The 72089-nt window shown below is 39.2% G+C and overlaps 1 protein-coding gene across 10 annotated transcripts; it reads left to right on the top strand.

Annotated features, from left to right (window-relative positions):
* The first annotated feature begins 40105 nt into the window (after window positions 1-40105).
* Window positions 40106-71337, top strand: LOC129445878 (uncharacterized). 10 transcript variants are annotated; one of them, XM_073868387.1, is made up of 13 exons: window positions 40106-40173; window positions 40280-40339; window positions 40628-40693; window positions 41010-41075; window positions 43686-43751; window positions 44069-44134; window positions 52023-52088; window positions 52411-52476; window positions 55179-55287; window positions 56866-56915; window positions 56994-57867; window positions 57979-58079; window positions 70655-71337. In XM_073868387.1, exons 1-12 carry the CDS (start codon window positions 40129-40131, stop codon window positions 58032-58034), a joined length of 1590 nt encoding a protein of 529 aa, XP_073724488.1. In that variant the 5' UTR covers window positions 40106-40128; the 3' UTR covers window positions 58035-58079; window positions 70655-71337. The 10 variants fall into 10 exon arrangements, with proteins under 10 accessions (XP_073724488.1, XP_073724490.1, XP_073724492.1 ...); XM_073868389.1 differs by lacking the exon at window positions 52023-52088; XM_073868388.1 differs by lacking the exon at window positions 43686-43751 and having other exon boundaries at window positions 40107-40173.
* Window positions 71338-72089: the final 752 nt, after the last annotated feature.

Here is a 72089-nt window from a genome sequence, read left to right as displayed (position 1 = left end):
GTCCAGCATAATTAACACTGAAGCCATACCGGAGTCTGCTGCTACTAACAGGTCGTTTAAGACCTTTACCAGTGCAGACTCTGTGCTATGGCCAGTTCTGAACCCTGACTGGAAGTCATCTAGCAGATTATTCTCCTTTAAAAAGGGTGTGATTTGAGTTAAAACAGCCTTTTCTATCACCTTAGAAAGAAAGGGGAGCTTGGAGATCGGACGGAAATTCTTTAATTCTAAGGGGTCTAAACCAGGTTTTTTAATTAAGGGGGACACCACTGCCTGTTTAAGACATGGGGGAACCCAACCAGTTGTTAGAGAGCTGTTTACGATAGCTAAGATAGAGGGCCCCAGGATGCTGAACATCTCCTTTAAAAACTGTGGAGGGATAGGATCAAGTGGAGTAGAGGAGGGTTTTAGCTGTTTTACATGATCTGCCAGAGCTGGAAGAGAGATCAAGTCAAAGCTCTCCAGTTTACATGAAGCTAGCATCGGGACTTCCAGATAGACATTTGTGGTAGAAATACCTTCTCTGATCAGTTCAATTTTTTTAACAAAGAAACTCAGAAAATCATTACTGGTAAATGGGTTCAGACATGACGAAGAATCTATATCCGGGTTTAGCACTGTGTTTATAGTGCTAAACAAGGTTTTTGGATTTTGATGCGATCTGTTTATCAAGTCTGAGAAGTATTTACCTCTTGATGATTTCACAGCACACTGATAGTTGTTTAATGAGGTTTTAAACATTTCATGAGATATTTGCAGTTTATCTCTCCTCCATCTACGTTCGGCTTTCCTACAGTTTTGCCTAAGAGCACGGGTGTCATTATTAAACCATGGCTGGGGTTGCAATTTCACCTTTTTGATCCTGTAGGGGGCAATTTTGTCCATAATGTTCACACATGTTTCATTAAAAACAGTAGTTAGCTTCTCTGTATCAAGGGTGGACTCATAATCCTCCATAATAGCCAATCCAAGGCTTACAGCATAAGCATCCGCAAAAAGCTGAGCAATGCTGTCATTTACAGAACGAACATAGCGAACAGCAGGTGCACAGTTTGAGATCCCTGATGGCAAATCAAGATTAAACATTACAGTTGCATGGTCAGATATACAGTTGTCCGCAATAGATAAATTTGTAATACACAAACCCATGGATATAACTAGGTCTAGGATGTGACCATGTTTATGGGTGGGCTCTTCCACTAGCTGTGTTAAATTGAAAGAATCCGCGAGGTCCAGAAACTGTTTTGCCAGTATAGTAGATGGACAACACACATGAATGTTAAAATCACCAATAATAAGAAGATTGTCAGTGGCTGGCACAATGATTGATAAAAAGTCAGCAAAGTCCTGTATAAAATTCTTATCATATCTGGGCGGACGATAGACAAGAACACAGTATGTAGACAAATCCATTTTGAATGTCTGAAATTCAAAGCTTGTATATTTTCCTATTTGTAACTGGACACATTTAAAACTGTTTTTATACACTGTGGCAATACCTCCACCCCGACCTGTAGATCTCGGGGTATTTAAAACACAGTAGTTCATTGGCACCAGTTCAGAAAGTAAACTATGATCCCCCTGCTCCAGCCAAGTCTCAGTTAAAAACAGAAAGTCCAGATTTTGGGAAACAATAAGATCTTGAAGTATAAAAGATTTATTTCCCACTGACCTCGCGTTTAAAAGAGCTGCTTTTACCGAGGGACGTTCAATGGGCTGTGGAAGTCCTGCCGGGGAGTAGCGTAGTTCTTTCAGAAGTCCGTGATTTTGTTTTCTATTTCGAGGGTGTTTCATAAATAGCTGGCGGGATAATAGCGGCGATTGGTCTGGATATACCGATCGGAGCCACGCGCGTTGTGGCCACCTATCGACACGGCCCTCGCGTGCCTTCCTCACCAATCTTCCACCACGCAAACCCCGTCTTTTTTGCCGCTTCCTCTTAGGAATCCAACCTCCGTAGAACCGCGATATCTCCGGCGGAATAGACCATGGGTATTTGGGGAAATTGAAGTTGTCACTATCTGCATTTACCAGGCAATCTCCGCTGACAATGACTGATTTAATGTCCAAAAGTGTTGCGTAGTCGTACCTCAGCACAGATAAAGCAGGGCTCATCCACAAAGACATTAACATTAAAATCCATACAATCACACACAAACTTTCGGGAAGTCGACGAATCGCCGTGCAACACGCTGGCGCCATCTTGCTTCTAGAAAATAAGACTTTTAAATACACTGTAAAAAGTCATTCTGCAGGCTTGTAGATTTGATGTAATTAAATATGAAAACTTTATTTAATAAAATTAATTTCATGTAGTTTGGTAATTTTTGTTGTTAAAATTCTTTAAAAATGACTGGAATAAAAACAACTTATTGTTTTTGTGAAGGATTTAACTATTCTTATTGTGTATCTGCGAATGTAGCGAATTCTGAATAAATCCAACGTAATACGAATCAGCTGTTTTAAATTAAAAACAATTTCGGTTGATATGCAGGTCATGAGCGCTGAGCAGACGCATTTAGGAAATATTTCTGTTATTGTGCCAAAATTCTAAGTTTTGACAGCATTTCAGTCGAGAATGTATGTTTTTAAAAAAAAGAATCTGCAGTAGGTTCATAAAGCGCCTATTTAAACATTTCCTTCGAGTTTTTGGCGATGGGAGGTCCAGATAACAGCGGCCGCTCAGCGCTCATATACCGGACAACGGCGCCTCACCTTGGCCAGTCTTGCTAAAATCACCGCTGGCTGTGACGTCAATGTAGTGTTTAAACTGTGGATAAAATTCATTTCGGGTAAACTTAACAGGCAATCCTTGGTCTTATAAGTCTATAAGCAGTGTTTCTTTGTATAATTTGTTTGTAATTTGTAAATATTAATTACAATAAGGATTAATATGAACTGGGTTTGGACGTAACTTCAGCTTTAGGACATTAGGAGGTCGCATATCTAGGATGCATTCGTCATGATTTCAGCATATTAACAAGTTGACTTTTATTCTTAGTTAATCGTAAATTGTTGTAATATATGGAAGGTTTTTTGGTCTTTTTAAAATTAATTAATTAAATTATAAAATAACTAATTAAATTATAAAATAAAAAATAAAATCACAAAATATGTCCCAAATTTGAAAATTAAATGCTAAAATAAAAATTAAAACATTATATTAAATTATTTCATTTTCATTTTTAACGTGATGAAGCATCATTCTGGCCAAATTAAAAAAGAAAATTAAATTGATGATTTGACATTTCATTTTCAATATAATCTTGAGTCAAGACTGACAATATTAAAATAAAAAGTCAAGCTTGAAAAAGAATCTGTAAATATATTTTTAAAAGGGTTTTTATTCATACCCAAGCAATAATAGGGACAAAATTAAAATGTAAAGTTCAGTTTTAATTTTATGTTCTCTTAAAATTTTTTGTTTTCATTTTCTTTTTCGTTTTCATGTTCTGTTTCGTTTTCATTTTCATTTTCATTTTCATTTTCATTTTCATTTTCAACTTGTATGCAAATTCAATGTTAATCAATGGGTGGCGTTTACTTGCTTAAAAAAAGGGGATTGGCTGAAGCAGTGTTGCCAACTCAGCGACTGTGTTGCTAAAATAGCGACTTTATTGCTACATCTAGCGACTTTTAGGCCCATTTAGACAAACTTAGCGAATGTTTGGATGAATCTTAGCTTCACATCTGTACAGATAGTACTGTGTCGCTTGTACTGGCCCACGAGTGCCGGGTGGCGCTGTTCCGGTGAAATGTGCATCTGGTGTCTCTGTGCATGGAGCTGGGCAGTGTAGGAGCTGACGCGTGGATGAGATTCGCGTACATTGTTTACATTTCAAAGGAGGAACAAACAATAAAAAGTGGCTGGTCCGCTGTTATATATGTGCGTATTTTCACACATCTGATCCGGTGAGGCGTCAGCCATTCGTATCAAATGCATACACATAGCACAGTGTGATTATCGTGCAATACATAATTATGCCAAAATCCCTGAAGGACTGGAGTATCATATGCTCGCAAAATTGGCGTATATATCACTATAATCACACTGCGTGTTATTTGTATGCATTTCATGAAAATGGACATACACAGTGACCAGTCACTTACTTTTGCAGCGGGCACACTGGCAGAGCAGACCTTCAGCCTTTGTGGCATATTTGTAAGTGGTCCTCATTTGTAACGCTGATTTGTGAGTAGGGCTGTGACCGTACGGGATTTTATTTTACCGTGGTGAAGAAGCAACAAAATCACGCGGTTAGACTGTTAGCACAACAACAACCCACCCCATATTATTAAAACAACAAATTATATTAGCAATAACAATGTGAAATAATATGTATTTCTATATGTTAACTTTTGTTTTTTATATCTTTTGAATATACTATGATTTATAGACCTTTTATGTCATCGTTTATAACCCATTTTATACAATACATTTCATAGAATATCAACCTGAAAACCTGCAGAAAGAACATGCAGAGTTTAAGATTGTTTCTGATGAGTTGTGCAAAACCTGATTCCTATTTCTTTAGACATTCATTTTCGGTAAACTCTCCGTGAATAGAAACACACTTCTCCAAACATGTTGAAACTCTTAATAATTTATTGTACAAAAATTGGGTTACAAACAATGACAAAAACTGTTCCATAATTGATATTAAACTCAAAAGATATCGAAAATAAATATTATTTAATGTTATTATTGTTAGTATGTTTATGTTACCCACACAGAAAAGAGAGATTTCTGGTGTCACATAAAGCAGTTTTTATTTTTGTTGTCACAGCTGTAGAAACAATAAACACAAAGGCAAAACTGTGAGTTGTTGGATGTTTCTATACTTCTGGCAGTGTGACTTCTTCATATGTTTTATGAAGCATATATTACACAACAGACGTTGCATATATTTCACTAATTACAAACTGATTTTACAAATTATAGATAAAGTAAAAACAAAAACACTTGTATTCTAACTAAATGTATGAAATGCATATGCCACATACTAATATAATGTTGCTACATAGCCTCCAACTTAAATCCATTAAACAATTAATGGTTGCATAATATTTATCCTTAACTGTAACATCCATTATTTAACAATTCAACTGTATATATATATATATACTCTCAAATACCAACACATTACATTGTTTCATCTCACTCGTGCGATCTTGGCTCGTGGCCAACTCACACGCGATATTGCTTTGAATCGCTGATGCGAAGATTTACGCTCTAATTTACATATTAATACACAGTAAAACATTATATAAACACATGAACGTTATCTCAACCATGACTTGTGCAGATATATATCACAGATCTCACCTGTAGAAACAATAAACACAAAGGCAAAACTGTGAGTTGTTGTATGTTTCTATACTGCTGGCAGTGTGACTTCTTCATATGTTTTATGAAGCATGAGGCTGTTCTCTATCGCCCCCTAGCGTCACTCGCCAAACCACACAGATCTCAATGATATTTAAAAAAAATGCACAAATAGCAAGTGTGAAAAAGCTAAACATTCTTTATATTTATATCTGCTGAACATAAATAAAATAAAGTACTAGGCAACTAAATTACATTCCTCTACACCCTCCCCCACTTAAAAAAAAAAGGTATTTCTACATTTTACCACAAAAGGATTATTTTTCCTGGACGACCTGGTTTCTGCTACAAGACAAAAGGTAGGTTATCAGTAAACATCAATAAAGTGCATTCATTTAGTCAGCCCCCAATTTACCATGGTTTACTTCTAGAAAAAAAATAAAGGGGTTACTTACTATTGTAAAGTTTTTCGACTAAGCACTTTAGCATTTATTCTGTCTCTTACTACCCATAATGAAAGCATATAAACAGTAATATCTATAATAGATAAATCTTACCATAAATCTAGACTCCAACAGTATCGGCCACATATTCACTAAATCTTGTCAACTTTTATTCTATTCTGCTTACTTTACAGGTCACCAATATATATCCTCTTCTTCTTATTCCTTTATTTGTCTCTAATTTACTGTCATATCTTCCATTTATCCCCAGGGCCTCCACAGGTTCAGTCCATCTGTGGGATGTAAACTTAATTCTTTCAGTTCTGAGGTTCTTGGTACCACCGTCGGTTCTCCCAGGGCATCATAAGTCAAAATCTTTGGCTGGCGTCTCTGTCGTTGAGGGTAAGTGTATGATTGAGTCCTCTCCTGTTCACACTCTATTTCTCGATCCTCGTGTTCACACTCTGTTTCTCGATCCTCTTCTTCAGAGATGTTGTCCGTCTGTGAGATATTGTCTTCCTCTGCCGTCAGGATTTCCTCGTGTTCCATTTCTTCATGGACAGAAAAGTGCTCAGGGGATTCTGTTCTCTGTGCTAGAGGTTCGAATGGTTCAGCCTCAGGATTTAGAGTGGTATGAGTTTCACTTTGGTCTGAGACAGGTGGAAATCGATAGCGTAGTGCATATCTGTCATCATCATCACTGTCTGAGTCATTGTACTGTTCTGGCGATTCACTTTTCTTGGCTCTGCCCACGCTCCTACGCTTTTGCTGTTTCTGACTAACAGGATTTTCTACTGGTAAACTATCGCAAGGTAGCAGAAGATTTCTGTGTACTATCTTGCTTGGTCCACCGTTTTCAGGCTTGATCTCGTACACGGGACTGTCAGGGCTCTTCCTACTGATCACAGTGTATACACAATCTTCCCAATGTGAACGTAGTTTTCCTGGCCCTCCTCTTTGACTGAGGTTCCTAAGCAGCACTCGGTTGCCAAGCCATAGTTCAACACCTTGGGCTTTCTTGTCGTAGTATTGTTTTCCTCTCTGTGCCTCTTTGTTTGCGGTTCTTGATGCAATTCCGTAGGCTTCCTGCATCCGGGTCTGCCAGTTTCTCACATAATCTGCATAATTCTGGTGTTTTTCATCCATTGGCAAGTTAAACATGAGATCGATGGGAAGTCTGGGTGAGCGGCCAAATAAGAGGTAATATGGGGAAAACCCTGTTGCTTCACAGCGGGTGCAATTGTATGCATGGATCACCTTAGACAGTGAATTTTTCCAGTCAGCCTTCTCAACATCACTCAGTGTCCTGAGCATGGATAAGAGCGTCCTGTTGAATCTTTCAACTTGTCCATTGCCCATAGGATGATAGGGCGTTGTGTGAGATCCACGTACACCACAAGTCTTCTGGAGCTGATCCATCAGGTGGTTCTCGAATTCCCTCCCCATGTCATGATGGATTTTCTCAGGAAAGCCAAACTTGAGAGCAAAATCTCCAAAAACATGTTGCACCACAGTTTTTGCTGATTTATTTCTTGTGGCATAGGCCTGAGCAAAGCGTGTGAAATGGTCCATCACTACAAGTATGTATTCATATCCATTCTTGCATGTTTCGAGATGGAGAAAGTCGATGGACACTAGCTGGAATGGGTATGTAGTTTGAATTGGGACCAATGGAGCTTTTGGAGTCCTGTGAGGTTTCTTCTTTTTTAAGCACTCACATATGCGCATCACAAAGTTCTCCGTTTCTTTTTGCATCTGAGGCCAGTAGAATCTCTCACGTATTAAGTCTAGTGTCCTCTCCACTCCAAGGTGTCCCATCTCTTTATGTAACTCTTTATAGACAGTTTGGTGATGTTCTCTTGGTAAAACAAGTTGGTTTCTCTTTCCTGCTCTTCTGTAGAGGACCCCTCCCTCATCCAAATAAAGCCTTGTCCACTGTTTCAGCAATGTCTTAACATCCGTTGGCTCTTTCCTGAGAGTATGGCCAGATGGACGACTGTTGTTCCTTTTGAACATCAAAACACGGCTAATGACTGAATCCTGCTGTTGAGATTGCTTTATTTGTTCCAGAGAGAGACACTGTTCAGTAGGCAGTAAAACTTCATCATCCACCAACTGCATGGCCTGCACATCGATTCCATTTGTCCATAGAGGAGCATCATTCACAGGTAATGTTATGCCTTGCATCGTAGCACTGATAACATCTTGGTTTACCTCTTCTGTGCACAGTTTCATGTACTGATCAATGTCCAGTGGCATTCTTGAAAGACCATCTGCGTCCGCATTGCATCTGCCTGGACGATATTTGATGGTAAAGTTAAAGTCAGCCAACTCTGCGACCCAGCGATGTCCTGTTGCATTAAGTTTGGCTGTTGTGAGGATGTACGTTAGGGGGTTATTATCTGTGTACACTTCAAAATGTGGAACATGGAACAGGTAATCTCTGAAGCGTTCACAAATCGCCCACTTTAACGCCAGGAACTCCAATTTTCCAGAATGCATGTGGTAGTTTTTCTCTGGTGGTGTAAGTGTTCTTGATCCATATGCAATCACTGACATCTTCTCTTTACGTTTCTGATACAGGACTGCTCCTAGACCATCCTGTGACGCATCGCAATGGAGGACAAATGGCAGCGTCAGGTCAGGGTATGCAAGGATTGGTGGCTGTGTTAAGTGATCTATCAAGTTATTCAATGCATCTTGGTGAGTCTGTGTCCAGGTTATGGGAGTGTTGGGTGGTACCTGTCCTTTTGACTTTGTACTCGCTTTCTTTCTCTTTCCCTTTGTTTCAACAGGAAGCATACTTTTTGGTGGTGCGGCTATCAGCTGGTAGAGAGGTCTTGCCAGACGGGAGAAATTAGGAATGTATGTCCTGTAGTAGGAAAGGAATCCCATCATCTTTCTCAACTCTCCTACTGTAGCTGGTGATCTGAGCTTTAATGCCTGCACAGGTGCTATTTCAGCAGGATCCATCGAGTATCCCTCTTCTGACACAATGCGGCCCAAGAAACGTACTTTCTTTTTAAACAGCTCACATTTGTGGGGACTCAGCTTGACTCCATGCTTTTGATATCTCTGGAGTACTGTGCGAACATGATTCACATGGTCATTAAAGGAAGAGCTATGTACAAGGTTGTCGTCCAAGTAGGGTTGGCAGATGGTATCACGTAGACCTTCAAGACAAGCTTCCATGTTCCTCTGGAATTCAGCTGGGGCCGAACTAAGGCCAAACGGGATCCTGTTCCACTGGAATAGCCCCCATGGTGTAATAAAGGCTGTCAATGGTTGGCTCTCTGCGTCAAGGAAACCTTGGTGGTAGGCTTTACCTTGGTCCAAGACCGAAAACCAAGAGCTGCCACTCAGGGAGTCTAACATGTCCTGGATTCTTGGGATGGGGTGTCTATCAGGTACAGATTTGCGATTCAGCTCTCGATAGTCGCAGCATAGTCTCAGGCTACCGTCCTTTTTCCTCACGCATACCACTGGTGAGGAGTAAGGGGATCTCGATTTGCTTATCCACCCTTTGTTCAGCAGGTCCTGGAGGTACTCCTTCACTTCCTGTAAGAGGGGTTTAGGCACAGAGATGTACGTCTTTTGCACAGGTGTCTTGTCGTGCAGAGTAATGTGCATATGCAGTGAGGGAATGCAACCAACATCATTATCATCGGCGGCAAAAGCATTACACTCTTCTCTTAATAACTGTCGTACTACCTGTTGTTGTTCTTCAGTTAGGTGTTCAAGCTTTATTGGGGGATCCCACTGATTGGGTCTCTCTGTTTGGCCTGATGTTACACTCACTTCACAGGTTTGCATGAGATGAGGGTTTTGTTCACTCCCAGGTGCTTTGTGTGTCTCACATGCTTGTAAGGGCTCTGCTGTGGCTGGATAGGCAGTCTTTATCATTTGGAGATGTCCCAGGATAAGACGTGGGGTCAGTTCGAGACACTGTTTGGTAGTATTGGTGACAGCAACTGGTACCTGGGTTGTCCTTCCTGCCGTCAATTTGACTAACCCTTCTTGGATCACTATACCCTCCGGTAGCGGTGACGGCTCACAGGGGACAAACAGTAAGGTTTGTTCTGAAGCCTGTGCCCCAATGCGTACCCGTGCATGGATGGTTGTTATGTGTTCTGCTTTCAGCAGTACCTTTTGTTTCCCGGCTCGGACAGTTCCGACATTTACATAGGAGTTTGTTGTTTTTAACAGCTTAAGCATTGACTTTGCGGTTGTAATGGATACAGAGAAGGCTTGGCTTATCATGTGTGTTGTGTTTGGCTTACATCTTCGTTTTTCCCACCTGTTGACCATCTCCTCAATGACATTAAAGCCAATAATAGGGTTTTCAGCCACATTAGGGTCATTTGTCACGAGAATGGGTACTTGAAGAGCTTCTTCTGTGTCAATATCACTGGGAAGCCGAAATCTCACCTCTACCCAGCCTTCAAATGGGATCTCTGTGTTGTTTGCAGCCAGTCCTGTGAGTGTTCCTGGGCCCAGGAGTTCATCAATGGGTCGGATGATGGCATGTGGTAAGTATTGTTTTCTCCAATCAGCATTGATAATACTCGCTTGGGCTCCTGTGTCCCACAAAGCCTCCACTGTGATGTCATCCAGTTGGCAGTGAACCAAGCATCTCCTTCCAATCAGTTTAAGAAGTTTTGTTTGGTCAGAGGGGGACAGATAACATACTGGTACATTACCATCAGGGGTCATTTTAACTGTTTGCATGCTGGACTCACTGTTGTTTACCTTTTCACAGTGTTGGACTTGAAAGGGTCTGAAAGCCTGCTTCAACACTGGACTTGGTTGGGACCCGGGAAGAGATTGGACTACTGCGGGCCCCTGTTCAGCAGTCCCACCCCATTTCCCGACATTGGTCGTCTTTGTCTGCAGCCTCGAGACAGATGTCCCTCTTGCCCGCACCGGAAACAGTGTCTGCATTCTTCACCTCTCTGTGCTTCCTGACATGACCGACAACCTCTTGGCAGCCCCTTGGCCCTCTCAGCTCTTTGTGGTAATGCAGCTGATTGTGAATGTGACCTGGTTGCTTCCATTGTCTCACGAAAGATCTTTGTCATTTCCATGACGTTTGCCTTGAGGTCTTCAATGGCTTTGGTAGTATCAGTGTCAGCATCTTTACCTCGTCCTTGTTTCTTTTTGTCCCTGACTACTGAGTTATCTTTTTCCCTGACTTCAACCTCATTTCCAAACTGCCTACTTTCACAAGGGTGCTCGACTGCCTGAATTTCACTTAGCTTAAGGGGCTTTGGTGTCACAGCCTTTCTCAATTTGGTTTGTCTTTCTAATTCTAAGTTAGCAGCTTCACCTAACTTCTCAATTAACACCTCATCTGTCACTTTTGGATCTTCAAGGTATGGTTTGATCTGGAACTTGACAGCATCACTAAAAAGTCCAGTCTCAAGTGAACGGAGGAACTTTCGCTGTATGAGTTCAGGGCTAAACTGTTCTCCATCCTTTTCATCTCCAGACTTCCAAAGCAATTTCTCCCTCAGCTCTACAGCTCGAAACAAATAACTCTGGGCAGACTCTTTGGGTTCCTGTGATATGTTCATTAGCCTGTGCAGTAAGTCTGATGAGGAATCAATTTTGTAGTGCCCTCTCAGAATCGTCTTCAGTGTGGGGAGCGTAAGGTCTCTTTTGATCTCCAGCAGCTCTCTTAGGTGGAGGCCCGGACTCACAGCCCTCACGACTGCTTCGATGATTTCAGCCTCCGAGTAACCCTTCTTTAATCCAGACTCTATTTGATTGGTCAGACTGGTGTATGACAGCTTCTCTTTTTGGCCTGCTTCTCCAATCTGTCCAAATATTCTGAATTCTTTTCTCAGGGTCATCTCAGGCATCGAATCAGACTGTCGGAGTATGGTCTCCCTCCTGCTTGTTCCTTGTCTGCTGCTCTGAAGTTTCGCCTCCAAGGCCACAATCTTTTCCTCCAGCGTACGTCGAACATCATCTTGTCTCTTTTGTAGCTCTGCATACTCTTTTTTCAGTTCCCCGATTTCATCAGGTTCTGCAGGTGGGTTCTCTGGCTCTTCAGGCTTTTCATATTGCTCCAGGAAACACAGAAGTTCATTTAGAAATCCTTCATAATTTTCTTCTGTTTCACCTTCCTCAATTTCCTCCAGTGTTCTCTCTGCTAGTCGTATCAGTGCTCGCCTCGAGATGCCAGAAAATCCCTTTTCTGCTGGCTCACTGCATTTTAGATAGAGGCATACCTTAATGAGCTGTGATTTGTCTAATATTAGGAGCTTGGAGCTTACACAGTCTTGAAGTTGTTCCATTTTTCTCTCTTTATGTTAAATTCAATCTTGATTTTAAATCGTCTTATCTGTTTAAATCTGCTCTCTGTATTGATGAATCTTCTTTTATTTACAGGTTCGTCTCAAGGAGGAGCTGTTTCCCTCTCACTGTTGACTCAACAGCGCCTCCTGGCTGGCTCGCCATGTTTATGTTACCCACACAGAAAAGAGAGATTTCTGGTGTCACATAAAGCAGTTTTTATTTTTGTTGTCACAGCTGTAGAAACAATAAACACAAAGGCAAAACTGTGAGTTGTTGGATGTTTCTATACTTCTGGCAGTGTGACTTCTTCATATGTTTTATGAAGCATATATTACACAACAGACGTTGCATATATTTCACTAATTACAAACTGATTTTACAAATTATAGATAAAGTAAAAACAAAAACACTTGTATTCTAACTAAATGTATGAAATGCATATGCCACATACTAATATAATGTTGCTACATAGCCTCCAACTTAAATCCATTAAACAATTAATGGTTGCATAATATTTATCCTTAACTGTAACATCCATTATTTAACAATTCAACTGTATATATATATATATACTCTCAAATACCAACACATTACATTGTTTCATCTCACTCGTGCGATCTTGGCTCGTGGCCAACTCACACGCGATATTGCTTTGAATCGCTGATGCGAAGATTTACGCTCTAATTTACATATTAATACACAGTAAAACATTATATAAACACATGAACGTTATCTCAACCATGACTTGTGCAGATATATATCACAGATCTCACCTGTAGAAACAATAAACACAAAGGCAAAACTGTGAGTTGTTGTATGTTTCTATACTGCTGGCAGTGTGACTTCTTCATATGTTTTATGAAGCATGAGGCTGTTCTCTATCGCCCCCTAGCGTCACTCGCCAAACCACACAGATCTCAATGATATTTAAAAAAAATGCACAAATAGCAAGTGTGAAAAAGCTAAACATTCTTTATATTTATATCTGCTGAACATAAATAAAATAAAGTACTAGGCAACTAAATTACATTCCTCTACATTTAATTAGATTTTCTCAAAGTGGATACAAAACGAAATCGACAATTGCATCATTACGTAAATAACTGCGCAAAACTTATGGATAGTCCAATCATTGCTTTCAGAAATTCGCTTACAGTAGCTCCAGATATAAGCACAGCATTCAACCAAATAACGAGTTGTGCTGTCAGTATACGCGCTCCTGCCTTCATAACGATAGTTGTCATGTTTGCCCATTATAGTTTTAAATTATTATTATGCTATCATTATCATCACCAGCACAGTTCCTGCTTCTCCTTGAACGAGAAAGCTTAATATGCGTGTGGCTCGGACTCCTTGCACATGAACTTTCATGGGCATGGCTCTGACATTTCCTTGCAGAGATGTTGTTATTCGCGCAGGGGTTTAAAACCAGGGAGTGAGTTGGTACAGTTCAAGAAATCAGAGCACTTGGGCATGACGCGCTTTATAAGGTTGCGGCCGTGACATCACCGCAGCTGGCATACAGCAGTGATGCAGTATTACTGTGATATCGTCACAGCCCTTATGTGCGTAGCTCGTCTTCCACGCTTCAGCTATGGTCAGAAGAACTGTATGTTGTGTCCAGTGCAGTGTACACAGAAGACTCCGAGAGACTCGCATTTCACAGAGGACGCAAGTTCTGATACTTGTACAGACAACACATAGGCTAAATAAACAGATAATGTTCATTTAAAAGTAAGTGACTGGTCGGTGTATCAGCTCGTTAAACTTACGCCTCACCGGACCAGATGTGTGAAAATACGCACATATATAACAGCGGACCAGCCACTTTTTATTGTTTGTTCCTCCTTTGAAATGTAAACAATGTACGCGAATCTCATCCACGCGTCAGCTCCTACACTGCCCAGCTCCATGCACAGAGACACCAGACGCACATTTCACCAGGACGTCAGCGCCACCCGGCACTCGTGGGCAAGTACAAGCGACACAGTAGCCTATCTGTACAGATATGAAGCTAAGATTCATCCAAACATTCGCTAAGTTTGTCTAAATGGGCCTAAAAGTCGCTAGATGTAGCAATAAAGTCGCTATTTTAGCAACACAGTCGCTGAGTTGGCAACGCTGCTTCAGCCAATCCCCTTTTTTTAAGCAAGTAAACGCCACCCATTGATTAACATTGAATTTGCATACAAGTTGAAAATGAAAATGAAAACGAAAAAGAAAATGAAAATGAAAAAGAAAATGAAAACGAAAAAGAAAATTAAATCAAATAATTTAAACAGAACATAAAATTAAAACTGAACTTTACATTTTAATTTTGTCCCTATTATTGCTTGGGCATGAATAAAAAGCCTTTTAAAAAAATGTATTTACAGATTCCTTTTCAAGCTTGCCTTTTTATTTTAATATTGTCAGTCTTGACTCAAGATTATATTGAAAATGAAATGTCAAATCATCAATTAAATTTTATTTTTTAATTTGGCCGGAATGATGCTTCATCACGTTAAAAATAAAAATGAAATAATGTTTTAATTTTTATTTTAGCATTTAATTTTCAAATTTGGGACATATTTTGCAATTTTATTTTTATTTTATAATTTAATTAATTATTTTATAATTTAATTAATTAATTTAAAAAAGACCAAAAAAACATTCCATAGTAATATGCGCATGACTTGCGAATGTAATACTTTGTTAACTTAAACAAACCAGGCTTAATGGCGTATGCAGTCTGTACAGCCACAGTCTGAACCTTCGAACTCAGAAACGGCCTACAATTGGTAGTTCAGCTGTAACTCATTTTAAGTGACAGAAAAACTGACCAATCATATTGTTCATCTGAATGGGTGGGTTCTCTTAATCCACTCGCTCGCTCTGAGGACGTTCGTGTTTTAAAGATAAGTGTGACTTTACTGCGGTCTTTTTCGGTTTATTTAGTTTTGTGTTAATTATATACACAAAGTATTCGATTAAAATGTTAATGCAAAACTATTATCCGCTGTAAATTAATTGTGTGTTCAATTGCGAAGTTCGCGTGGCTGACTGAATGGTTTGACAAAGGCGTCTTACCGGAGTTGTCTGCTGCCCTCCGAAACTTGAAGCAAAACTGAAGGGAAATGTAACGTTATTCGTTTAATTCCACAAAAGGTGAGGAAGATATTCGTTATCTTTTTAAAATGTTTAAGCTTTCTACATAATGTAAAATTAACATCATTAATTTTGCGACCGGGTGTGCCTCATAAGCCACTTCCAATAGAAGTTTTCGAAAGATGGTTTTGGTCCTTTCAAGTAGTTGTTATCACTCTGATATATGTTCAAGTGTTCATTTTTGTGATAAGTTTCATTTTAGCTTGTAATTTGATGCTATAGAAACGGGGCGTGTCGTTATGATTGGAGTGGTTGAATTGGCCGCGCGAGCGTTTGGGTGGAAGTTTAATACCGCGGCTCCGCCTCTGGCTTCACGGACGATTCCTTCTGTGCATGCCTTGGCTCCAAACTGACGTTTTTACATAACATGGCGGCGACCGTGGTCGGACATTTTTGGCTTCAATTCATTACAATGGAGGGAGTTGACATCGCGTCGTCCATCTTTTTTTACAGTCTATGTTTGCGACCTATTAACTAAATTGTACTGCAATTTCCTGCAGGCAACTTGAAACATTGCTGAGGGAGAACTATATTCACAACAAAAGGTGAGGAATATTATTAAAAATATATATTGTATATATTATATTGTGTGTATATATAGTGTATGTCTTTGTATATACACATGAGTAACTTGGTTAACAAATAAATATGTGACTGTATCCTATGGTGTGACAGAAAAAAATGTAGGGAAAAGATTTGCGCTAATTATTCAATTCAATTTTATTTTCAATTCAATTTTATTTATATAGCACTTTTCACAAGTGTTAATTGTTGCAAAGCAGCTTTACATGAGAAGATGTAGAGGAGAACACAGAAAATCAATAGATAATATAAGAAGTAGAGATAGCGGCTAAGGTTAAACCATACAAGTGAGCATATTAATAATGTAACGTATACAGTAAAGTGCTAAGTTAAGCCAAAGTTGATTGACTCTCCCTGGGACGGAAAAAACCCTAGGAAAAAAAAAATATATATGTATATACTAATAATTATATAGATTATATATCTTTCAAACATTTTTTTTATTATTTGTAATTCCAATGAGAATTTATTATCAGTTTTCTTCAAAACATTTTAATATAAAAGTTTAATGTGTTGATTATTTCAGTATTCAAGCTGTATACATTTATAAAGGTTTTAAGACATAACTGCTGTTTAATGTTGCAGGATAATGATGAAGAGGCGGGACTTGGGCAGCTTGTGATGGCTGTAATTGTAAAGAATGGATCTTCTAGGAGTGGCAGCCCAAGGGATGATGGAATTGTTATCGAGGCCTTAAAGGTGTTCCCAGGGCATGCTTTATCCTCATTGGATTGGATTGGATCTATGCATTGAATCTCCAGTATCCCAGGCATTTTGTCAGGTGTTTCAGAAACTTTTCTTGTAGCAGGATTCTTCAAAGTTTATAAACTGATTACAGTACAGAAAGTCTAAACTGCTGTCTGATTTTCTGGGTGTGAATCAATGTAACAGAACACAAACATGGAACCTTTCGTCGGGAAATGTGGACGGTTTTCTTTAAAGACTGTAAAATACTTTTTGAAGTTTACACTGTTACAAATACACCATTAAAAATGAGATGCTTTCCTGTTCTTTTGACTGCAATAAAATAAGAATTGATTAATCTTTGTCTGTCATTCTGAAATCAGATATAATACTCATTACTAATAAAAATATTAATGGATGATGTCAAATTAAAATAGTATAATTGAATGGTATTTATTGTGATAGTGCTAGGTCTTTGTCCTGTATACCCAATATTTTGTTTACATTTAAATTAATTTCTAATTGTAAATTGCAGTTAACCTTTTTGAATGGATTACTATTAAGGAGTTTATGGAGTGATTCTAACTCAATTTTTATTTGTTGAATTTAATTAATGATATTGCTTGTAATCTGTTGCCACACTTTTATTAAGTAGATATGGCATAATATTTTTTATTGTATAGTGCTAGATCTTTGTCTAGTATACCCAATATGTTTGTTTAAATTTTAATAAATATTTTAGTTGCAAATTGCAGTCTGTCTTTTTGAATATGTTAATATTAAAGAGTTTATAGAGTAAATCTAAATAAATTTTGATTTGTTGAATGTAATTAATGATATTGCTTGTAATCTGTTGCCACAATTTTATTGAGTAGATGGAGCATATAATTTTTTACAGTGTAGGTTGATGAACTCTTGAAAGACACTAAGCATATGGAGATTGGTCATTTATTTCAATGTGTCACCTCAGAATGTCACATGACTGTTAAAACGGATACCGTCAGAATGATTGATAAAATGTTATTTTAATAAAATAATAGTGGCTTCATGAAGTTAAATCATGTATCATGTATTTTTTTTTTTTTTTTCTCTCCTCTGATTTTCTGCCTGATGATGGTGGATGGATGTGGCATTGAGTTTGAGGAAATTGCCACCTGGTTGTCCCCATAATCTTTCCTCTTTTATTCCCAGCCTCAGTCTGACCCAACTTTTCGTGCCTCCTCCGTTAATTTATTATTATTATTATTGCTATTATTAAAACACTTTAAAAATATAATATCGACACCAGAACCAAAATATAGGGCAAGTGTGGCGTGTGTGCTGGCAAGGGCTTTACTATGACCTGGTTCGGCACTGCACATCACACTGTTTTTAATGCACTAAACACCAGTAGATTTCTTGATCGACATATTAATTCAATATCAACCGAATATTACAAATATAACATAGGGTAAGTGTGACGTGTGTGTTGACCTGACCACTACCCGGGTCTGGATCTCCACTGCATGTCCATTTTTTTAAATGCACCACACATTAGAGGTTTTCATTTTTCATTTATCATTATTCAAACAAAACAGGGTAGGCCTGAGGTTGGAACTACCCTGTGGGACCATGAGGGGCTGCTCCTTGGGCCCGATGCCACATCTGTCCACAATACCTCAAAACACACAAGGCTAGGTGCTTGTGGTGTATGTATTTTCCTCATCTTTCAACCCCTCTGTTTGTGCTACCTCCCCCTTTTTATTTATTGGTATATATATATATATTTTATTATTATTATTATTATTATTTTCCTCTTTCTTTCTACCTCTATTCTAACCATATGAATTTATCTAAATGTATCTATTAATTGGATTACCTACTGTTCAACGTGTATGCATTACTCTAAATATCCCCTCATTCTTTACACACACATATACTTGCTACAAATTATGTATGGGCAATGGCTGTATTTATTATTTGTTTGTCTTATCTGTTTTTTTTTTTGTTTTTTTTTTCTTTTTTCCGAAAAAAAAAAAAAAAAAAAAATCATGTATCCATTGATGAATCCTGTGAACACTATTTAATTGAGTATACATTACTGAATAATCAACAATAGTTTTAGCCAGCAGATGTCAGAAGATGACCTTCTGCCATCTGCTTGCTAAATTATTATTTCATTTTACAATTAATTTAAATTGTAATATGGCGATATGGCGGATAGCAGGGGCAGGAAAGCACTCGGTGCTGTAAGTAAAACTTGGAAAAAGCCATTAATTTACCATACTAATGATGGCCAAGTAATAGTGGAGGACGAGTTTTTAAACTTTCTCGTTATCAAGATGAAGACCTTGAACCAGGACGATTTAGTCGTACTGGCTGTGAATCACTTTGGGTCGGAATGGATTGAGAATTCTAAAAAAGTTATTTTTGAGCTCTGCCCTAGCACTTCTCAACGCTGTGTTGCACATAAGGGACCGCAAAAGGATGCGAATAATGTAAAGAGCTGTTTAAAATTGCTTAACGAGGTTGGTCAAAACATCCCTCGTATTGTGTCACATTATTTGGACGAACTACCGACGGTGACCTTCAATAGCCTTGATATTTCTTGCCTTCTGGGGAAAATTAAGCATTTAAGTACGGATATTTCTGCTATGAAACAGGCCATGGTTACGCAGACTAATATCTGTGAGGATCTCCGGTTGGCGACGGCGGGTATAAACCATCGTTTATGTGTGATTGAACAATCTGAGCCTTGTGAAGGGAATGCGTTCATTCTCCAGGCTAATGAGGGTCCGGTCCAGAGCCGGGAGGTGGTTCATGCGCCCTCGGATTGTGTGCAGCCTGTATTGGATCATGGAGCAAGTGTGGGAGAGAGCGCCGGATGTGAGGCCAAAACATCATCTAGCTGTGTCACCTGCATGGAGTCGGGTGGTGAAGGAGGGTCGTCGGCTAAAATATGTGAGTGAGAATGTAAATTCACCACCCAAACCCCGACTAAATCAATCTAGAGGCAAGAAGCTTAATGACATTGTTGGAACTTGTCCTGAGGGAAATATACAGGCTGTGAAGACTAAACTGGTGAGTGTGTTTGCCACAAAATTTTCACCTGACTTAGACTCTGAGACATTGGCTATCTATCTGAAGGATAAATTCCATCGTGATGTTATTTGCCAAAAGAATCGAGCTCAGAATCGATACAGTTCCTTTAAAGTAACTGTTGAGTGTGATAAGGTTGAGGATGTATATGAGCCCCATATCTGGCCACATGGAGTATTTGTACGCCGATTCTATGAGGCACGCAAACCAAGGGCAAATGCGGGTTCAGTGAATGTAGTAACACCTAGCCGTGGTGTCTCGGCATCTGAGGTGCATGTGTCTGCTGAAATGAAGCTATGAAACTGATTTATGAATTTTAGAGTGGTGTCATATAATTCGCGAGGGTTGCGCTTGGGTCGGAATTCCGGCGATAAAGTGCAGCGGATTGTAATTGACAAACTATTGGAGAATGCGGACATTTTATGTGTACAAGAGACTTTTTTATCCAAACAAGATTTAGACAAACTTAACTCTGTTCATGAGGATTTCCATGGAGTGGGAGAATCCACAACAGACTTAAATACGAGCATATTGCGTGGCAGAATACCTGGAGGTGTAGCCATATTATGGCATAAGAAGTATGATCCCTTGATCAGTGTGATTAGATTAGACATAGACTGGTGTATAGCGATTAAAGTGGAGCTTAATAATAAGGTCTTTGTAATGTTAAATGTGTATACTCCATACGAATGTAGCCAAAATGAAGATGAATATATGAATAGGCTTGCTTTTATAAGTGCTTTTTTTTAAGGAAAATGTGTGTACAAGTATATTTATAGTAGGGGATACGAATGCTGATATTTCTGATAATAATTCCTTGTTTGGTCAACAGCTAATCAGGTTTTGTCAGGATAGTAAGTTGACTTTTTCTAGTCAATTACTACTACCAGTAGACAGCTTTACATATATCAGTGGTATATCTCAATGGCCAAAAATCTTCAGCAAAATAATGTTTATGAATTCTGGAAAGAAGTCAAGGTTATCAATAATAGTAAAATACCTCTGCCAACTAGGGCCCTATCTTGCACCCAGCGCAATTGACTTTGTCAGTGATGCATGTATCATTCGTATTTTGCACCGGCGCACAGCAGGTTTTTCCCTCCATTGACGCACGTCGGCAAACTAGGGAATGAACTTGCGCTCCCTGGGCGGTTCAGCGCAAAAAAGGAAGCGTGTTCCGGCGCAAACCATCCCTGATGCTATTTTGCAGTTTCAAAACACAATTGCGCCACTAACCAAAAAAAACTATTTTAAAGTCAGTGGCGCGTTGCGCGTGGTTCATTATGCTATTTTAAGGGCGCATGCTTGACCATAATGTATAGCGTGCACAATGCGCAGACACTTTGCTTTTCTAATCTACACAGATGCAACAGTTATTTTTGCAAATCATAAATTGTTACAATAAAAATTTTAACAGTTTTTTTATTTTAATTTATAAAATTTTTATTTATTTTGTGGCTGCGTTAAAAAATTATTATGCAAATAACGATTCAAATATTTTCATACGTTTGTTGTGTGGCTGTATTACGTTTATTTTATGTAAATAATGATTAAAATGTTTTCATAAGAAACCTTAATGTATATGAACTTGATTTGCAAGTGTACTTTGTGGTTGGACCTTGCTTGCGTTTCTGATTTTAAAGCCCCCAAACCCTTTCAGCAGTGAGGGTGGACGCAGCGATGTCCTCTGCTGGCGTCAGGTCATGTGTAGAGGCAGATCCACCTCCCGTTACACGGCGTGCCCGATTTATGCTGGCAAGCTTGGGATTCCCCCGTCTCCTGACATCATTAGCCGCGTTTGCACTATCGGGCTTCAAGCGGGCGTGCCAGTGCCTGCCGAGGCCTGTGGCGTTTGCATTGTCACTTCCGGGGCATGATCGTGCTTCACTGGTGCTTCGTTGGGGCTTAAGGCCCGGCTTTTCTGGCCCGCCGAATTCCTTGGGCCAGAGCGGGCTTCTCGGGGCTAGGGGAGTGGTAAAGGTCAAAGGCGGAGTTTATCTGAGTCTCTGGCAAGATGAGCATCCATCTGTCTGCAGATTTAAAACTTTAAAAATAATCGGGATCACCAGTAATTTACTGTTTAACGGAAGATGCCTACTATGTTTGTACTTTGGACTGAAGAAAATGATCTGCATATGTAAAAAACAAAGACGCGTTACAACGCCGAACTCGCCATGCTAAGGATCCGGCGCACACCGCTACCGGTTCGGGAGAAGTTTATAGAAGTTTCGGGCACAGAACAAAGTGTTTAAAGTGCAACAGTGCTGAGAAATTAAAGATGTGTGTTGGATCATCATTTCATTTTCCATGTATTAAAGAAGCGATCACTCGAGTCACGATGGTATCCACAGTCGGTGAGTTAACATGCTATGACGTTTGCATACAAAACACTTAAAATACAATACAAATAACGATTGCATAAGTGTCTTACATGGGTGTTTATTGTGTTTTTCTGTTATATTGTCATCTCTGTTTAATTTTTTAGTCAGCCCTTAGAAAAAGTAACCATGCTTTATTATATTAGTCATAGCCATGCTTTCTGGTATTTTGGAGATTAATTTAACTCTTATATGAATGTAGCAAACTTTATATGTGGGTATACTGTATGTGTATTTACAAACCCTTTATACAAAACATCACATGTGCTTCTTTATTCTTTTGTGTCCATTTTACAGAAAAAATGCCAACGTAAAGCTTTCAGTTTGTCATCCAGGAGTTTTTATTTTGTATATGAGAGATGACACAGCAACAGATGCAAGAGCAGGAGATGAAACGAAGAAGATGATGATGAGACGACAGGAGCCATGGATGTTGAAATCCGTCCAGACTGTTTGTGCACTGATATAAACTTCATATGTAAATAAAGTAGCGCGCTATTATTACTACGGCTGCTTGTCAGTTTATTGAAAATGATTGCTTAATAAGGATCACATCTTAATGAAACACAGAAATGGTAAGATGCAACAAAATGGTAAATATAACCACCATTAACTTAACCACTGTAACATAGCTTTTTAAATACTTGTGTATATTCAGAGTTGATTCTTAACGAGTAAATTTTCTAATGATTTCTCAAACGTTTTTATTTTTGAGATGCAAGTAAAGTGATTTTCAGTCTTATTCGAGGCAGTTCTTTATAGACAAAAGTATTTATTGATTGACACATTATTGAAATAGCTATTAGACAGTTACCTTGTGTTTCATGTGATGCTCAACTATTAACGTTTTCATGATTAAAGATATCACACCTCTTATAATGTGTAAGCAGGGGCGGATTTAGTGATTTGGGGGCCCAAGGCAAAATTATGTGTGTCGGGGCCCTAACTATGCACCCTTTACTGTATTTTTCTATCTCTTTCTCATCGCTATCTCTCTCTTTTTTTCTCGAGGTTACCTAAGTTTCAGCCCCCAATGAGGTTGAGATTAATATATACAGTGTGTATATATATATATACTGTAAAACTGTAAAAACTGTACCTTTTCTTTCACTGGGGCTGTACCCTTTCAAAAAGTACAGCTTTGCACCTGAGGATTTCATTTTACTACCTCAGATCAGAGATGCTCACAAGTCTCTGAGCTTGAGTTCGAGTCAAGTCTGAAGTCTTTGAGCTCGAGTCCAAGTCAAGTCTGAAGTCTTTGAGCTTGAGTCCAAGTCAAGTCTGAAGTCTCTGGGCTCGAGTCCAAGTCAAGTCTCAAGTCTCGTTGTAACAAATAAAACTCTAATAACAAATAAAGAAATTGTAAACATTTATAAAAAAGAACAAAGTTGCACATTAAGTAAGGTCTAAAATTAGCATTAGGTACAGAAATTAAATTAAATGGATAATAACACTGTCTTTATTGTACAAATTAAATATTATTATTATTATTTTTGAGCAATAGACGTGATTTTCTGTTTATCTTGGGTTGTTTGATTAACATAAATGACACAGACTTAAGTAGGTTAATTGAGGTTACTGTCTCTTTATTAAGAACAAATAAGCCCAGATTGGTTTCTGACTGGTTTCTTAAGACAAAAACAAAAATGTTTTTATTAGAAAAAGAATACTGTGAGATCATTTTGTGTGTATGTGCCCTGTCAAGAAAAGAAAGATTTTATGTTGGCTTTACTTTTGAAACATTTCTCTCTGTATGTGCACTACTGAGGGCACTGAAACGCGTGTTCAAACACAGGCGGAGCGCTTCAAGAAGAAGATGCAGCAGTCGCTTCACATAAAAACGTTACATTGTTTTTCATTGCTCTATTCAGCAAATGTATGTTAATGGACTACACTACAGTATGACACAAAGTAGCGCAACTCTGGACCTGACTGGAGCTGGACCGGACACACTTAACCGCATGTGTGAACAGAAATCTGCTCACTTGAGCGCCTTTTTGCGGTTAAATTGTTTAACCATTTAAACAATTGCAAGCCTTAGAAACAAGTTAATGATAAACTTACTCTATTTAAATTGCATATTAATCCGCGAATCGCATGCGAGCCGAACCGCGGATCCGTCACAGCACTACCCAAAGCTTCAGATGAGTGGGACAGCAGCAGCCGGTGCATTCGACATGTATATGTTCGCGGCCGCTCGCGCGGAGCAGATACGTCACGTGTCACGTCGTGGGCAGGTTGTAGGTAACGGAGGGAGGGGTATGACATCGAGCTCATCAGACGTTTCCTAAAAATAAACATTGTTCACGAGTCGCGCGGCTCGAGTCCGAGTCGAGTCTGAAGTCGAGTCTCAAGTCACTGTGTGTGCGACTTTAGTCGCACTTGAGTCCGATTCTCAAACTCGAGTCCCCATCTCTGCCTCAGATATACCAAAGAGAGCTTATAAGTACCTCAAAAATACATATTAGTATCTCAAAAGGTACATATTGGTACTAAATGTTTACATCTGTACCTAATGGTCCATACAATTACCTTTTTAAAGAGTGCTGCCCCACTAACAGCTAGCATACATATTTTTGCTTTTTTCTAACAATGTAGGTCCTTAAGGTACAGTTATCTACCCAAAATTGTATTCTGTTTTGTATTCCTGTACATACATATACATACATACAGTATTGTTTGAATACTATGATTGGATTTTATATTAACCACAGTATACTACATGTAAAAAAAGATGTGTACATTTATGTACTTTTTTATTTTACTTTGTGTACTGAATTTCTTTAATATATTTTCATTTAATGCCACATTACATCCACAATATATTTTAAATTAAAATACTTTGTATTCAAATGAACATAATACGATGAAAAGAAACATAATATGGTTTTAAAATAATGCAATCATAGGTGTTAAGAACTCGAGACAAGATAAACAAGGAGTGAAATTTGACTTTATACAGTGGATGGTAAAGCGTCATGTATTGCTTCTGCATTACATTATGTAAATAGTTTTTATATTAATGAACTATACAGATGTCATCTAACAGTTAATGTATACATCTTGTACTTTGACGTTCACTAGTGAAATACAGGGCAAAGGCGATGGTACAGTTTTCATATGAGATTTAAATGAGACTAAAGCGATCACGAATTTGTGTGCATATTGGGGAATGAATTACAATCTTTAGTGGCGCTGGGCAGACATTTCAGCAGACTAAAACTTACCTAAAGGCTACTGTACCTGAGATTACACGCTAATATTATATAAACTGTAGATCCTGTATTATTTGCGGAGCATACTCACCGGCACACTATCAGTGTCCGTGGCCAAGAGAGAGCTGTGTCTGACGGAAAAGAGGTTGCTGAGAGCAGCACAAACCGTGTGGTGTTTGTGTGGAGAAAAGTGGAGACTTTGGCTACATTTTTGTGTGAATCATCTTTTCTGCTCCATTGGTGTAGCAACGTTAGTTTATTTCCTTGCAGCTTCGCTCTTTTAATGTATCATACTCACTCGCTGCTGCCTGCAGCTGCTGGCTTTGTTGATTTGAGCTACGCGCCGCACGCATATGCGCTGGTGCATGGAATGATCCACTCTAAACTATAATGGGGGGCGGATTCGTGCAGATGTAATAATAACGTTCAAATCTTTTATGGGAATATACTGAAAAACACAAAAGATGTTTAAATAGAATTCCTAATTAAACAAAATTATTATAGTCTTCTGGAAATCTTGATGATAACCAGGGGCAAAAAGTGGCAGTTCACCAAGTACACCCCTGCGTTTTGGGGCCCCTTGGTAACGCGGGGCCCCAGGCAATTGCCGACCTTTGCCTAATGGGTAAGTCCGCCCCTGTGTGTAAGTATGCTTACATCGCCATAGAACTATAACACACGTCCATACCCGTATTTTAAAATAAGATTATTTTACATAAATGTAAAACTAGGACTCGTTATATTCTTTAAAATATTGTGTATAGTATAATGGCACATTAGGTAGATGAACGCTTTATTTGTAATTATCCTACTTCATAAAGTTTACTATTGCTTATTGATCTGATATTGTCTCGTCGTGAGATCGCTCGTGTGCAGCCAACATTAACTTTAAGAGTAACACCGCGGAAGGAGCAAACATCTCTATCTTCTCATCTTGGCTTTCACCGTGCAAACAGCCGCCTCAGTTATTTTCAGGGCCGGAGTGGGACTCATTTTCAGCCCTGGAGTTTCATGCCTTAGACCGGCCCACTTTAGTTCACGACTGACTATTAAAATAATATCTTTAAAGCCTCAGTAGTATAAGTCTGCAGTAGTGCACTGTTCCCTATCAAAAGCTTTACTCGATGCTGCGCTGCTAAGCGCTATGGGGAAACGTCTTTATCGTTGACCAGCTGAATATAGTGTGCAAACACGTCAATGAAATTGACCCGGAGGTATATAGCCTCGGTTGATGACGACATCACAGCGTACCCCATGCGAGGCTATAAAATAGATGAGCAACAGCTGTGTCATCAGGTCTTTTTATTTTCAGACCAACTACTGAATGAGTGTGTGCTACACTGAAATGCAAATCTCTCTCTTACCTTTTGAACTTCACTTGAGATCTTTGTTAGGAGTTAGATTCCAACAAGATAGAGTGCAGACTTTCTCTCTTTCCGATTTTAAAGGAGTTTAAGTTAAAGGAAAATATGAGTAAGAAGAGTCACGAGCAGTCTAAGTCGTGTTTGTTTTCGCTTTATGGCGAAGGACGACACACACACTTAACTGTTTTGTGTGTTTGGGGGAGGAGCATGCGGTCATGGCTTTGTACAGTCTGATGAGTGCGAGCATTGTGAATCATTCACAATATAAATGATTCGTGCTCGCCGTGATTATTTCTGACCGCAACCTTAAATTAAGTTATATTTCTTCACGTGATTCCGAAGCGCACTCCGGTGTTTCTTCGGGTTATGTGGGGGTAATTATAATAATGACGTTGATGATATCTCTCTCGGTTCTGCGGAGTTTCATAAACCAGCCTCCGAGCGTTTCTCGCGCGATGAAAGTCGGTCGAGGAGCTTCTCGAGGTGGTAACACGCGCCAGGTTGCAAATTGATTGGCCTTGCGAGCCAGAGAACCCCAAACAAAGCAAACTAGCGGATAGGTTTCTATAGTGACAAAGGGAGAGGACGAAACATGAGCCTCTCTCTTTCTTTGAGGATCTCCATGGTGAATTAAATAAATCATGGGAAAGACCATACTCATTGCGTGCTTCATGCCCACGGCGTCAATTTACGACTATCGTGGGTACGAAGACGCGCGGATATACCGAAATGCCACAGGTGGAAGAGACGCACGCGAGTTATCTCTCGCCTGGCTCGGTATCCTCATTAAAGAAGCCTACCCTGCCCACGAAACCGTGTAAAATACTTCAGCTCTCGTGGGCAAAGCTTATCAAGCCGCAGGTCAGGCTGGTGCTGCGCTGCATACTATGGCAATATTACAGGCATACCAGACTGATCTGTTAAAGGATTTGAGTGCAGGCGAGACGATAGACAAAGAGACATTTGACGAGTTGCGTATGACTACAGATCTGTCTCTTCGTGTCATTAAATAAACGGCTCGCGCTATCGGCCGTACTATGTCTGCTCTGGTTAACACAGAGAGGCATTTATGGCTAAATCTGTCAGGCATAAATGAGAAGGATAAAACTTTTCTTTTAAATGCCCCTGTTTCCCCATTGGGTTTATTTGGTGACACGGTTGACTCCGTTGTCACGAAATTCACTGAAGTTAAAAGCATGAGGGAATATTCCACTCTTTACAGTAGGGCTCGCCGGGGGGCGGGGCATATCATGTTACATCAGCGTCCCGTTGCCTTTACGAAGCCTCTCCACCTCCGCCGCCTCTGTGCTTGCGGGGGGGGGGGGGGGGCGGTTTCCAGCATAATGTTAAAGGCCCTCTGTCTTCAATGTTAAAGGCCCCCCGTGCAGGGTTTTTTAGCATTCCATTAAGAGGAAATAATAAAATTAATACCATTATCAGAGAGTCTGGCAGCGTGGAAACTGCTGCCAGCCGTTTCTGCTTGGGTAATAAGCACAGTACACTTAGGATACAGAATCCAGTTTATTCGTCGTCCTCCGCGCTTCAACGGCGTGATATTCACTTCCGTGAGACCGGAGCGAACACAAATACTGTTGCAAGAGATTCAATCTCTGTTGATGAAAGGGGCCATAGAACACGTTCCCCTCCCAGAGAGAGAGTCAGGTTATTACAGCAGATACTTCCTGGTTCCCAAAAAGGATGGGGGGTTGCGTCCAATCTTAGATCTTCGAGCTTTAAACAGAGCAGTGAGAGCTCTCAAGTTCAAGATGCTAACGGTCAAGACGGTTGTGGCACAAATTCAACATTACGATTGGTTTGTCACAATCGACTTAAAGGACGCATATTTTCACATAGAAATATTGCAGGAAGTTCCTGAGGTTCGCTTTTGCAGGCGAAGCATACCAGTTTCGAGTTCTTCCATTCGGCCTAGCCTTATCACCCCGCACATACACAAAATGCATGGATGCAGCACTGGCTCCATTGAGACTCCGGGGCATCCGCATTTTAAATTACATGGATGATTGGCTAATACTAGCAAAATCGCGATAGGTGGCGCTCCAACACAAAAACATTGTGTTAGCACATCTACTTTTTCTAGGGTTGAGACTCAACGCCAAGAAAAGCGTTCTTTTTCATACCCAGAGAATGACTTATTTAGGGATAGTCTGGGATTCGATTACGATGCGGGCACATTTGTCTCCCGCACGAATCGAGGCCATTCAGCATACCCTGAGCAGAGTCAGGCTAGGCCAGGATCTCACTGTGAAATAATATCAGAGGATATTAGGGTTTATGGCATCAGCATCCACGGTGATTCCTTTGGGGCTGTTGCATATGACGCCGTTTCAGAGCCGGAGGGTTTCATCCAAGGGCCAACCCTCAAAGGCTGATTAAAGTGATGCGCCACGGGCTTCATACACTAACTATGTGGATAAGACCCCGGTTTGTTGCCTTGGGTCCCACGCTATGAGCGACTTGTCATCGCAAACTGCTAATGACAGACGCCTCCCTGACGGGCTGGGGTGCGACCTTAGATGGTCGTCCAGCTCAAGGGGAATGGGAGGGTCATCAGCTCGGTTGGCACATCAATTGCCTAGAGCTGACGGCTGTATTTCTGGCCCTGAAATATTTTCTCCGCCAAATGAGAAGCTGTCATGTCCTAGTGCGGATGGACAACACAGCGACAGTCTCATACTTAAGTCACCAGGGAGGTCGGCGCTCGCGCAATCTGAACAAGATAGCGAGGCAGATTTTTCTCTGGGCTCAGGACAAGTTCCTGTCACTCAGAACAGTGTACTTCTCTCTGAGTTCCCCAGCCCCCCTGGGTCTGGACGCAATGGCGCACACATGGCCGGACAAACGCCTTTATGCGTTTCCTCCAGTGGCGCTGCTCCCGCAGGTTCTAGCCAGAGTTCGCCAGCAAGGCTCTTGCCTCTTTCTGATAGCACCGCGTTGGCTGAACAGAGTATGGTTTTTATAGGGATAATATCTCTCCTCAACGGCTCGCCATGGGCAAGTCTGGAGAGGAGGGGCGTTCTGTCTCATGATAATGCATCTCAGGCCCGACCTGTGGAATCTCCATGTTTGGCTCCTAAGGGTACCAACTGAGGGACACAGGTTTGTCGCCTGATGTTACTGACACTATTTTGAGTGCTAGGGTTCCTTCCACTAGAAAGAATTATGCCTTTAAATAGGGTGTCTTTGAAGCATGGTGCATGACACATAATGCAGATCCTGTTAACTGCCAGTTTGCTACAGTTCTGAGTTTTCTGCAGGAAAAGCTGTCAGCAGCTTATGCCCATCCACTCTCAGGTTTTATGTGGCCGCTTTTTCGGCTTGCCACGCTTTGGTGGACGGGGCGCCGCTCGGGAGGCATCCAACGATTGAGGCCTACAGCAAGAACTAAGATTCCTTCGTGGGACCTAGCTATAGTCCTTGAGGGTCTGGTTCAGACCTCCTTTTGAACCTCTAGAGTCAGCGTCTGATAGACTTCTGACACTAAAGATGGTTGTTCTAATGGCGTTAACTTCTTTAAAAAGAATTGGGGATATGCAGGCTCTGGCGATCTCGCCATCCTGTCTAGATTTTTGCCCCAGGAATGGTGAAGTTGATTTTACATCCTTATCTTGATTACCTGCGTAAGGTTCCCTTTTCGACTGCACATCCGGTCATTCTTGAGACTTTCTGCCCTCCGCCGTTCACCACGCCGGAGCAGGAGTTATACCACAGATTGTGTCCAGTCCGTGCTCTTCAGACTTATGTCCACCGCACTAGCCAGTGGCGTAAGTCAGAGCAGTTGTTTGTCTGTTTTGGGGGCCGCAACAGAGGTGCTGCAGCCACCAGGCAGTCCATATCACATTGGGTTAGGGATGCCATTGCTCTTGCCTTTGAGGCGCGCTGTCAAGTCTCGCCAGCAGGTCTGAGAGCTCACTCCACCAGGGTAGTAGCCTCTTCTACTGCTTTAGTAAAAGGGGCCTCCTTGCAGAGCGTTTGTGATGCAGGTTGGTCCTCTACGCATACATTCATAAGATTTTATAGCTTGGATGCTCATGTCACTCCAGGATCTTCTGTCCTCGAGTCAACATCTCAAGCTGATGTCTATGCCATTTGTCCATAAGAGGGGTATCCCCCACTGCTACTTTTAGTAAGGGGTGCCTCCTTACAGAGCGTTTGTGATGCGGCGGCCTGGTCCTCTCCGCATACATTCATAAGATTTTATAGCTTGGATGCTCATGTCACTCCAGGGTCTCATGTCCTCGAGTCAACATCTCAAGCTGCTGTCTAAACCATTTTTCCATAAAGGGGTATTCCCCACTGCTATTTATTAGGAAGGGGTGCCTTCTTATATATGTTTGTGAGGCGGCAGGAGCATCCTTTCCGCACACATCCACTATTTTTTAGCTTGGTTGTTTATGTCTGAGATTTCTTTGCGGTCCTTGTGCACACACTTACACATCCGTAAGGGGTCCAGACATCTCCAAGCACGGCAGCGTGGGTATTGTCGTTCCCCATAGCGCTTAGCAGCGCAGCATCGAGTAAAGCTTTTGATAGGGAACGGAGGGGTTACTTGACTGTAACCTTGTTCCCTGAAAAAGCGGAACGAGATGCTGCGCTGTCTTGCCGTACAGTAGATGTCCCAGGACTGGTCTTCAAACAAAAGATCTGATGACACAGCTGTTGCTCATCTATTTTATAGCCTCGCATGGGGTACGCTGTGATGTCGTCATCAACCGAGGCTATATACCTCCGGGTCAATTTCATTGACGTGTTTGCACACTATATTCAGCTGGTCAACGATAAAGACGTTTCCCCATAGCGCTTAGCAGCGCAGCATCTCGTTCCGCTTTTTTCAGGGAACAAGGTTACAGTCAAGTAACCCCTCCGTTCTCTGCAACCTTGCAATTCACTGTATTTTTCAAATATATAATTTCATATTCCGTGCAAATGCAGTAAACAATTATAATTTTTGCCATAATCATGCAGCCCTGCCATAAGACCATAATATTACTAAAGTAAACTTATTCAAAAACTAAAGGAAACAAATGTGTTTGTTTTTTCCACTATATTTCTATTTCTAAAAAAATGGTGAGTCTTGAGATTAACTGTTGGGTTGATAACGTTTGGAAACCCCTGATATACAATACACAAGCAAGATTTATCAAGTATGCATTGGAAACAAATGGAAAAAATCTGTCTCTTTTTTAGTACTTAGATCATGTCTATTGCTAAATAACGTAGGCCTACATTGTGTTAAAAAAAAAGAAAACATCATGGATATACTTTTGAAGCTACTTTTTTCAAATAAACTAATGAGTTTTGCATCAAATAGATTTTTGTTACTCTTGCAATAAACGATGAATAATGACTATTCATAGAGAATTCATCTATGACTTGGATAAAAAAAATACGTTATGTAAATTAATTTCCTTTTAGAGGCCAGCTCGTTTGTATTAAGACGCGCTCAAGTTTATTTAAAATATAATAGACGCGCGGCCGGCAAGCGCACTCAAAAGACGCGCTCAAGTTTATTTAAAATATAGTAGACGCGCGGCCGGCAAGCGCACTCAAAAGACGCGCTCAAGTTTATTTAAAATATAGACGCGCGGCCGGCAAGCGCACTCAAAAGACGCGCTCAAGTTTATTTAAAATATAATAGACGCGCGGCCGGCAAGCGCACTCAAAAGACGCGCTCAAGTTTATTTAAAATGTAGGCTATACGCGCGGCCGGCAAGCGCACCCAAAAGACGCGCTCAAGTTTATTTTAAATAGACGCGCGGCCGGCAAGCGCACTCAATATAGACGCGTGTTCAAGTAAGCGCTTTGAAAACCAGTAGACAGCTGCACGTCCTGCGTTTCCCATGCGTTTTAGATGTTAATGAACCCTAATGCAAGAATTCTTCCAATAAGTGGTCACTGGTCAGGACTCTGGACACAATCAACTTGTGCATAAAGCGGCGGGGACATCTCTCACCCGCAAATACGCGTCATCCCGGTGGCATGACAACACCGGCCCTCGTGGCCAAAAAAAAACAGACCGGCCCACCGGGAATCCTCCCGGTTCTCCCTATGGCCAATCCGGGCCTGGTTATTTTCATTATGTTTGTTGTATGATGATGCGATCTCACTCCCGTCTCCTGTCAGATTGAAGTGACTTCCTCACGGTAAAACAGGCGGAGTTGTGTGACGTTACATCCAGGTAGGCGTATTAAGGGCGGGGTTTTCTGAAGCACTGCGGCGCTATTGGCTTGACAATGCAAACGCGTCGTGATTTTGGCTACACAGCTGGAGGTCTGAGTCTATTGGCTCCGTGAGGCCCGTTTGAAGCCCTGGCTCGCACAGGCCCGATAGTGCAAAAGCGGCCATTGTAGCCCTTGGCGCAACGATAAGGGATGCCAGCTGATGAGACAATTGTGGCTATATTTCCTCTCACGCCTGTTTAACCTACGCTGATTTGGGCGGGTTTCTCCTATCCCCATACAAAACAACTTCTTTGACTGCTCTTACAAGAACGTGGGTCTCCTCGGCTGTGAACCCGCTCCTGGCGTGCGCCTGGTAAATCTGTCATTATAATAGCAACCCGCCATGGAACTTGCGCCCTTGCGTTTAAAGGGAATGTTGGATAGCGTTCTGATTGGTTTATTTGACGTTACGCCCAAACCACACCTATGAATAATGAACCTACTTCAGACCAACCCCTTATTGATTTGCGCCTCGTGCAAGAGTCATTTCTCTCGCCGGGAAAATAGCAACAGCGCCCAAGATCCGCCCACAAAGTCAATTGCGCTTTGCGCTTCACACTTGCGTTTCAGATCGTTAAAATAGGGCCCCTAGTATTGATGGGGTTGTCGGCGCTGTGAATATTGTTAATTTATGGAGAAAATATTATGGAGATATTTTTAATTGTGTTGAGAGGAAGGAATTTAAAATTGGGCATGTGCCGAATGATGATGGTATGGTGGTTACACCTGGTGAGGTTAGGTACGCAATTGAAAAATTAGCTGAAAATAAAGCATGTGGTCCAGATCGAATAACAGCGGAACATTTAAAGCACGCTAGCTTAAGGATTTCTGTGTTACTAGCTTTGTGTTTTACCGTTTTTTTAATCCATGGTGTGTTACCTGATTCCATGATAACAGTGTTACTAGTGCCAGTAATAAAGGATAAAACGGGTAAAATATCTGGGACATAAAACTATAGGCCAATTGCATTGGCAAGTGTGATCTCAAAAGTGTTTGAGCAAATCCTCATGGACAGGCTCAAAGAATATCTAATAACTACGGATAATCAATTTGGTTTTAAAAGTAAGCATGGTATTGATTTATGCATATATTCATTAAAAGAGGTGGTTAGTAAGTATAATGGTCATAATTCCACAGTGTTTTTATGTTTTCTAGACGCATGTAAAGCGTTTGATCGAATCAATCATACAAAGTTATTTATAAAATTGCAAGAAAAAGGGGTTTCCCCATATTTAATAAGAATTTTACATTATTGGTATATACATCAAACCTTTAAAATTCAATGGGGGAATAGCGTATCAGAACCTTTTTTATGATAATTGGAGTATGGCAGGGGGGTATATTGTCACCTCTTCTTTTTAATCTGTACATGGATGGGCTCTCTGTGGAGTTATATGATTTTAAGACTGGTTGTGTAATAGGTGATAGTCTTATCAACCATTTGATGTATGCTGATGATATAGTTATGTCGTCTCCATATAGTGCAGGATTACCACAGCTGCTTCGTGTGTGTTCAAGGTATGGGTTGCAGTATGATATTAAATTTAATGCTTAAAAGAGTGTAGTTATGATTGTTAAAACCAAAGAGGACCTTAAGCTAAATTTTCATTCTTTCTATATAGATAACCAAGTTTTAAATGTGGTAACTAAAGTTAAATATTTGGGACACATCATTAGAAATGATTTAAGTGATGATGATGATGCGCAGCGTCAGTGCTGTAAGCTGTACGGGCAAGCTAATATGCTGGCACGTAAATTTTATATGTGTACAGGTGATATTAAAATAGCTCTGTTTAGGACATATTGTAATTCTCTTTATACAGCCCATCTGTGGTGTAACTATACCAATGCTAAAATGAGAAAGCTCCAGGTTGCATTTAACCATGCACTTAGAATCCTGCTCAAGCTTCCAAGGTGGACAAGTGCAAGCCAACTGTTTGTATCAAATAATGTATCCACGTTGAATGCTGTGTTAAGGAAGTATATGTATAGCTTCATGTGTCGGCAGAGGGATTCGAAAAACAGTATTATAAGTGTGTTAAACAATGTCAAATTGAGTGACACAAGGTATAACTCCCATTTCTGGAATCACTGGAGTAAAAGCCTGTATGTTTTTTGAAATGTCTTTTTTCTCCTTTCTTGTGTGTATTGTGTTTTTTATATAAGTATGTTTGTATGTCTTTTTGATATGGACCTATTCCACTAAACACAGGACGTCGGATAGACGTGCAGATCATGTCTATATTGGGTCCGTCGGTCCATGACCAATTCTGGACATGTATTCGACGTCCAAACTAGGTCCACTATTTGGACGTCCAACCATGACCCTACTTGGATGTCATATTTACGGGCAACATTTGACGTTTGAACTGGGTAATTTTTTGGACATCATTATGACGTCATATTTACGGCAACATTTGACGTTTGAACTGGGTAATTTTTTGGACGTCATTTGGACGTCATATTTACGGGCAACATTTGACGTTTGAACTGGGTGATTCTTTGGACGTCATTTGGACGTCTATGACATACCGTCTATATTACATGATTAGGCACTATAAAAATGTGTTTATTTACAAATATCAGCATTATTGTACCAACATGATTAATACTTACGAATAGTCTATTTTATTTATACAGTACTGTTTTTTCTGATTTCTTGAATTATATACAAATTCATCTAAATGTACAATTTAAAATCTGTAATTAAATATGTAGTTCGTTATTTTAAAAGTATATGACCATACTAACAATTTAACATGAAAATATTCTCACCTAGTCTCAGAGTTTGCTATGAATGCAAGAAGTGTGCCTTATAGACAACTATACGAGTGGTTAGCGAGACTTGCTTGTAACCCAGAGAGCGGTAGTTTGAATCCCACGGCCGGCAGGAAATGACTGAAGTGTTTCGGTGTTGCAATGGATGGGTGAAGTGCGGAGATAATCCTTTTCCATTTTTTATGTCTCTTTTCCTTACACGGAGGTCCTACGGATGTAAACATTTAGACGTGCAGAAGACGTCAAAAAAAGACGTCGCCTGGCGTTACAAAACAACCCCTTTTATGGACCGGATTTGGACGTCCAAAAATTACATGGAAAAGACGTCATTCCGACGTCACTTTGCGCAGTGGGCTGGAATAAAGAGTAATAATAATAAAATAACATTTGTAGTGAATATTGAAAAGTAAATAAAGTTAGACACATTTTTATTTCTAATCCTAATAAGCATGCTCTTAAGTATGTAAATGAGGGTCTGTGTTCCACACAGACAGTATAAAATCTTATTTTTCATATAATCCATTTATTGTGTTATTGTAAGAGAATACTGATTTTTGGATTTGGAAACAATAAAGCGATGTTACATATTTTAATACAAAAAATTTTAGGCTCTGTCATGTTAAATCGTCAAATAGTGGTATAGCTCTGCAATTATTTGAATGTGATTTCAGGCTGGGCCAATAAATAACTGAACCAGATATATTTTCAATATCAAATTGTGTCAATAACACATGTTATGTCATTTGCTACCCAGTCTCACAAAGTTTCGTCATATAGTCACGTATTTTTTTGATTCTTTTTTTCGTGCTGTTATCACGAAATTTCGTGTTTTTTCGTGATGGTATAACGAATTCCTGTTATATGATTTGCAGCAGATTTGCTGGTGAGCACTTGTCTGTGTTCACTTTCATAAAGTGCAGCTATTTAGTTGGGTTCTAGCAGGTCATTTATGTGAATAATAACCAATTGCATTATTACATGAAGTTTTGGGTGCAATATTTTAAAAAGGATGTATAAAAATGTAACTACTTTGTATTATAAATCATGTCAGGACACGTTTATGTCATGGAAGGTAGAATAGAATCCTTATGCTACTGATGAATAAAGTGATCAAATTTTCTGTGACTATAACATGGATTTTCGTGAGATCAGGTTGACTGAAATATAAGAATTACATTATGTTCTAATCTTGTATTTACCCAGCTGACCTGCTTCAAAAATAGACTCTGTAGATATAAGTTGTAATTCAGGTGGCTGCAACTATCAAACTTTATATTACAAACAGGGCTGCTCAGGGGTGTGATTCTTCCCGATAAATCCGGAATTCCGGCTTTTCCGACCTAAAAATGAGGCTTTCGTGAATCATGCAAATCCACTTTTTTGTGTGTGCGTGTGGGGTTGCAAGGCACCGTTATAAATAACCGCATATCACTACGCATTAGTCTATTTATTTGTCACGATGGAACTACATTCAAAGCAGAGCTCACCAAAGAGCTTGCAGTCAGATCTCCGGCGTGTGTTGTTTGCTGCGAATTTAAAAAAAAACATGCGTTTGCCAACAATTAGTATGAGAGAAACACATCTTTCACTCTCAACCAAACTAACAAACTAGCCAATCAGAAGTAGAATGGGGAGGGGTCTTTGAGGTGCGGCTGATGTCCAGCTACAGATGCCGCGCGGCCGCGGTGAAGTCGTAACAAGTTAACGTTGTCAGCCGGATGAAGAGTAAGTTTATGAAGCCTAGGTAAGACAACCTAATTGATAAAGGACCTAAATCAGTGGCGATGGGCATGGATAGAAGGAATAGGCAGAGAAAAACAGCATTTTAGTAGTAAGAAAATTAAGAGAACTCGCCAGGTGTTTGCTGCTTTGACAAAACTGTCCGTTTCAAATCAGGCTATGCCAGTAATGTAAAAATCAGATTTCTCGTCGAGGTGAAATGCTGTCTCGCAATATCAATATAAAGTTGCGTTTGTGTCAAAATGTTTGCTTGCATTATTATTCTGTAATCACTTACGTTAACGCACGCGTATAAGTTACGCAAATCAGATCCAACGTCATCCTGACGAACACACGCATACGTTTGCTCCTCTTAATGGTTTGTGAATCTGGCGGTAATGCTTGTGATTACACAATAATATAATGACAAACACACACATTCATGGATCTGGTTTGCCTGTGTGCGTGTGCGTGTGTGTGTGAAACGCGTAGCTCGACTGTGCCAAAAGAACTATGCAAAAGACAAATGAAGAGTTTCGTTGCAAAACGAGATAAATCCATTTTTTAACATTTTTCTCAAAACATGTTTATTATTATGTTATCATGTTATTATTTTGTTTTATGGTGCTACTTAGGTGTATTTTTTAAGTTATGAAGGTTTAAATCAAAACAAACCAACTGCAGTTGAATTGAAATTAATTGGAATGCACAACCAAAAAACAAGATTTCTGAAACATTAAAAAAATGGTGGTTATCTCGTTTTGCAACGAAACTCTTCAAATGCACTTGACTGCCTTTCCAGAAAGTCATAACATTTGAATTAAGTAACAAATGTTGTAATCAATAATTAATCTGTATTAAATGCCCCCACTAATTATTCTATAAACGTTAAACATGTTTTAACCAATAGCGAATCCCATTTATCAAATTGTGTATGTGGCTTGTGTGCCTTATTATTACCATATGCAACCAAAGATTTTACTAAAAGGGCATACATTTGTTTAGAAGAGCATAAAAATCCTCATAGATCTAGTCACTTATTTTTACTCTCAAAATGCACCACATTGATGTATTTACTTTTAAATGCACAAAATGATTTTGTTCAGTCTGATGCAGTGGCAAGGCTACATAATGGTCAGGGTGGCACTTGCCCACACATTGACGATTGGCCACTCAGATCGATCAACTTTGAGCCCAAATTATATTTCAACTGTATTTCATTTTATATAAATGTGTGTGTGTGTGTGTGTGTGTGTTGGTTTTGGTGGATTACAAGGTCTTTCCACCAGTTTACATACCAACACTATAAGGACATTTGGGATTATAAGGACAAAGGACATGTCCTTGTAATTCAAACATTATAGATTCATCTGTCTGAAGCTAAAAAACAAACTACTGCTTTTTTTAAGAATGTCCTTTTAAGTAGGTAAACCAGTTTTATAGTGTTTTTGAGTGTATCCCACTACTGACACCTATTGGCAGGATTTGCCACTGCCGATTTATACACATTTCCACACAAATGGGCGTGTAATCGCGGGCTTTTGTTTGATTGGTTAATATGCTCACGCGCAGTAGAGAGATTTGGCTGGAGTTTGAGTAGCAGCAGAATGGCGGCCATTTGACGCAGCTCCCAATTAGGTAAGTAAATAATTACAAGTTTAATGTATTGATTCATAGAAATTTGTCATATTTATGTTTATTTCTGCACTTTAGTTCGGTTGGCAGCAGTTAAAAGATACATGCAGTGAAGTACGAGACATTGTGTTCAACTAAAATGCATGTACGTTAATTAAAAGTTAGAATTATTAAGCGGCATATGTATTAACAACTACGACTTCAATTGACTGCGATTAGTCCGCAATTATGAACGCGATATAACCTAGTTTGTTAATGAACTAAGTTACGGCTCTGTTTAAGTTAGTAAGGTCCGCTCCATCTGAATGCAGTTAATGGCGATTTACTACTTATCCCGAAGCGGATTTACTGACGAGATGCGCATGATAATTGTGTGCATTTAATCGTGCAGCCCTATCAAAAAATACGATGCATTTTGTAAAAACCAAACGAAAGTAATCGAATGTGAGATACGTGATGATAATGACTGGGTTTTAAAGTATGGTATAGTTTACTCACGGTGTGGCTGAATCCAGCTCCATTGGCATGTTTTAAATTGCATTCAATGCGTCGAGAAATTTCCAGAGTTAGTCGTAGGTAAGTTAAAGTATTCTGAATTTCTTCAAATGTCAATTTGACATCTTTTGATGAAATTGAGTTTAGATGTTGTAATATAAATCCTCCCTAAAACAATCTTTGAACAGCATTGTAAAACCGTGTAGTATTTTAATCTTTTAATGTCAGACTTTTATACACGTCGATTAAACAGTAACTTAACCTGGAATTGGTTATGCTAATTATTAATATAATGACAATTACACTACAATAGAGGTGTATAATTTAGCATATTAGATTAACAGATTAATTAAAACCGCGTGTACGAAACGTAATGGAATAAAAGAATCGTATCTTTACATATTTTGTGTTCTTTGCTTAGTAAATAAGGATTAAAATGAAACCTTCAAGCTGATATGGCATTATATGCAGTGTTCAGAAGAAGTTTGTGTAAAAATATTTTGTAATGTGAAACATCATAAAATGAATTGTACTTTAATCTCCAGTTAGCATTACTGTACAATACAGTATTATGGAAAATGGGATTATATTTTACTCAGTTTTGCTAATGAATTGCAAAGTAAAGTGGATGGGGATTGTTTAAATGTTTAACATTTATGTATTTGCTCATTTTAACATGAATGTATTTGCTGTGTTTTTGTTCTGTTTATATATGTTATACCTTTTAATTCTGCAGCTAGATGACATGATGGACATAACTACAAGGCGATGCAGGCCATGGAGACCCCAGGTAAAAATTTTCTCCTCCAATACAATGAAACAGTATTTTACAGTTTCTGTACAATCTTAAGATGATACATTTTTGTTGTTCTATTCTGTTTTTATATTCATTACAGAGGATCATTACTGTCACATCTCAGATGTCAGAATTGCATTTACACACAAGTTCAGAAGAGGTAGAGAGCGTGAGAGACGTTCGGGCCAGTAGAAAGTATTGTCACTTGCCCGATCGGGCCAGTGCGTCCCCCTCAGTCACGAAAATATATTTTCATCAATGTATATTATTTAACATCTTTGGCAGGGCAAGTAAAAACCTGTATAAAAAATTATTTGCGTTGAGCCCTGTACTAGTAATATTATTATTTTTATTTACTTAAAATATTTACATTTGTAATGTTTTTATCCAGGACTTTTTATCTCCTGTAAATGTTTTACAGTAGTTTTTATTTTCATTGTTTTTACAGATGATTACAGATGTTCGCACCACTGAGACATTTACACCGTGTGTCCCTGAAGCAAGTTCACATCAGGTATTACATAGTTTTGTAAAATACATTAATGTAAATGCCAGCTAGTGTTTATACCTAAATAAATCCTGTTGTGTGATTCATTTAAATACTCTCCTCCTATATATTTTGCATCTGAAACTCCAACATATGCAGTAAGGTGAACTGAAAAGATAACTCCACACATATTCATTAAATTTTTTTCACTGTGTCTTGTAAATCCTGAAATTAGTTTTGCGCTGATGCAAGCTGTTAATATATGTCTGGCCCTTTTTTCTTATTTTGCACCTTTATCTTCAGTAAATGTCTTACTGAGTTTTTATTTTCATTGTCTTTACAGATGATTACAGATGTTGCCACCACTGAGACATTTACACCGTGTGTCCCTGAAGCAAGTTCACATCAGGTAGTGCATGGATGCATTATTCTTTATACACGATGGAGTTTTAATTTGAATGCATGTTCATTTATTTTATATCTGCAAAGTAGAAAATTGATGTAGAGACTTGATATCCTCTTGTTAAGACCTGACTAAAGAATACCATTTGCGGGTCCAAGCCTCTACTCGCTTCATGTGAGTGTACATTCTCAACAGCCGTTTATGAGCGCTATTTAATGATATAACACACATTTAAGCTAGAGCCTGAATGATATTTTTTTTACACATTACCAGTGCGGTCTCCCTTAAAGCAACACTAAAGAGTTTTTGCTCTTTGCTCCCCCTACAGGTTAGAAGCGTAATTGGCCATTAACACTGTCGTAAATACTGGCTCTGATTGGATTGTAGGTCTGCCGTAAAGCAAGTTTTTGTAGTTTTCACTCGAACTACAGGACCACTACCCGACGGTTGGAAACTTCTTTAGTGCGGTTTTGGCCGCTAGAGGGCTGCAAAGCGAACGTGAAAGTGCCGTTCACCCTGTTTTGAGTTGATGAACGACTAAAACTTTTTTGGAAAAGTTATTTCAAGGTAAAAAAACTCTTTGGTGTTGCTTTAGGATGCAGGCAAAGGTGTGAGAGAAGGGAAAGCTCTCATTTGTCATCTATTAGCTGGTGACATTAAATGTAAGTTTGTAACCATAGTAACACTAATGGCGTCTCTGCTATCACTGTGGTTAAATGCCTACGTGGGGACGTGCATCGTCTATAGACTCTTTTACAGCCCACGTGATGCGTGCATTTAGGCAACAGAAGTGGTGTTATTCCCCATTGGTTCTAACGTGTTAGCAACTCGGTTTATTAAAGTTTATTAAAACGGTTTCCCAGCATCAAAATGTCTGGTTGTTGCGTTTGGTTACACTAATATAATATACTTATATACGTATATATGGCCACTTTATTTTTGGCCATCTGCTAACGTCTTCTATCCACTCCACTATAGTACACGGATCTGGTAGCTGTGTTGAAAAAGTTGATAAGTTAACTTTTTAAAATAACTTTGTCTGTCTGTGTTGCTTCACTGCTGATTCTTGTCATAGTCCGTTGCAAAACTGCACCCACATATGTTGCCACGTCATCAATGTGTACAAACAGTAAAAGGGTCTATGCTGACCATAGCTTTGCCTGGTCGTATTTTCTGATGGTGGTCAAGCTTAAATATTTTTCACAAAGCTGGACGTAGCTCATTCCGATGTAGGGCTTCTTTCACCCAACTTCTTACGTCCAGCTGGTGCAACTGGCTCCTAATGGAGCATTTGGACCTGGAAGTTGACGTCAGACTTAACAAGTGAATAGTCAAGCACTGTATTAACCTGACAACACACTGCACTATAAGGACAGAATGGTTTGTCAAGACACTGAAGTGGGATGGTAGTCTACCCCACTTGTGAATTTTGCAAACTGTAGGCTATAACAATTTCATAACACTGCACTAAGAGGACAGAATGGTTTGTCAGGACACTGTAGGGGGATGGTAGTCCACACCATTTGTGAATCTGGCAACACACTGCATTGTAAGGACAACGATTTGCCAGGATGCTGTAGTGGGACAGTAGTCTACACCACTTTTTGCAAACTGTAGGTGTCAATAACAATTTCATAACACACTGCACTATGAGGACAGAATGGTTTGTCAGGACACTGTAGGGGGATGTTAGTCTACACCATTTGTGAATCTGACAACACACTGCATTGTAAGGACAACGATTTGCCAGGATGCTGTAGTGGGATAGTAGTCTATACCACTTTTTGCAAACTGTAGGTGTCAATAACAATTTCATAACACACTGCACTATGAGGACAGAATGGTTTGTCAGGGCACTGAAGTGGGATGGTAGTCTACGCCATTTGTAAATTTTGCAAACTGTACGCGTCAATAACAATTTCATAACACACTGCACTATGAGGACAGAATGGTTTGTCAGGACACTGAAGTGGGATGGTAGTCTACGCCATTTGTAAATTTTGCAAACTGTAGGTGTCAATAACAATTTCATAACACACTGCACTATAAGGACTGAATGGTTTGTCAGGACACTATAGTTAAACAGTGGTCTGCATCATTTGTGAATTTTGTTACTGAAAACCCTAGCAGCAACTGTTGCTTTCGAGTATGGCTGTTGAAGTAACCTCAATCTTGTATTGGTGCTCTACTAACAAGCCAACCGCATAGGATGACAAGCAACCAGATCAAACGCAATGTTCACGTTTAATTGATGAAGCTACGCCCTTCTTGTTTTACACTTTATTACATGTATAATAATGGCCAAATAGATTGTCAATGAAAACGAGATTTAAGAATAACTTGTTTTTCCTAAATCATTTAAAATTTAAAAAATACCAGGCTATTCATATTACATTAAATCATGCAATGAATGTGGTAAAGCCTTAAGCACGCAAAGTAAAACTGAGATGACAGAATTAGCGTCACTTACCTCTTAATTAGGCCTATTTTAAACTTTTAAACTGCATTTAATCAAATTTATCAACACTGATACAAAGTGCCCTAATACAATTCATTGTTTGGCAACATTTAAACCGCTTTTTTATAAACTTGAAAGGTTTTATTTTTGTATTACAGATGATTACAGATGTTGCCACCACTGAGACATTTACACCGTGTGTCCCTGAAGCAAGTTCACATCAGGTATTACATAGTTTTGTAAAATACATTAATGTAAATGCCAGCTAGTGTTTAATACCTAAATAAATCCTGTTGTGTGATTCATTTAAATACTCTCCTACTATATATTTTGCATCTGAAACTCCAACATATGCAGTAAGGTCAACTGAAAAGATAACTCCACACATATTCATTAAATTTTTTTCACTGTGTCTTGTAAATCCTGAAATTAGTTTTGCGCTGATGCAAGCTGTTAATATATGTCTGGCCCTTTTTTCTTATTTTGCACCTTTATCTTCAGTAAATGTCTTACTGAGTTTTTATTTTTATTGTCTTTACAGATGATTACAGATGTTGCCACCACTGAGACATTTACACCGTGTGTGCCTGAAGCAAGTTCACATCAGGTAGTGCATGGATGCATTATTCTTTATACAAGATGGAGTTTTAATTTGAATGCATGTTCATTTATTTTATATCTGCAAAGTAGAAAGTTCATGTAGAGACCTGATAAGAGGCCTGACTAAAGAATACCATTTCCAGGTCCAAGCCTCTACTCACTTCATAGAGATGCGTGGTTGTCGGTTACAGTTAAACTGCAGATTGGGCAGATGACATGAAGAAATATATTTTAATTAAATTCGGGTGGGTGGCGGTTGAACCAATCAAATGAAAATAATATATACATTGTTAATTGTGTTACCTACATCCGTAAAAAACAAACACACTTTGAAATAGTCAAATTTTCATCAGGTAGTAATTTGGCTAGTTGCGTATATGCATGCCATCTATATCAGAGATAGCAACGACTCGCATCTTGTTGTAGCGCCTTGGCAATGGGAGATGTTCAGAACGCAAGAGCTAAACTTTTACAAGCTCAATAACATCCACAGCAAAAAAGAAGGTAAGGAAAAATAGTTGAAAAACTTTAACCATTTGTTAGAGGCAGGCAAGCAAGTTTGGGGGTTGTTACAAAAATGTGAACCTGCACGTTGCACTGTTGTGCGGTGGACTTTCGAAATGAATAGAGTCGGCCTTTTTTTGAATATCGAGGCGCCATAGTTTGTTTCGTTCGGCCTGCTGGATAAAATGAATTGCGCTGTCTGCCTGAAAAAGACGCGCTCTCTTCCCATACAGTCAAAATTAATGGGAGACTTCAGAACCGGCTTGTCCTAATGTCACCCTGACATGACAGTGCGTAAAGTACATTGTGAATGAATTATTTTATTAGGGCTTTCTTTCTTTCTGCAAAAAGAAAGTACAATGGGCATCAATTAGTAGGCTAAATAGCCCCATTCATTCCTTAGGATACAAACAGGGATGAATTTAGAAGCCACCAAACACTGCCATGTTTTCCCTATTTAACCCTCTTGAGTTCGACCATTTTGGGACACTGTCAGAGGTTCTGACATGCTCTTACATTTGGTCTTTTTTCAGTTGCTTTAAAACATAATAATGGCAAGTGTCTCATACCACTGCGTTCAGCACAAACTGGGCTAAAATATTATATGAGCTACATGTATGTACATGTTTGTATTTTTGAGAGAAAAAGGTTTATGCGTGGTTTTTAAAAAAAGCAAAAATTTTAAGTCACTGATATAAGTTCACAAAACCCATACTAAACATGTTTTAACAAGACTTTCTTAAACAGAAGCTAGTAGTCTAGAGTTTTTTCTTTAAAATGATGTGAAAATCATCCTGCCTACTGATTCACATAAACCAATATATTGATTTAGAAATTGTAAGACACTTGCTTAGAGTGGTCGTATGCGAGAAGGATTGATTGACAGCTAGCAAACAAAGGCTCGCATAATGAGCTGCATAATGAGGCAGGAGGGAACTACAGTAAAGAATGTGAGGACAAATGTACATGTTTGTTTGAGGTTTATTAAGAATTTAACAATATAATCAAAATGGAAATGAAGTTCAGTAGGACCCCATTTAAAAACTTAACTTGTATAAGAAACTGATAAACAACAGAGCTGTAAACTTCATGTGGCTCATGTTACCATATAACTTTATGTCCAACGAGTGTGAATATGTTTTTCCACTTCATAGTTTTGTACCGATGAGAGGGATGCAGACCTGTAAGAGAGTTATGAACAGCTGTCAGCATAAATTGTCCACAGAAATACCCTTACATACATAACTGATGGGTAAATGATAGCACTAGATTCAGATAAACTATCATAAACTACATTAGTATCTCAGATAAACATCTGCAATGATTAGTTATATAAAAAGCTGTTTCCAAATGACTGTTTTTTCAGATGCCCATCGACTGATCGTCTAGCTTCTGTTTTAAACACGTTTCTGTAAGAGTGTATGAACTTTAAAAACACATCGCAAATGGATGTGCGCAAGCTCGCGTCTCCGTGTAAACAACGCGGAGCTCATAATAAAACGGTGTCGCGTGTAAAGCGCAATGTATGGAATGCGTTGCATGTAAACAATATCATATTACAGCAGATCCCCCAGTGCAGCATTACTCAAAGTTGCCATGAAGGAATCGAAAGTGAATAACTCTGTCTAACACTATACAGCATGTAACAATGAAATCCGCCATTACGTGATCACGCTTACTTGTTTGTAAATAAGCATGTAAACATGGAATCATATTACAGCACACACTTAAAAGATACAGCAGTGCAGGCTTACTGAAAGTTGCCATGAAGGATATAAGTGAATAACTGTGTTTAACACTGTTACAGCATGTATCAATGAAATCCGCCATTACGTGAAATCACGCGCCCTCGTTTGTAAACAATGCGAAAGTTTTTAAATCCGAAGCGTGCAGTCAGGTTGCTTATGTAGGCTGAACTGCACAAGCCATAACATATTACATGATACCAAATAAAAATGAAGACAAATGACTTACAGTTTCTTCAGGAATATATCCTTCTCCATTGCGTCTTCCATTGTTCTTCTTCTTAGATAACGTTAAAGATAAACGCTTCTCTTCCTCAATGTCCAGACATAAATTAAGATATTCCTCACGTGTGTGTGTAACGTTTATAATCCAAACATGCGGTAAAGTCTTTAAATCTGATAAAGGTTTACGCTTTGTTTATTATTGTTGGAACTGCTCGTCTTTTCATTACCATGTCAACAGCCTGAGTGCGTGACCGCATTAGAGATAATGAGCTCAGCCATGAAAAACGGTACTCTCTTTAATTCAATGCAGATTATATAAACAGGAAATATTTGTTTTTGATTATAATTAGCTTGTTTAAAAGTAGACATTTCGGGCTTTCTTTTGATATGTGTATCATGTTTGTGTGACGAGTATTCACGGAGTTTCAACTGATTTTTGTAACGTGATTTGAGAGACAGCTGGCGGAGACAGAAATGTCTGAATGCGCACCCTGTATATTTTCTTAATTTGACAAAAACACAAAGATCTCTTGTAATTGTGAATGTACACTAATTAAAGAGGACCCTTAAGAGTTTCAAATGATGTCAAACACGTAAATGTTTGATTAGTAATTTTAAGTATTTTAAGTTGATTCTGCTATGATAAGGAGAAAACACGTCAAAACGCGTCTCCGCGTTTTTGGACCCCTGGGGGTTAAAGACTGTTACTCGAGTAGTTACACGATTAAGTATGGTGGCACAAAATAAAATGTTTGTTTAGATCCTAAGGAATGAATCGGGCTTGGCTAAATCCTAACACATTCACAAGGCACTATACAAAGATTAAGGGGCCAGTCACACCAAAAGCGTTTATGTCAGTTGCAGGCGCCTTTTTTGAATGATATTCTATGGGCAGGGCACGTTTGCGCGCTGTTTATACGCGCCGAGCGCCTTGCGGTTTTTTGCCGCCTGCCGCGCACGCGTTTTTGAAGGAGCGCTGAGAGCGGAGAAGTGCCCGACGTCATTCGAGTCTTTCCATTGTCCAGTCGAATGAGGGGAGAGGCGGGCCTTACGTTGTGGTGAGGGAAGTTTACAGTTGCTTTGAACTGGACTCCACTCGCTCACTCTCTCCTGCGTGTTTGTGCACCTCTCACCCTCAAACAAGGTCAGAGCAAGCGTCCTCTTTTTAAAGTTTCTGCTAATATGACAGTTAACAGCAAAAGAGCGCTCACGCTTCAATATTTGATTGACAAGACAGCTGACTCGGTGGTTGCTTAGCAATATGAAAAGCCGCGTCACACTGCTCTTTTTTAAAAAAAGGCAGTGCATCGCGCCTTGCGTTTGCAAGCGTTTAAAGCGATTTTGGTGTGACTGGCCCCTAAAAGTGCATGCATTGAAAAAAGATAGGTATGTTTAATTTGTCTAAGTTGAGGTAAGAACATAATAAAATATAAAAAAGGTGGTGTTTTCCTCTAAGCTAAAGTAGGTACAGATTCAGAAATATAGCTGACCATAGCTATGCCTGGTCGTAGTTTCAGATGGTGGTCAAGCTTAAATATTTTTCACAAAGCTGGACGTAGCTAATTCCGATGTAGGGCTGCTTTCACCCAACTTCTTACGTCCAGCTGGTGCAACTGGCTCCTAATGGAGCATTTGGACCTGGAAGTTGACGTCAGACTTAACAAGTGAATAGTCAAGCACTGTATTAACCTGACAACACACTGCACTATAAGGACAGAATGGTTTGTCAGGACACTGAAGTGGGATGGTAGTCTACCCCACTTGTGAATTTTGCAAACTGTAGGCTATAACAATTTCATAACACACTGCACTATGAGGACAGAATGGTTTGTCAGGACACTGTAGGGGGATGGTAGTCCACACCATTTGTGAATCTGGCAACACACTGCATTGTAAGGACAACGATTTGCCAGGATGCTGTAGTGGGACAGTAGTCTACACCACTTTTTGCAAACTGTAGGTGTCAATAACAATTTCATAACACACTGCACTATGAGGACAGAATGGTTTGTCAGGACACTGTAGTTAAAAAGTGGTCTGCATCACTTGTGAATTTTGTGTTACTAAAAACGCTAGCAGCAACTGTTTTTTGTCAAAGTAACCTCAATCCTGTATTGGCGCTCCACTAACAAGCCAACCGCATAGGATGACGGGCAACCAGAACAAACGCAATGTTGACGTTTAATTGATGAAGCTACGCCCTTCTTGTTTTACACTTTATTACATGTATAATAATGGCCAAATAGATTGTCAATGAAAACGAGATTTAAGAATAACTTGTTTTTCCTAAATCATTTAAAATTTAAAAAATACCAGGCTATTCATATTACATTAAATCATGCAATGAATGTGGTAAAGCCTTAAGCACGCAAAGTAAAACTGAGATGACAGAATTAGCGTCACTTACCTCTTAATTAGGCCTATTTTAAACTTTTAAACTGCACTTAATCAAATTTATCAACACTGATACAAAGTGCCCTAATACAATTGATTGTTTGGCAACATTTAAACCGCTTTTTGATAAACTTGAAAGGTTTTATTTTTTGTATAGCCTATCTGCAGGGTCGGCACCATTGATGAGCAAGTTGCAGCCAATGTAATGCCGGTGGTGTTGTTGTTAACAGACTGAACACTTGATTTCACCCGGGCATTTAGATATGCTAGTTTTTCATCAACAAAGTCTGCGAAAAACATTATAAACGCGATGATCATGTGCCAACTAAACTGTTTCAGTAGGTTCTCTACATTATTACAGAGAGTCTGCTTTATTAAGATAACTCCACTTTAGGGCTGCAGCTATCGATTCTTTTTGTAATCGATTAATCTAGCACTGAATCGATCGAGTAATCGGATACATTTTTTTGTGTGTTTTTAAACAACCAAAACAAATAAATGTTCAAGCATTTGGCTTTTATTTCTAAAAAAAAACAGAGGTATTTGACTCTATTTATTTCAATTTTTTACCCATTTAGTGTTTATAAGTGCCAGTGCCAACAATTAAACACTTTAATTTATTAATATGCACAACAGGTTTCATGCTGTAATCTAGCCCTGAAACAAAGTAAATATCTGGTTTATGTACATTTCTACACCTGCAGCATTTACCATTAGGCTTTTAACATATAATATATCATATCTGGGGTGAGCCTATTTGCTATGGTAACAACCTGTGTGTGCACACGTGCTGTGCGTGAGGAAGAGTGACACCCCAGTCAGACGTTCAGTTGCTTCATTGCATTTTGGTACGGCAGAAATAAATACATTCCTTTTCAATAGAACGCTGCATTTGGTTTGCATCACTTGCATTGCGGTGCATTTTAGGTTAAGAATCCGTTCGAAAAATCACCACATCACGTCCCGCTGTATACAGTGAATGCATGCTGAAATTATTGTTGCGTGGCTACATAAAAGTTTAAGCATATGTGATGCATTGCACGATCGGTCTGACTCGCGTGAGAGAAAAGATAATCAGGCTGATTTTGGGCAGATTTCCACCCCTTCCAACAACCCTAACTATGTCCCGATTATCTTGATGGTTCTACAGTTTATCTTATCAGATTTTCCCTTGGTGTGAGGTGTGTTAAGTGTCCAAACCTGATCGGAAGAACGTCGGAGCCACCCCGATCGCAAATCATAAAACATGTTTAATATTTACGATCAAAATTCTTGATGTGGGGGGGATCCCGAGGGCAAACGCACGCACGCTCTTGAGATTATCACGTGAAACTAAACCATATCCAAACTGAAAGTAAAATGATGGAAGACGGAAGCAGTCATGGCGCAGCACAAAGGGAAGTTGATGTGCACAGCAGAGATGGACGATCAGCTTGTTGATTTGTGTCAAGAGCACGAATGTTTATACAACATGTCGTGTAAAAATTTTCTGTGAAAATCATTCCAAACATTGTCATTGAAATTTCTTCCTGCATATCGTCCAGCATGCGTATTCTAAAGTCTGCGTGAGATTTTGCAAGATTTCTTGTGTTCACAGTCAAGACTCTTGTTGAAAATCTGTTTGTGTGTGGTGTGCTGTCTTTGACACGTCATGGCACACAACACACTACGGGAGCAAAACGGTTAAATCTAGGATTTTTTTTATCCTCATATTTGTGGTCTATCACATTTTGAAAATCTTGTAAGATGTAAAAAATCTTTTGGTGTGTACCCAGCATTAATCTTTGGTGTCCCCAGTGTACGTATATGACGTTTTAGCTCAAATATCATATAGATAATTTATTAACACCACCGCTTTTCAATATTTTACAATGTTCTTATCTCAACTTAGATTAATTAATACATCCCCATACTTCATCTTTGTACAGCGCGTTGTAAATGTGTTAGCATTTGGCCTAGCCCCATTCATTCCTTATAGGGATGCTCATATCAGTTAATTTTCCCGCCCGACAACCGTAGCTTCTAAACCGAACATTAACCGTTAACTTATAAGATTTTAATATGAAATTGTCATTGAGTAAAAATACAGTTGACGGTTGTCTGTGAACTACTAAAAACAAAACATTTAATTTGAACGTGCAAACAGCAGTGACAGATCAACAACAGAACCAGGATTCGTACATCATCAGATATTCACGCAACATTACCTTATTAAAAAGCACGCGATCGGTCTAGAGGATTAATATCCAAAAAGGGCAGATTGTCTCCGTTTCATCTACCACAGTGGTCATTTCTAAAGCAGGACGCTTTTCAGAAAGTTTTGGTTTTGCGTCATCTTTCTCCGTTTGTGCAAAAAAGATAGATGTTTATGGTCAGGGTCAGAGGCCATCACCGAACGTCTGTCCGGATGTGTGCGAGACGGACCGCGTCATCTTGTGCGGACAAGCGCGCGTCTCCGTTCAGCTTCCAAACACGCATACAAATTATTTCTCATACCAGTTATTACTTTATCAGACTGTCAGGGCAGCAATCATTTGTGTCATTTACAGGACATTCACAAATTAAAGATAGAAAAGTGGCGAAATGTCTGTCTGCTCATGACGACACGCACCATGTATTAACAAATATTTTTTTATTTTAACTGATAATGTTAATCGGTCATAAATCCTTACCTTCGGTTAACGGTTAAACGGTCAATGTGAACATCCCTAATTCCTTAGGATCCAAACAGGTATAAATTTAGAAGCCACCAAACACTTCCATGTTTTCACTATTTGAAGACTGTTACGTTAGTAGTTACACGAGTAAGTATGGTTGCACAAAATAAAATGTGGCCATTTTTTAAGGCAAATTTCATTACTATTTTTCCACTGTGTCTTTAGTAAATCCTGACAGTAGGTTTAAAACAGAAAGGGGTTTTGCGCTGATGCAATCGGTTAATATATGTCTGGCCCTTTTTTCTTATTTTGCACCTTTATCTTCAGTAAATGTCTTACTGAGTTTTTATTTTCATTGTTGTTTTTACAGATGATTACAGATGTTGCCACAACTGAGACATTTACACCGTGTGTCCCTGAAGCAAGTTTACATCAGGTATTACATAGTTTTGTAAAATACAATAATGTAAATGCCAGCTAGTGTTTAATACCTAAATAAATCCTGTTGTGTGATTCATTTAAATACTCTCCTCCTATATATTTTGCAACTGAAACTCCAACATGTGCAGTAAGGTCAACTGAAAAGATAACTGTCCACACATTTTCGTTACCTTTTTTCACTGTGTCTTGTAAATCCTGACATAACAGATTGCATCAGTGCAAAACTAAATATATGTCTGACTCTTTTTTTCTTATTTTGCACCTTTATCTTCAGTAAGTGTCTTACTGAGTTTTTATTTTCATTGTTGTCTTTACAGATGATTACAGATGTTGCCACCACTGAGACATTTACACTGTGTGTGCCTGAAGCAAGTTCACGACAGGTATAACGTAATTTTGTAAGGGTGTTTTCAGACCTGTAGATCGATTGCTTTGTTCCAAAACTGGGGGTTAAATGGCTACAATGTTGCAATTTCATCTAGGTTCGATTTGCATTCACATGCCAGTATTTCCAAACAGACCAGACTTTGTGAATACAAGTAATGTGCAAGTAAACTCTTTTAATTGGCCAGAGTGCATCTTTTTATTTTCCATGATTCCACTCAAAGTTGTCCTCAGGATGGATAGACAGCAGCTTTACAAGATTATTGCGTGTTTTGTTGGTAACTGCAGTTATATTCAGGGGTGCACATAACTGGTGCGCATGCACGATTAAAATTAAAATGTGCACTAGACACACTCTAAAAGGAGCTTATGCGTACCAACGTTGCTGGAATTTTGTTACATAGTTACGTAATTTACTGCAATATAATGTATTCCTTTGTGCATCATTGGTAAGTTAAATTATTACAAACGTGTTTAAATGAATTTGTTAGCAGCGATACAACAATCACTGGCCTGATTGGCCAATTTAAATATTCAAGCTCAAAAAGATCTTAAGATCAAGCTGCTTAATAAGGTCTGAATACTTTACTTGCGTGTTGTTTGATAAGTTTTGTTTGCACGCACCTCTAAACATGAACGCGATCCACACCTCAAGGCGCTTCAGACAGCACACTAGTACAAGCAAATAGCAAAGACTGCACACAAATGCCAACTGAGTTTGTTTTCTTGCACTTGAGCAGACATTTTAACACAATTATCTTAAAATCCTGTGATATAGTAGTACACAGACTTTTACGCATTAAATGAATATAAGCAATTTGAGGAAAAAAATGCGTGTGTAACAATATATTTGATGTGTGCACTTAAAGTGACAGTACACTCTAAAAATGCTGGGTTCTTGTTACCTAACCGTTTGTTCTGTCCAGTACTGACCCAGCCATGGGTTAAAAACAATCCAGCATTAGAAAGTATAAACCTGATGCTTTTTTAATGTTAATCAAACCACAAACAGAGAAAATCATAGTTTTCTTGTCTTGACTGAATAGTGTGTAATTTGGATTAATCCTTGTTAAAGTTACAAAAGTTAAAGACTATGCAGTATTATTTGATTACTTTGTTCAGTTTCTGTTCTTTACCTTAAAACTACCAGCCTGAAAACATGAACAGCACTGTATTTATTTGTGCTATTGGTATTTTTTTTATTTCTGACTATTTACTTGTTTTTAACAACATTTGAAATTTATGAGTTAGGCTAGTAGTTATTTATAAAGGTTATAGAAATTTATGAGTTAGGCTAGTAGTTATTTATAAAGGTTATATGGGTTAAAAACAATAACAAGGCATATTTTATTTTATATACGTCATCGTCTACCATGTTTAAACCAAAGAGATATGGCATAGAGAGTAGTCGGGAGATTAGTGATGATGACAGCATGTAGGATGTCGGTGATATGAATAGTGTGAGTACCAAGCAAGTGAGTACAAAGTTATGTGCACCCCTGGTTATTACTTCATTATTGTGAGCAGGAATCAAAACGTACGCAGAACAACATTCTTGTCATGTACCTATTGCTGAGAAGAGCAATTAAGTCATTTTATAAGGAACAGTTGTGCTTTGGTTTTGAATGGCATTGACGTGCTCACCAGAGTTAATCACCAAAGAGCTATCAGGTATGTTTCTGGTTAAAAAAGCAACAAGAGCCTGTTTGTTGGTCTGTTGGATCAGTTTACTTTTACACTTACAGTATACTGAACCGCTACAGAGTTTGTTTGCAATCGGGCCGAGACCACCTCATTCAGGCGGTCTCAGAGCGGTTGTTTTGGTGCGGATCCAAGCTAGGGATGTTAAACGATGAGCGTTTGACCGATGGTTGACCGTATCAACGTTAACCGGTCAAAGCTGTCGGTTGTCAGTTAAAAAAAGTGATCTCTAAATTAGGCTATTATAGGCTATTATACTATTTCTAAGCCAAGCAGCCATTTGTCCTCTGATTCGGCACTCATGTTCCGCGCTGTAGGGGATTTTAAAAAAGTGATGTGAGTTGGAAGGGCAGCGCCGGGGCTCTGTGTGTGTGTGAAGCAGAGCGGCAATTGTGAATTTTCAGGTGCGGCTCGAAATGGCTGTTAATTCAAATAGCGTAGCATATTTTAAACTAATAGGCCTATCGGTTAACCGTTTTCAACCGGCTAATGAGGCTCGGTGGTCGGTCAAGAAAATATTTAGTTTTTGCCATCCCTAATCCGAGCTCAATTGCAGTGTTCACCCATGCCAAAACGAACCGAAGCGAGGGAGAAAACGCCCCAGGTTCTGGAACAAAGGTTCAGGTCTGAAAACATCCCAAGATACATTAGTGTTTATAATGAGTTTATGAATGTATGTTCATTCTAGTTGATGTAGAGTCGAGCATTGTGTTCATCTGACAACACACTGCATTGTAAGGACAGAACGGTTTACCAGGACACTAGTCGAAACACACTAGTAGCAACTGTTGCCGTCAATACAAAATAGCTTAATGTGTTTTTGAAAGTTAAAAAGTTGCACAAATATTTCTTGCTATCTGGGTAGCAGTTAGTATAAATCTGCTGCATTGAAAATGCCTAGTAATTTTGATATAATGTTTCTTATTTGTAAATGCTTGTAAGAAATCTGTTGTTGCTAAATTAAATTCTATCCCATTTCTCTTTTTTTGCTTCTAAACAGTGTCACAAACATGACTTGGTTCATGCTACCGTGTCATGCCTGGACAAATGCAAAATATGCTTGGGATCAGGGCTGTCTGCTTTCAAGTGGATTGGTTTCAGTTGTAAAGGTCAGTGAGCTCATTTTTGAAGTGAGTTTTCAATTTACAGGGCTCCAGAATAACTTTTTTACTGTGGATTAAACAAATCACAGTTATATAAATGACACTGACAGTCCAAAAGCGTCTTAAAGAGGTTTTGCTCAAATGTAAAATTATGTAATGTGAACTTGAGATTTTTGTACTGTTTGTAAACTGCTCAGCATACACTGCAAATGCAGCCGGTGTAAAGGCACAATGGCCATGTGCAGCAAACGCTCTCCTCACACACTGCTTACACTATGCCTACATGTTGCTCACATGTGTGGCGTGAAACCGACGTGACAGTGGCAAAAGTGTTTCCAGATCTTGTGGAACTGTGACGCTGGATGATGTCACGCTCTAACATATTCATGATGTGATTACGTTGTATTTGATTTGCAACTTCAGACCTGTTTTGCTTCTACACTCTCAACATTCTGTATTTAAACAGCCCAAAAAGCTGATCTCAATTACATATTCTGATTTCAAATGTCAACATTGGCTTTCATACATCATGCACTCCGCCTTTAAGTTCTACGATACCAAAATTGGAGACCCCTTCCACATTTCTCACATTATCACAGTTTGTTCACTATAGCTAAGATAAAGTTAATAAAATATTATAAAAACTCCATTTAAAGGGGTCATATGACGTTGCTAAAGGAATGCTATTTTGTGTAATGCACTTTACATGGTTTTTGGTTAAACATATTATTTTCCACATACCGTACATTATTGTTGCACTTGTATGCCTTTCTGAAACGTGTTGATTTGTACAAAGCTCAACGTTCTGAAAAGTGTAGTGTGCTCAGATTGGCCTACTATCCAGTGCATTGTGATTGGTCAAATACCTCAAACATGTGACAGAAAAGTAGACTCGTTATGGAAGTAAACTGATGACTACAGTCCTTGCGTTCATTGTAGTCCAAGAAAAGAGATTTCAGTTGAAGACGATATCTCATCTCAACGTAAACTTTGGGGATTTATAACTTTGCAGATCATTAACATGTACTAACACACACTTACACACCAAAAGAAATTTAAAATCACGGCAAGGAAAATAGGGGCTCTTTATTTATTTGATATTTGACTGGGTTTGGTAAATCTTCTGTTAGACTTGCTTGCATTTAACAGCTGACAGCTATTCAACTTAATTCATTTGTAAGAACACAATTAGATAATACCAATTTGGATGAACAAGTTATCAAACAATGCTCATTTTGGTTCAGTCTGTGGTGTAAAAAGGTTGCATTAGCCACTAAGGAAAAACACTTACACAAAACTTGGCCAGGTCAAAGTGTCTGAGAAAAATTTGGGACCAAGAATTATTCAGTTTTATTGGTAGTCCACTGTCTGAAGAATTTTGGGTGTAATGTCATAGTTTATTTTATTTTGCTATCCTCAATTGACTAGTGTCCTGCATCCACTATTAAAAGAAATTGCAAAAATTATATCTGGTGTCTGAATAATTTAGTTTAGCTGTACATTTAATTGTTCTGGTACTGTAAATAAGCAAAGCGTGTTTTAGTGTAGATGTATAATGATTTATATCAACTGCCTGTCTTGCAGTTTGTTCTGGTGTATGGCATAAGGATTGTCTCCAGCAGGCAGTGCCTGAGGTTTGTCAGATATACCCTAGTAATCTGTATATTAACAATTGAAATGGTACTTATATTAAGTATGTTTTATATTTTTAGGATAAACATAATTTCAGCTCAGAGGATAATCGATCAGATGAGGACATGCATGAAGATGACATGCATAAAGATGATGATTATGTACCTGACACTGACTCGGAATCTGATTCGGATAGTCCTGTGGTTGGCTCTAGTGTGTGTGCCTTTACCCAGGATGTGCAACTTCTTCACACTCACCTGGAAAAGACTTCAGAGTCTGCTTTTGACAAATTAAAGAAAACAGCATCTCCCCAAAGTTATGCTGACCTTGCAAAATCCACTCTTGCTCGGATTATAATTTTTAATCGAAGGCGTGCTGGGGAGGTGTCCAAAATGCGCTTGAAAAACTTCATTGAAAGAGACAAAAGCCCCCTCCATGCTGATGTATCCTTGGGATTAACCAAGTTTGAAAAGAAGCTCTGTGAGCACTTTAGCAGGGTGGAAATCAGGGGCAAACGTGGACGAGAAGTTGCAGTCCTCCTAACACCATACATGGTGGAATCCCTGAATCTCTTGGTCAGCAAAAGAATGGAATGTGGTGTGCCTGATACCAATATCTTTCTCTTTGCTAGACCACAATGTTCAACTTACTACAGCGGTCAAGTCTGCTTGAGACTTCATGCAGAAAAGTGTGGAGCAAAAAAAACAGAATATCTGCGCTCAACTCAGCTCAGGAAGCATGTTGCAACCCTTTCCCAAATTTTAAGCCTCAAAGAGAATGAGTTGGACCAGGTGGCTGACTTTCTAGGACACGATATACGTGTCCACCGTGAACACTACAGACTGCCTGAGGCGACAATTCGGCTTGCAAAAATCTCCAAGATGCTAATAGCAATGGACAAAGGTTGTCTTGGAAACATCCAGGGAAAGTCACTTGATGAGATTCAAATTGAAGGTATTTTGTCTATTTAGTGCAAAATGTGCTTGTGCTCTGTGTTCTTCCAATTCCAGTCTCAAAATGTCCATATAAAAAAACTGCACTTAAATAAGCATGTTATGGTTTCAGATCAAATCCAGTTGACTGATACTGAAGATGATGCAGGAGACGAACCAGAGAAGTAGACAGAGAAGTATCAACATCACCACAAGAGGCCTGCCAGAATGAAGGTAATGTATTGGGTTTTCTTTATAGCCCTTAAATAAGGTAGCTGTGTTTGGACTACCTGTCCAAGTTTGATTTCTCTGGAACTAGGCATTAGTGTTGGGCGATATGCCCTATTTTCAGATCGTCCTATCGTCAGCCTGTGAGATCGGCGATACACGATATTATCGGGGGGCGGGGCAGTAGTTTACTCATTTTTTATTTGTTAATTTTTTACTCATTATAACAAGTCACTTGATGGGTGGACAAAAAAACAAGAGCAACACCGTCATGACCGCAACCTTCTTAAACCTGATGCCATTAATGCGAGCGCGTCATTAAAACCCTATCATGATTACTTAATAACTGTAAAAACATGCATCTGCGCACGCACACACACGTACGCGCACATAAACAATTCAATGCATTGGTTTAGTGCTGTTGCTGAAGACTACACGTGTCAAGCAGTGGTGCTCTCATGAGGTGCCTTTTTAAACGCATCGGTCCAACGGAACGCTATCATATTTAAACACAATCATATATTAAACACGAGGGACGTGTTTCTACAACTCCTTGAAATGCATATCATAAACGGGATTAATACCTAATGATCTGACTTCAGACAGAGCGCAGCTTTCTGCACGTACGCGAGAGTGAGAGAGAGGCGCTAATATGCAGCGGGTCATATTTTAAACAAAAAGTAAAGTTTGCCTCAGCTCGCATGAAACGCATTAAACTGAACAAATACATAAGGATTACTTATTTAGTTTATGTTTAGACTTCGGACAGACGCGAGAGCGCGTGCACGTGAGACAGAGAGAAGCGCAGCTGCTCATGACGCGGCGCGCTGGATTTAGTGGTAGAAGGAGACGAAGACGCGCACATTAATGCATGTACGTGCAAGAAGGAATTCTCTCTTTACAAGCTCTCCACGTAAAGTGAAGCCAAACCCTCATGTGAGGAAAAGCATGCATTGTGGGTGTTAATATAAAACTATGATGATAATAATAATAATAATAATAATAACCATTCCCCAACTATCGTCGTGACTATCGCCATGAAAGCCTGCCATTGGCGATATGTCTGAAGATCGTCGATGGACGATACTATCGTCTATCGGCACAACCCTACTAGGCATGGTTGGAAAGAGTATGAAAGCAATTCTGGCTTGGGTCCATACTCATTCAAGATGTACAGTAACTTGTGTTGTGGCTTGTTTCTGTAGGGTTGAGGCAATTTTCTTGTGACTTTGAAAAGTAGGGTATTTGATTTTAAAAAATGCTACCTTTAGCCTACTAGCACTGAAATCACAATCCCACCTTACATTCAAATTGCCATCCAATGCCACACCTTCAAAACACATGAACACGGATAGACCAGAAGCCCATTCATGTCTCATTCTCCAGTGAGAAAACTTTGCACTACAAAGTGAATAACATTACCAAAATAAACAACACATTCAACTGTTTTAAATCTGAATTAGATGAAGTACATTTCCGGTTGCAAGAACATAGTAGTTTGCTTTAATTTAAAAAACATAAATGTTGTTACGCTAATTTATAAAGAAACACACATAATGCTGGGACTTCAAATTCCCGCGGTTTATTGGCAAGACGACGAGTTAAATATTGTGCATGATTTATTTATCTTCAATACAAAACGTGTGCAAATTACTTAAGGAACATGTAAAGTGAATATTGTTTCCTTTAACATTTCTTCAATTTCAACATTTAACAACTTAGACAATTGATATTATCAGTTAAAAGAAAATTTTTAAGGCATTGTGCGTGTCCACACGTCCCTACAGACATTTTGCCACTTTTCTATCCTTAATTTGTGAATGGCCTGTAAATTATGCAAATTATTGCTGCCCTTACGGTCTGGTAAAGTAACCATTTGTATGAGAAATCATTTGTACTGCATGCGTGTCCTTGCTTGAGTATAGATTGGAAGCTGCATGGAGACGCATGTGTGTGCGCAAGATGACGTGGTCCGTCTTTGTCACTTGCGCGTCCGGGCAGACCACCACTGTCTCGCATGCTCTGGCAGATCACTTCCTAGACCCTTACCATAAAAAACTTTTTTTTTCCACAAACAGAGAAAGAAGACCCAAAAGCAAAACTTTTTGAAATGTGTCCTGCTTTAGAAATGGCCACTGTAGTAGGCTAGATAAAAAAAGAGACAATCTAACCTCTTTGGATATTAATCCTTTGGACTGATCGCGTGGTCTTTGTTGCGTGAAAATTGGTTAATGTAAGAATCCTGATTCTATTGTTGATCTGTTGCGGCTGTTTGCACGTTCGAATGAAATAAAATGTTTGTATTGCTTTTACTGAGTCGGACAACCGCCAAATGTATTTGTACTCAATGACAATTTAATATTTAAATCATATAAGGTAACGGTTAATGTTCAGTGAACAAGCTGAGCGTATAACAATCCCGCATATACACAAGTGCAGGCCAATGTTTTACTTTTTTATTTTTTTATTTTTTGCAGTCACAACAGTGAGGAGCTTAGACCTGCGGCATGTGACTGCGGTATGGCAGTAATCCGTCTACCGCCCCAGGCCTAAACACAAACTACATGAGCAACACAATGATCCATCAAGGTAGAATATCTGAATCGTCATCAGCTGCTTTCAGATGGAGCGGCATTTACTACACAGAGCCGTAGTTCACTGACAAGCTGGGCCATATCAAATTAATTATCGCAGGTGATACGTCCTCGATAATTAATGTGATATGGCCCAGCTTGTCCGTGAACTACGTCTCTGTGTATTAAATGTTGCTCCATATGAAAGCAGCTGATGGCGATTTACTACTAATTAGGGATGGAACGGTATGAAAATTCCACATGATTATAGTGACCAAAGTTATCATGGTTATTAATACAGGGCTCAACACAAATAATTTTTTATACTGGCCCGCTTGGGCCAGTGGTTCAGGTTTTCACTTGCCCTGCCAAAATTTTCACTGACCCAATAAAAAAATGTCAGTGTCACATAATTAAAAATAATAATTCAAAAGTGAAATATAATTGTATACATATACAACAGATATGTTCCAACGAAAAAAGGCTCCCAACTTTTATGCTTTTTGTAAACTGACAACAAATTGTGCAAAATATTGCATTGTTTCTTTCGTCGTGTTTTACCTAAGTAAATGTCTGCTTCCAAGATATTAAATAATATACATTGATGAAAATATACTTTAGTGACTGAGGGTGTAGCACTGGCTCGATCGGGCAAGTAACAAAACTTTTTACTGGCCCGAACATCTCTCATGCTTGCCCCGGGCCACCGGGCAGTCCTTTATAGCCCTTTTCACACAGAAATTCCGTTAAATACCCGTAAAATGCATCCTGGATTTTTCCGGAATAGTTAGAGTTTTTTTTTCGTTCACACTGCCAAGATTACACGGCATCTGATGGTCCCGGAAAGACACGTGACATGTTGAAAGTCCCGCCCTCTCTTCCACGCAGCGTCTGAAGTTTGCATATTATATATTATTTCTCTCTCCAGAAACAACTCGCGTGCATTTTTGTTTATGATAAGACTACAAAGGACCGCGTGAATGCACAGTTCTATTCTGGTGAATGATCTCAGCTTCAGAGTGGATATTTGACGAGCTCCCTGATTTCTGCTTTAATACAGTTTTCAGATATTTCTCATCGTGATTGTTTATATGCATTTAAGACCCGCATTTTGAGGAGCTGAACGATATATCTTGTTGGGATGACATGCGGGTATTTTCGTTTATTATAGCTCAAATGAGCACGTGACGCGATATTCTTTTATGCTGCTGAATGATCTCCGTTTCAACACAGTAAGTAATGAGCTAACTTACCTGATATCTGCTTCAGTCTAGTATGCTGCCATTTCTCGTTGTGAATGTTGTAAATCCCTCATTTTAAAGAGTTGAACCAACTTCATGTTGCCATGACACGCGCGTCCTCACTACGGCACGTGCGTCATTGTTTATGCGTCTCATATATCATTTTCTGATAACTGCTTCAATCTAGTTTGCAACATTTCTCGTGGTGAATTTTTATATGCATGTTATCTCTCGTTGTAAGGAGCTGAACCATAACTTGTGTTGTTGTGATGATGACGCGCGCGTCCTCACTTCGACACGCCCTTTACGGCATTCTTGTTCACACAGAGGGTTACCCGCGTATCTTACTAGGTCCTCTTTCCGGCAACGATCCCAGAAGATTAACGGAACGAGTTTTTGTTCATACAGACGCTTGTCTGGCAATTTTACGGGTATTTTCTGGGACCAGAAGTCTGTGTGAATGGGGTAGTTGTTGAGCCCTGCAATATTATTACAGTTTTCTTAAAATAAGATGAAAAGGTTCAAAAAGAACTGATACACACTCTGAAAACATGTTAACAAGTTTTATTTTTGAAAATCAGCAAACAACAAATACAACTAGCAGCTATAGGCACTTTTGCATAAACAAAAGCATAAACATTAAATCAGGGGTGTCCAGAGTTTTTTTTGTGGCGATCTACTTTTAAAATGATAAAGGCGACAAGACTTACCTGCTAAAAACAGTTAATTTTTTAATGACACTTTAAATGTGTGTTAGGACTATACTGCATATATCTCTACGTTGAATTCAGGGCTGTCACCATTACGCCATTTGTTTTTGAGGAGTTTAAAAAAAAATCCTTGAGTCCATGTCGAGAACTCTTTAAAATAGCGGAGATGCGGTTTTGATGAAACAAACTAGAAAATGACAACAGTATCAGAAGCATCTCTTGCTCTCGTTCGGTCACGCGTGCACATACACCGTGCGTGTGGAACAGCTCCTGCATGAAGGCAAGAATGTGCATCCAAATTTCGGAAGTTAGATGACTCAGCTGCAGCGGGCAGGCATAAGATTTATAAAAACACACTTAAGAAATGCGCAACAACTCAAAAAGACTTGTTTCTAAGACCATAATGCCAATTTCGCTCTTTGTTTTCCAAAGCTTGTGGAGGTGTGGAGCAGCATATACAGTTATTAAAGGTATTGCAGAGGATTTTCTTTTTCTGGGTGGATCATCAAGACTATTGGTTCTCCTACAGGGAGTGCAGAATTATTAGGCAAGTTGTATTTTTGAGGATTAATTTTATTACTAAACAACAACCATGTTCTCAATGAACCCAAAAAACTCATTAATATCAAAGCTGAATATTTTTGGAAGTAGTTTTTAGTTTTAGCTATTTTAGGGGGATATCTGTGTGTGCAGGTGACTATTACTGTGCGTAATTATTAGGCAACTTAACAAAATACAAATATATACCCATTTCAATTATTTATTTTTGGCAGTGAAACCAATATAACATCTCAACATTCACAAATATACATTTCTGACATTCAAAAACCAAACAAAAACAAATCAGTGACCAATATAGCCACCTTTCTTTGCAAGGACACTCAAAAGCCTGCCATCCATGGATTCTGTCAGTGTTTTGATCTGTTCACCATCAACATTGCATGCAGCAGCAACCATAGCCTCCCAGACACTGTTCAGAGAGGTGTACTGTTTTCCCTCCTTGTAAATCTCACATTTGATGATGGACCTCAGGTTCTCAATGGGGTTCAGATCAGGTGAACAAGGAGGCCATATCATTAGATTTTTTTCTTTTATACCCTTTCTTGCCAGCCACGCTGTGGAGTACTTGGACGCGTGTGATGGAGCATTGTCCTGCATGAAAATCATGTTTTTCTTGAAGGATGCAGACTTCTTCCTGTACCACTGCTTGAAAAAGGTGTCTTCCAGAAACTGTCAGTAGGACTGGGAGTTGAGCTTGACTCCATCCTCAACCCGAAAAGCCCCCACAAGCTCATCTTTGATGATAACAGCCCAAACCAGTACTCCACCTCCACCTTGCTGGCTTCTGAGTCGGACTGGAGCTCTCTGCCCTTTACCAATCCAGCCACGGGCCCATCCATCTGGCCCATCAAGACTCACTCTCATTTCATCAGTCCATAAAACCTTAGAAAAATCAGTCTTGAGATATTTCTTGGCCCAGTCTTGACATTTCAGCTTGTGTGTCTTGTTCAGTGGTGGTCGACTTTCTGCCTTTCTTACCTTGGCCATGTCTCCGAGTATGGCACACCTTGTGCTTTTGGGCACTTCAGTGATGTTGCAGCTCTGAAATATGGCCAAACTGGTGGCAGTGGCATCTTGGCAGCTGCATGCTTGACTTTTCTCAGTTCACGGGCAGTTATTTTGCGCCTTGGTTTTTCCACACGCTTCTTGCGACCCTGTTGACTATTTTGAATGAAACGCTTGATTGTTCGATGATCACGCTTAAGAAGCTTTGCAATTTTAAGACTGCTGCATCCCTCTGCAAGATATCGCACTATTTTGGACTTTTCTGAGCCTGTCAAGTCCTTCTTTTGACCCATTTTGCCAATGGAAAGTGTTAGGTTCAGAGTTTGGCTAGATACCGGCTAAAGACAAACAGGCTTCACACAGGTTGCAGTGAGAACACACAAAACTTTGTTTATTGGTACAGGTGCAGCTTAAATAGAACATCACATGGCATGGTCACATGACAAACACACCTGAGAGGAACCCACAATAATTGGGAGCATACTCATTAACCAATCAATCAATTAACAGAAAGGAAGTTGCCTAATAATTATGCACACCTGATATAGGGTGTTGATGTCATTAGACCACACCCCTTCTCATTACAGAGATGCACATCACCTAATATGCTTAATTGGTAGTAGGCTTTCCGGCCTATACAGCTTGGAGTAAGACAACATGCATAAAGCATGATGTGGTCAAAATACTCATTTGCCTAATAATTCTGCACTCCCTGTAGTTGTCAATCAGAAGTGTTGCGCAATTGCATTTTTTAAAAAAGTTGAGAAGGCGGTTCTTTTCTAAAATTCGAAAAAATCCTCCGCTACACATTTAACTTCTGTGCGATCTACCGACATTGCCTTTGTGATCGACGTATTGGACACCCCTGCATTAAATGAACATTAACATGGAGCCCTGAGATGTATGAACCTGTTCTAAATGAACAGTGCCTTAAATAACATCAAATGCACACATAAGCACCAGCAATACAACAGTGCACCTGTTACTGCCTTCGCGACGCCTTCTTGTGCAAAAAACAATTTTGCATGCACGCGTCTGCGTCAAGCTGATTCTGGCTGGACAGAATTTACCGCAAGTTTTCAAAATCACGGTAATCAAACACTGTTTTAAATGATAATACTAACAGTCAGGACATTTTATCATGGTTAATCGTGAAACCGGTAATGGTCCCATCCGTACTACTAATAAAGGAAACGGCTTTACTGATGAAACACGCATGAGAATCCCCTATATATATCGCCCAGCCCTAATTGGTAACTATAATGTTTACTCTGTTGTTCTTTCAGTTTACTCGCCACTTAGTTTGTTTTATCCACTTATTTTGCAATACATTAAATGCAGACACTTAAACAACATTTAGACAGTGTTTCCTGCTGGATTTTGAGGATTTTTGTGGGTCTGATATTACTCCCTAATTAGTATATTTGTGGTGTTATTACTTCATGTTTGCCTTTAGTCTATTGTTGGCACTTGAAATATGTTTTGCTTCTCTCTAATCTGTCACATTATATTGTATTTTAACACAGCTGAATGCTTTTTTCATATTATTTGTTTTGTTGTCAGACATAAAATGACTGTAAAATTGAGACTTAACACAACACGACCCAATAATACTTCGCTTACGGACTTGAATCCCTTTCAGATTTTCACAAGAAATGGCGTCCTCTTCATGGGTGCATAAATGCCAATTAGAAAATGCACAAAATCACTCCAGGACCGAAGTTACCCACCTCTGCACTAAGCTAATGTCAGCAGTCTTCCTATGCAATGCAACAGTGTGACGGTTTCAAGAAACTAAAACGCCACCTGTGGAGAAAAATGTCTTAAGTGGTCGACTAATATAGTCAGGGTTCCCACGGGTCCTTGAAATCCCTGAATGTTTGTGAATCTGGGGGGGGGGGATTCAAGGCCCTGGGAAGTTTTTGAAAATATACATACATAGATACAGGTCATTGAAAGTGCTTGAATCGTTTTTATACAATAAGTTTTCTAGAAAAAAATCCATATTATTCCCTGTGTAGTGTAGGATAATATCATAAAAATTCTAGACTTTTAATGTAAGCTTTAAATGCTTATATCTTCTGTATGCGAATGTTGATTCATACCAAAATGCTTTTTTCATACTTGTGTTTGACACATGAAATGTCAAATGTCAAACAACAACCTCGGGTTACGTGTTGTGCCCTGAGAAGGGAACGAGACGCTGCGTCTCTCTTGTCATACTTTCTGCGTCCCTGTAACGCTGTCTTTGGCAATATTTCAAATAGCGATATACTTCCTGGCTCCTGCGTCACCCTGTCTTTGTCGTTAAGCCTTACCATTGGTTGAATTTGATATACACATTCAGACACACTTACCCCCTAGAGGCGTCCTCAAAGTGTCACCGCAGTGACGCAGCTCGAGTTCCCTTGAAAGGGAACTGTAACAATGTATCTTAAAAGGTAACACAATGTAATCTTGCTCTCACTGGAAATGTGTCCCCACATTTAGTCCTTGAATTTGAGGCTATTGGACCTGGAAAGTCCTTGAAAGGTCCTTGAATTTGAAGTTAACTAAGGTGTGGGAACCCTGTATATTGCAGAGGCCAATAAATCTTTTTGTTTGGCCGATAGATTTGCCGGTTTGGTCACGTTAGCACATTAGCACAGCCCCACAGACAGGTTGACACACGACACCAAAGCACCGAGCAACCCAAGAGCAAACCGCTTCAAATGTTTGAAAACATCCCTTTACACGCCGACTGGCTCACGCATGCCACACAAAGTCAAACACAGTCAGCGTCTGATGGACAGTGAGATAACTAATCATCATTCCTATTTAACGTGACGTTGTGTTGTGTGTAAAACTCAGAGTCCAGCATGTGGCAAAGTCTCACTCAAACAGTTCTGTGAGGTGTCACGTCTGCAGCCCAGCAGTAACTGCAACTGGTTGACGACAAACTGTAACAAATTTACCTCTCAAACAGTGACAAATCCCATGACCAGCTCTTCCTCAGATATGTGCATTGCTGTCAGTAACTTATAAGACGCTGTTTCCCACCACACTCAATAACTAGTGTCACTCAATGACCACCGTGAAAGCAGTGTCGTGTGTGTGCAAATATATAACTTGTATATAATGTACACACCAAACACGGGGGCGTCGCGTTACTCGCTCTAGATTACTGGTGGGATTTAACTTCGTGTCATGCAAAATTTCCGCTTGAGTTTAATATTTTCAATTGCAATTGCGCCACCCAATTCGCATCGCTGTGTACGAGGATGCGGCTTTGCATTGGCTTTGTATGTAATCTACTCACCCAAATCGTTGAACTCGCGTTTGGTGTGTATGCCCCATTAGGCTGTGCATTTTGTTGTGTTTTTGTAATGTTTTTACAAAGACTAAACTGAAAAAGAGACATAAATCTTTTGGGGTTTAGTCATATATTTTTAACTTTAAGAAAGTGAAACAACTTCGTACTGCGTAAAGTAACGTAGTAAAGTAGCCAATCAGCAGCAAGGTGCGTGTTTTCTAACCGACATCCTTGCTGGGGTAGTGTATGTGTGGGGCGGGTCTATCAAAAGAAGCTCCAGATTCTATTGGGGTAGGGACGTGTTTGGGTGATTTCAAATCTCAACATTGGCTTTTAAACATTGTGCACTCCGCCTTTAAATAATGTTTATATGTTTCTCACTTAAAATTTTCTCACTATATTACACATTTTAAATATCGGCCACATTGCTTTCTTAATATCGGCCATTAAAAAACCCATATTGGTCGACCGCTACTTTGAAAATTTCTGACTGCTATTGTTTTACATGTGGAAAGGTGTTTTCAGTATATCAGAATAGCTGGATTCACAGAAAATGTACCTGTTATAAGGGGCTGTTTACACGTTGTATTAAAGAGCACCTATTGTCCGATTCACGTTTTTACATTTCCTTTGGTGTGGAAGTGTGTATTAGTACATGTTAACGATATGCAAAAGGTACAAACCCCAAAGTAAACGAAGACACGAGTTATCGTCTTCAACGTAAATCTCTTTTCTTGGACCACAACAAACACAAAGCTTGTAGGCAACAGTTGATATTGGTGATGTAGTAAAGATCGACATTATCATAATTTCTCTCATTTTGACTCACAGCCTGTAAGTTAACTTCTGTTAGCACTGCATTGTGACCTAATCTTTCAAACATGGTAATGAGCGTCACATTTCCAGCTGACGTCAGAGGTATTCAGAGTCAGGCCAATCACAATGTACAGATTAGCTGGCCAATCAGGTACACAGAGCTTTTCAAATCGATGAGTTTCAGGAAGAGCGTGAAAAAGCTACAAAAGTTTACAGTATGTGGAAAATAATGTGCTTTTTAACCATAAACCATGCAAACACATTGTATAATACCAAATACACAAAATAAAGTTTCTTAGCAATGAAATGGATGCTCTTTAAGATGCGTTTCGTCGAACTGATCACAAGTGGACAATGCTAAAGGCAGTTGTAAACTGTGTTCAAAATGTTATGAGCTCGTCCACTTTCAACCACATTCAGAGCAGGGTTTCCAGCAGCCCATTTCAGTTCAGGCAGCCCGCCTCAGCTTGAAAATCCCACCGCCTTAACTAGGTCGTCAAAAAAAAAAAAATCCGCTGCACAAAAGGCCGTGAGGTGCATCTCGGAGAATAGCGCAGATGCGCTTCACACCGCGAGCGGGGCCGCGCGCCACACGGCCGAAATGAGAAAGACGCGGTCTGGATCATCACTGTCTGCAGTATAACTAGCCAGTTGATAAAACATTTTGGAGAATAGCGTGGACGCGCTTTACACCACGAGCGTGCACACCACATGGCCGATATGAGATAAAGACGTGGATAGCCAGTTGATAAAACGCGAGTCCGTGAGAACTGTAAGTGGATTTATGTTTTGGGTTTATTTAAGCCTGTTATTGTATTCGTCTATAGTTCTTGCAAATTTAATGCAAGTAAGCTGGTGATTTTTGTTTGAGCAACCTGCTATCTAGGTTGCACGTGCCTGTTGATTCAATATAATTGTTGAGGGCTCTTGCTCACTTTATTTATGTGCATTATTTACATGTTACCGTAGTTACACTCTTTTAAGATAATGTCATTAATAGTGGCAAATAATCAGTTTTTACAATTTTTGCTCTATCTATCATCGTTTGCCAGACGTTCTACCAACATCTGCTTTAGTTTGTGTTTATTAACACTTTAGTTTTACTTCATCACGCAGCTATTCCCATTAGAGGTATCAGTTAAAAACATTTAATTCATTAATAGTATGTGTTCATTTTCTGTCATAGTTTCTTCAAAATTACTTTAATTTTATTTGAATATTTTTGATAAAAATATTTTTATTTTCATCATGACGCCCCTTTGATTGCCACGCTCTCTGCCCCGCCCACTCGCCCAACCCTATCACCTTAACTAACAAATTTTCTGTGGGAAACCCTGCAGAGGTAGTCAAACACTTATGATCGGATTGCTTTTGTGGTGTAGACACGCATGTGGTCGAATGTGTTCGAACAGCCACACAAGACCACCTACTCTCCGCCAATTTATGTAATCCGAGGTACTGAGATCAATGTTTTACATCTTTTCTGACTTTTAGCATGAACACACGGTGTACAGCGCTATCTTTAGGCTTTTATTGATACAACTTAAGCAGCTGATCTCTGCGTTTTTCATTTGTTTCATTTTGCGAACATGTGAAAGTTGCACTAGCTTATTTTATCAATTGTGCTGAAATATCAGAGAAAGCTCTTACATATACATGTACAAAACACTGTGCAGCATGTTTACTTACAACACAAGCAGTGGACTCTGACATAATATTAGTTTGTGTCAATATAAACTCTTCATTACTCCCGCTCATGTTTAAATGGCAGCAGAGAAACTCGCCCATAGTCTCCACAGACCATCCCCTCAGAGTAATCTGGACAGAAGCGGTGGAAAGTGGGGAAAAAAAGAGACAGATTTAAATACCAGGTGTAAAGAGAATGTATTGGGAGCGGCTTACACTTTGTATTAATTTGAGAGACACACACTTTATTATGAGCTGCACGTGTGTAAATAACCACAGTGCTTTACATCACTCTGAAACCAGTAACGCATCCCTCTACTTCAGTGGTTTTTTAAACTTTTTAAAGAGCGACCCTAAAATAAAAAAGAATTACGCGACCCATAAATCTCACTCACTCACTCACTTTTTGTAGCTCACAAACGTTTATGTGGCTAAAGCAGGTAATTATTTTAGTAACCACTTATCTACTTGATAATCCTTCGTTGTCACTTAACGTTGGACTTCATTAAACTTTCAGATTTGTCTCTTTTGAGGGAAGAACATAAAACGATAAATTTAATAATCAATGTTGGTTTCATAAAATGTCATGGGCATAAACGATTTGTCAAAAATTTGACAATTCTTGTAACTACTACTGAGCATTTCTGTCAATTTTTTTTACAGTATTAAACATTTTGCAATGCTGCTTTCTTTTTAGTAATTGGAAGTGTTGGAACATCGTGGGACTGCTGATAAGAAGAAAAGAATGTGGTCTAAAGAAGAAGTTGCTGCCGTGATGAGACATTTTAAAGTCCACATAGTAAAAGGAAATTTGGGCACAAAATCTGAGTGTCTTCAGTGCAAATCTGCTGAAGAGCCTGTGCTACAAAACTGGTCAGTACAAAACATACAATACTTTGTGAGAAACAGAGGTATAACTGCCAAAAGGAGAAGTCGGTATGAAAGTGCTGTTAGCCCCTAATCACCAAGCCTTCAGTGTTAATGAAATGTAGTTCTATACATTTTGAATTGGTGTTAGTTTCTTTCCAGCCTACTTTCCTATCAAGAATGTTGGAGTTTATTATGACGATTTTACAACTGTTGTTGTAAAGATTTTTGAAGATTGTTTAGCCGTTAACTGGTTTTTATAATGTTGCAAGTAAATGTTGCCCCTTGCTGTTATCTGGTTTATATACACTTTTTAAGTGACTGGTTTCAAATGAGATAATAGTTATGAAATTAAGAAAATAGTTTTTAACTGATTGACTACCTTATTGGATATATTTGATTGTCTAGTCTGCAGTGAAGTGTTCATGTCTGACATACTTGAACTATAGTAGGGCTGGGCGATATATCGGATGACATTGTTATGCACATCTCATCAGTAAAGTCGTTTCCGTGATTAGTAGTAAATCGCAATCACCTGCTTTCAGATGGAGCCCCATTTACTGCACAGAGCCTTGATTCATTGACAAACTCTGCAATGTTGCATTCATTATTGTGGACGAATCCCCTGCGATATTGCCTAGCTTGTCAGTGAACTACGGCTCTGTGTAGTAAATGGGGCTCCATCTGAAAGCAGGTGATTATGATTTACTACTAATCACGGAATCGACTTTACTGATGAGATGTGCATAACAATCTCATCCCTACTATAGTAATTGATTAAAGTATCTGTATTGCTTGCAATATAAAAATGTATTGATGTTCAATATGACTGTTTTAACGCTGCTGTTATAAATTTTAAAAATAACAAAGTTAAACACTTGTGACTATATTTAGTCAACTGTTGTTGTCATCTTTGACTGAGCTGTTTGCCTCTTTAATAAAAGCGAGGTATTGTTACTTTATTACCAAAGATTGTGTTTCATTGCAAGTTTTCAATACCTAGTATAGTAAATTTTTAAATAAGATGAGGAGTCCGTTACATGCTTCTAACACTAGTCTTAATCCAATTAATAACTTATACTACTACTACTGTATAGGGTTGGGTATCATTTAAATTGTATCGGTTCAGATAAGTATTACAATTCTGCTTATTTATTCAGATTCTTTTTAATTCCCTTTTGATTTACAGTTTTCAGGTGTTAAGACTAATCTTGCCAATTATTTGTCGTTTCTAGAGAATACCAAAATGTTGTCTTAGGAAAGTC

The sequence above is a fragment of the Misgurnus anguillicaudatus genome, chromosome 6 (genome assembly GCF_027580225.2).
Source record: "Misgurnus anguillicaudatus chromosome 6, ASM2758022v2, whole genome shotgun sequence".
NCBI lineage: Eukaryota > Metazoa > Chordata > Actinopteri > Cypriniformes > Cobitidae > Misgurnus > Misgurnus anguillicaudatus.
The sequence above is the reverse complement of the archived record's forward strand: the minus strand, read 5'-3'. Positions and strand labels throughout refer to the sequence as shown.

Excerpts from the sequence above, each read along its gene's own strand:
- LOC129445878 (XM_073868387.1), top strand. The coding sequence starts at position 40,129 with ATGATGGACATAACTACAAGGCGATGCAGGCCATGGAGACCCCAG. Across the intron at positions 43,752-44,068 it reads CTGAAGCAAGTTCACATCAG|ATGATTACAGATGTTGCCAC; the intron begins GTATTACATAGT and ends TTGTCTTTACAG. Across the intron at positions 44,135-52,022 it reads CTGAAGCAAGTTCACATCAG|ATGATTACAGATGTTGCCAC; the intron begins GTAGTGCATGGA and ends TTGTTTTTACAG.